This window comes from Amblyomma americanum, chromosome 1 (assembly GCF_052857255.1).
Source record: "Amblyomma americanum isolate KBUSLIRL-KWMA chromosome 1, ASM5285725v1, whole genome shotgun sequence".
Lineage (NCBI taxonomy): Eukaryota > Metazoa > Arthropoda > Arachnida > Ixodida > Ixodidae > Amblyomma > Amblyomma americanum.
In genome coordinates this window covers 459,150,816-459,222,179 of record NC_135497.1, presented here as the reverse complement: position 1 = coordinate 459,222,179, position 71,364 = coordinate 459,150,816, and the positions used below count along the sequence as shown (strand labels likewise).

Genomic DNA, 71,364 nt, shown 5'->3' with positions numbered 1-71,364 from the left:
GGTGAATGGCGTCTCATGGTCTCTTGCAGGCCAAGTCATAACAGTAAGGTTAACGTACTGCGAAAGCATGGCCGGGAACACGAACTTGAGGAGGTCAGTTTCATCACTTTCTGCTACAAAACGCGGCTGCCGGAACTGGCCTAGCGCCACTTGCGGGCGGAGTGAGAAGGAATGGGTTTTGGCTGGGCGTGTAATGCGAAAGAAAGCTAAGCGTAACGCTAAGCGTAAGCGTTAAGGGTAACGGACTGATACGAAGAGAAGGCAAGTGTAGCTGGGGCCGGCAGAAAGTTAGGTGGGTGGATGAGTTAAAGAAGTTTGCAATGATAAGATTGTCGCAGCTGGCAAAGCACAGCGTGAATTGAATATGCATGCGAGAGGCATTTGTCCTGCTGCTGCTGCTAATCTTGATCGTGAATGGCTCTTGGACAACAATCGCGGAACTCACAAGGAAAAAAATTACAGGATTGCATTGAAATCTGCTTAAGAGCGGAAATGCGAAATCCTTTTCGTTTCCAATCTAGCTCGGTTCCTTTTTTTTGTGTTATGGGGAGTAGGCTTAACTATGTCGACGTCCATGGCTACTGTGACATCAGTTTCCGGGAGTGGCAAACTATGCCGACGTCCTTGACTATCATGACGTGCGAATGACATTCGCGGGACTCCAACTGAAGGCCTTCACAAAGCTCCTACGCCCGGCCTTTTATTTTTTCATTAAAAATGAATGTACAATGATACTATACGCACAATGATATTGGAACCGTAGCCAAAGGCTAGTTACGGTTCCATCACACTACTGTACATTATAAATGCGACATGCGAAGACGACACATTGCGTTCATAAAAAAAAGTAAGATTCTCAAGAGTTTAGGGATAAACAAAATAAGCGTACACAATACACACATCCTCACACACGCACACACTCAAAAAATAACACACCGTAATTTCACATATTCATCAGGAACATTTTGATAGATTGCACGTTTTTTTTTTCACTTTAATATCATCAGGTAAACTATTCTAAACCAAAAATCCAATAAACTCAATTAATCTTTGCCAGTAACTATTGCGACACACTCGTAAGTTGAAATGGTTGGCACTAGCCGCTCTCGTTTCCCTTTTAGGCCATATAAATATGCTATGGGCAAGTGGGTCGTTGTTGATTTGTAAGATTTGGTGAAATGTCTGCGCTACCTTTAAAGTGTATATTGAGTGAAAATGCGGAATACGGGTTGATATAAAGAGTGGTTTTCTGGACTCAGATAATTTTGAATAAGTAATAATTTTTACCGCTCTCTTCGTCAACCGGATCACAGGTTCGGCATATATTGGATACGTGTTACCCAATGACCCTATGCAATAGATTAGTTGGCTCTGCATAAAAGCAGTGTACTGTATGCGAAGCATTGCAAAAATTGAAACATTCTCGTGCTTGCATCAAATATGGCATCCATAAGCTGACTTTGTGCAAACCTGTTTACTTGATTTTTCCAGTCATAATCAAAATGTATACAAAGATATTTGGAGTTATTTGCTTCTTGTAGTGGCACGCTATTTAAATACAATGCAACATCCTTGTAGTTTAACTTTTTTTTCCTTGAACTACATACAGCGTATTTAGTTTTCTGAATGCTGACGGAGAGATCATTGTTACTGGACTAATTAAGAATAATTTCTAATTCTTCGTTTATTTTATTGTTAAGCTAGTTTATTGTGTCCCCTATAAAAACTAAGCAGTGTCATTGGCGTGCATTATTGTTTGGGAATACTGTAACGAATAGTACACCAAAAACACTCGGGGACCAAGGAGCTACACAGCCGGTAGAGCGAGCACGAGCAGGAAGATTTTCTTCGTCCTCTGCTTCTATCGCCTGAGTTCCCTTCGTTCTCCTCTTCTATCACCTGTGTCATTGCTCCCTCCCCTGCAGCATCGCCCCGATGCGGCCATCGTGCACTAGAGTGACGAGCAGAAAGCGAGCGTGCTAGGGTGAGGCACGAGGATCACAACATAGAACAGGGCACAGCGGTCAGCCTCAAGTTCAATCGGGTGGCCGGTCGTGGTACGGCTTCATACGAACGACGTGCACAACGTCGGTAAGCTTGCGTCTGTGGGATGAGCTGGCTTGGGTGGCGGGTTGAACTTCGTAGGTGACGTCGCTAATGCGGCGGAGGACACGGTATGGGCCGAAGTATCGACGGAGTAATTTTTCAGACAGCCCGCGGTGACGAACGGGCGTCCAAATCCACACATAGTCGCCTGGCTCGTAGGCAACGAAGCGCCGTCCCTGGTTGCAGCGGCCAGCGTCTAGTTGCTGTTGACGGTGTATGCGCTGCCTTGCCAGTTGCCGCGCTTCTTCCGCACGCTGCACAAAAGTGGCGATGTCGAGGTCAGGGTCACTCTCGCAGTGGGGGTCAACAGGCAGCATAGCATCTAGCGTAGTAGTAACTCGACGGCCGAAGACAAGCTGGAAGGGAGTGAGCCGCGTTGTCTCCTGCAGTGCCGTATTGTAAGCGAATGTAGCGTATGGCAGAATTTGGTCCCAGGTTTTATGCTCTATATCCACGTACATGGAAAGCATGTCGGCCAGAGTTCTGTTGAGCCGTTCCACCAAGCCATTGGTCTGCGAGTGGTACGCCGTCGCACGTCTATGGCTGGTATGCGTCAGTTTCAGCACAGCCTGGGTTAGGCGGGCTGTGAAAGCTGCCCCACGGTCAGAAATAATGACCGCAGGGGCGCCATGACGCAGGACGATGCTGTGGACAAAAAACTCGGCTACTTCGGCAGCAGTTCCGCTCGCAAGCGACGTGGTCTCAGCATAACGTGTCAAGTCGTCCGTCGCAACAGCGATCCACCGTTTTCCAGTGGATGACTTCGGGAAGGGGCCAAGGAGATCCATTCCAATTTGTTGAAAAGGGATCTTCGGTGGCGCTATTGGCTGAAGAAATCCGGCTGGTTTCATGGGTGGAGACTTCCGGCGTTTGCAGTCGCGGCAGGTTCGCACGTGGGTCTGCACTGATGGAAGTAATTTGGGCCAATAGTACTTCTCCCGAATCCTTGACAGCGTGCGACTGACTCCCAAGTGGCCGGCGGACGGCTCGTCGTGAAAAGCGCTCAAGATGTCAGGTCGTAACCGGGTGGGCACCACGAGTAAAAATGTTTCGGTGGACTTTCCAAAGTTGCGCTTGTAGAGAACGCCATTTCGCATGGTGAAGGATTGCAGGCCACGACGAAAAACACGCGGAACCCGACCACTGTGACCTTCCAGGTGCTCGATGAGCGGCGCTAGCTCCGGGTCCGTTAGTTGAAGCTGAGCCACATGGGATGGGCTAAGGGCACAAATGAAAGGAAGATCTTCGGTGATTTCTTGCGGAGCGTGGTGCACGGGCGCGCGTGATAAGCAATCCGCATCTTGGTGGTGCCGGCCCGACTTGTAAACGACAGTCACGTCGTACTCTTGCAAACGGAGGCTCTACCTAGCCAACCGGCCGGACGGATCTTTAAGGTTTGCCAGCCAGCATAACGAGTGATGGTCGCTGACAACACGGAAGGGTCGTCCGTACAGGTATGGACGAAACTTGCTGATGGCCCAGATCACCGCAAGGCATTCTTTCTCTGTCGTCGAATAGTTCGCCTCCGATCGAAAAGTGTTCGGCTCGCGTAAGCGATAACGCGTTCCACGCCGTCCTGCCACTGGATAAGTACCGCCCCAAGGCCAACATTACTGGTATCGGTGTGTATGTCGGTGGCGGCGTCTTCATCGAAATGGGCGAGTATCGGGGGGCTGTGTAGGCGGTTGCGGAGCTCCTGAAAAGCTTCTTCTTGGTCGCTTCCCCACAGAAAGGGTATTTCGTCTCTAGTCAGTGCTGTCAACGGGTCAGCTATTCTGGAGAAATCGGGCACAAAGCGTCGGTAGTAAGAACAGAGGCCCAGAAAACGTCGAAGTGCCTTCTTGGCGGTTGGGCGCGGAAAACTGGAGACGGCAGCAGTCTTGTCGGGGTCCGGTAGAACGCCTAGTGCGCTGACAACATGGCCAAAAAAGCGAAGTTCCGTGAAACCAAAATGACATTTCTCGGGCTTGATCGTTAGTTGCGCGCATTTCAGGGCTCGAAGCACGATGCGCAGCCGGTCCAAGTGTTGATCGAAGGTAGGCGAGAAAATGACGACGTCGTCCAAGTACACCAAGCAAGACTGCCACTTCAGACCGGATAAAACGGTGTCCATCATACGCTGGAACGTGGCCGGCGCCGAGCAAAGACCAAACGGGAGCACCTTGAACTCGTATAAACCGTCTGGAGTCACGAAAGCCGTCTTCTCTCGGTCTCTCTGGTCCACCTCTATCTGCCAGTATCCGCTTTTGAGATCTAATGAGGAGAAGAACCTGGCGTCACGTAATCGGTCGAGGGCATCGTCCATCCTGGGAAGCGGATAAACGTCCTTTTTGGTCACGTTGTTTAGTTTCCGGTTATCAACACAGAATCTCAAGGTGCCGTCTTTCTTTTTGACGAGGACCACGGGCGACGCCCATGGGCTTGTTGACGGCTGAATAACATCGTCTGCAAGCATTTCATCGACTTGCGTTTTAATGGCTTCGCGTTCCTTAGGAGAAACGCGGTATGGGCGCTGGCATACAGGCGGCGTGGCCTCGTCTGTGATGATGCGATGCTTGGCGACAGGTGTACGACCGAACCTGGAGCTGGTGGCGAAGCAATCTGCAAAATCTGCTAGAAGAGCAGACAGAAGATTCTTCTGCTCAGGTGCCAAGTCCGGGTTGATTTTCACGGTCTGCAGGGCGTGGCATGGTGCGGCCTCGTCTTGAGGGCTGGCCCCGACGGCGCATAAATCAGGAAACACAATAACTTCGTGAAGTAAGGCAACAGCCGTGTCCCTGGCGAGGTGCTGAACCTCGTTGGCGAAGTTCGTGAGTAGGACACTAGTACAACCGTTATGCAACTGGACGAGGCCTCGAGCGACGGCTATTCCCTTCGCGAGCAACAGCGGGAGGTGGCTATCCGCGATACCCTCGTAATCCTGGAACAAGTCATATCTCACGAGAACCAGGACGCTAGACCGTGGTGGCACCATCACGTCATCGTCGACTATACGCAGAGCGTTGATTCCCGGATCTCTGTCGGTATGCGCCACGGCCTGTTTCGTCGAGAACGTGATCCGGGCTTCGTGCAGATCAATGACAGCGCCGTTCGTCTGCAGAAAGTCGAGGCCCAGGATCAAGTCCCTCGAACACTCGGACAGTACCACGAATTCACAGACGTACAGAAAACCACGGATGCCGACCCTTGCAGTACACTTGCCAGCAGGGGTATACAGGTGACTCCCAGCAGTACGAATGATCGGCCCAGACCATCGCGTCAAAACTTTCTTTAATTCTTGGGCGAGGGCACGGCTCATTACGGAGTAATCGGCACCGGTGTCGAGTAAGGCGGAGACGTCGACTCCATCAATTGTTACGTACAAATCGGAGGTAGCGTGTCGGATGCTGTCGCTACCTGCCCCCGGCGAAATGGCGTATCGGCGTGATGGTGGCGGAGGATCTTCACATTTCCCTACAGCAGCGGCCTTGCCTCCGGAGCCTGCCGGCATTAGTTTTCCCGGCGTGGGCTGGGCGAACGGCGTCCGGAATAGCTTTGCGCTCCGCGGGGACTTGGAGAACGGTAGCGCATTGGGGAAGGATGATCGAGACCCGCGGCGACCGGATGTGACGAGATTCTGCCGCTCCAATAGGTGAGAGGCTATCTCAAGTGGCCTTTCGCCATTGCGAGGGCAGGGGTCGTCCGGGGCGAAACCCCGCAGGCCCACGCGGCGGTACGAGCACGCCCTATAAAGGTGACCCGCCTCGCCACAATGATAACAGAGGGGCCGACGGTCTGGAGCCCGCCACACTTGACTCTTACGCGTCCGCTCGTAAGCTGGCAGAGTGGGGTCACGAGGGGGACCCGGTGGCCGCACTGATGGAGCAGCGGCATTGATGGTGTAGCCCGACGTCGGAGCTTGACGGAGTACAGACGCGTACGTGGGTCTTGCGTCAAGCTGGAGGGGTACCTCAGATGCTTGTTGTTGGGCTGCGAGGCGCACCTCGTCGCGGACGACGTCAGTCAGCGACGCGAAGGATGGCATGTTAGAAGGCGTCCGAAGGGCTTTGAGTTCCTCCCGGACGACGGAACGGATGAGTTCGCGTAAGTCGTCCGGGGCGCTTCCGAGATGCATAGAACAGGTGTCTGGCCCGAAGGCGTTGACGTCACGATTGTATTGGCGGGCTCGTTGCTGTAGAGTCTTCTCCATGGTGGCCGCCTCGCTGAGAAACTCGGCCACAGTGCGCGGTGGGCTGCGCACGAGTCCCGCGAATAGCTCCTGCTTGACACCACGCATTAAATGGCGAAGCTTCTTGTCTTCCGACATAGAGGGGTCCGCGCGCTTGAAAAGGCGGGTCATGTCCTCAAAGAACATGCGGACACTCTCGTTCGGGCGCTGGTTGCGCGAGTGTAGCGTAGCTTCAGCTTGCTCCCGACGGTCGGCGTTTGGAAAAGTGGCGAGCAGGTTGCGGCAGAAGGCCTCCCAGGATGGAAACGAAGCCTCATGGTTTTCGAACCATGTCCGCGCCGACTCTTCGAGAGCGAAATACACGTTGTGGAGCTTCCGCTCATCGCTCCACCCGTTGTAACGGGCGACACGCTCGAATGTCTCGAGCCAGTCCTCGGCGTCCTCGAACACGTCGCCATGAAAAGACGGGGGTGTTCGTGGCTGCTGGCACAGGATGTGAGCTGGAAGCCTACTCTCAGTTGACATGGCAGCTGGCTCCTCCGACGTCCGAGGCTGTGTCATCCTGGTGGCTGCCGGAAGGGGTCCGAACTCTGGGGACTCTCCTCGCAGGCGGCGGCCGCAGCGCTGGTGGACCGGGGTGAGATCCGTGATCACAGGTGGGCTGCGCGGGTCTGGAAGCGTACCCAGCACTGCCTCCACCAGATTTGTAACGAATAGTACACCAAAAACACTCGGGGACCAAGGAGCTACACAGCCGGAAGAGCGAGTACGAGCAGGAAGATTTTCTTCGTCCTCTGCTTCTATCGCCTGAGTTCCCTTCGTCCTCCTCTTCTATCACCTGTGTCAATACTTTAATATGGTTGGAAAATCATTCACGGATAACAAAAACAAAATTGATCCTTGAACTGATCCCTGCGGGCCCCCAGTTAACACGACTTGTGCCTCAGAGGTCACGTCTTTCATCACCACATGCTGAATGTGGTTTGAAAGGTAAGTATTGAAAAATTTTGATATTTTCCCTCTAAATTCATACTTAAAGCGTTCACCTACAAGAATTGAATGATTAACTGTATCAAATGCCGTTTTTACGTCTAAGTACACAACTATAGCAATCTTGTTGTCGTGGAAGGTTCTGTTTATAGTTCGGATTAGCACAAGAGCGGCGAATCCTGTTCATCCATTCTGTGTAAACCCTTGCAGAATAGGGCTTATAATCTTGTACTTGCCGATAAACTTCTTTATTTGTATACGCAATATTTTTCAAAAACGGGACGTGAACCCACGACCTTCGCGCACACGAACCCACCACTTTTTCTTAAGTCGAGTTTTTGGCTATCTTGCTGCAGCCCAACAAGATGGCATCATTCGGGTAACCTGCTTCTCTTAATCTTTTAGCCTGTTCGTTGAAGCTCTGATCAGTCAAATGGTCTCAAGATTTGGACAAAGCAGAAAACAACGACGAGACAGCAATTCCTGTTTTTACTATTTTAGAATGATGTGACATGTAGTTCAACAACGGCTTGCCGGCCCTTGGCAAGTATTCCCAGCAAATATGTCTTGTATGAACTTCCAGGCTCAAATCTAAAAACTGCAGCTTGTTATCGGCCGTAACCTCTGTGGTGAATTGCAGACCATGAGCATTTTCTTTAAACGCTTTCAGAACATCACTCAACTGTCTAGGAAAATTAGTTTTATCAACAAAGATAAGAAAATGTCAACGTAACGGAAAATCCGCGACGCCATCCTGGCCAAGTTTGCTTGAATACTCCGATCTACGAAAGATAAAAAGATATCACTTAACACCGGTGCCACCCTGGAACCAATGCAAACACCCGCTTTTTCGTGAAAAGCTTACCTTCCCATTCAATGAATATAGCCTTTACATAAAATGATAGTAATTCATGGAAGCTAGCTACTGATATGCCACAAGCCCTTATATATTCTTCATCGTTGTCTGCCGTGATGCATCTTTCCACCGCACTCATCATTTCATTGGGAGGGAGAGAGTAAAAGAAATCATCCACGTCTACACTAAATACATTACAGGGCCCTGGATTATCATGCTGAAGAAATTTTACGATGCTCTCAGAGCTGTGAGCCCTAAAAGTGTCAGTAATAACCAGCGAAGCCATATGCTTCGGTAGGTATCCGGAGACTTCACATTGCCAAGTACCCTTCTCCGTCACAATCGCGCGAGATGACAAGTCAGCCTTATGAGTATTGACTGAGAAAAAGACTTAAACAAATTCCTTTCGCTCTTTTCACTCCTGCTCTGAGTCGGTCAAGGTTCGGTTCTTCCATTAAACGCAGGGCCGAGTTTTTTTTTTTTGCTCCGATTTATCCTGGGTCGGAACAAAGTTCTTCTGGACAGCTAGCATCGCCTTAGCCGAGAACATTGTTTCAGGCACCGAGAAATCATGTAATATGTAGGGCTCGTTGGCATGAGAATGGCTGGAATGAGACGGAGCTGCCGCAGTAGGCGTTGTCCTGTTTCCGTGCGACTCAGGCGGTCTAATTGGTTGGTGCGTTGAGCCTCTACTAATTCGATCACGGCATTGTGGGTACAAGTGGCCAGGAGACGTTTCGTGCTAACCGTCCGTGGAAGACGTAGGGTGGAGGTGACAGTCGTGCGTATTGGGATGTCTGCCTGATGTGTTTTGCGCTGAGTGAGTATGTGGTGTGGGAGGTGGTGTCTAATGCGGATATTAATGCATTGTTCACATTGGGGCTCTCGCGTTCAGACAACCGATGATTGCGTGCGGCCACACGCCTTATTAGTGCAGCGACCTGTTTGGTCTGTCTTTGCAAGATGTGAAGGGTGGCGGTTGCATCGAGTGTATTGTTAATGAGAATGCCGAGAATCATCACCCGAGACACAATGGGCACTGGATTCCCGTACATGTCCAGCTCAAGGGGGGGGGGAGCTACTGGGGAGGTGTTTCAGCTGCAATAGTTCCGTTTTAGTTGGACAGCGATGGAAGCCTGTGTTTGCTAAATGGGCGGTGGTGATGTCTATGGCAGATTGCAAGATATCCTAGGCTGTTCCAAGGGATCCTCCCGTTGTCCAGAGGGTTATATCATCTGCGTATATGGCTGTGTGGAGCCCTGGGATAGCAGCAAGGGCTTTGGGCCGTGGCGCTAGGGCAATGTTAAAGTAAAGGTGATAGGACCGCCCCTTGCGGGATTCCCCGTTTAGGCAGGGAGAAAGGCTGGAAGGCGATATCCCCAAGTTCTGTAGTTTTGCGTACTTTAGGGATATTGCCTCCCAGCCTTTCCTTCTTCCTAACTGAGGAACCTCTTAAGCTAAATACTCTCCCTCTACCTGGCGCATCCTCTCCCGCATGGCCTAGATGACCGCAAGACCTGGGAGGACTGGGAGACCCTGCTGCGCTCGGAGTACCTGGCCGTGCAGACCATCGCCACTGGCCGGGCTGCCAGTGTTGTCGACCTTAGGGAGATAAACACTTCAGTGAAGTGGGGCGTGCGGGAACTCAAGGGTGTGCCCCAAATTCCTCTTCTACAATGAAGTGTTTCTTTCTCTCTCTATCCCCAAGGAGGAGTTCGGCAGTGTGTGCATGAAGGAAGGGCAGAACATATTGCCATATGCAGGTGCCGCAGCCCGTGGTGGTAGCCCCTACTACGGCACCTCTTGCTTTCTTCTCGCACTTCCTCCTCTATTCCGTTCCTCACGGCGTGGTTCAGGTGTCCACCGAGATGTGAAACAGATACTGCGCTATTTCTTTTCCTCAAAAAACCAATTTCAAATTTAACTGTAACTTTAAGCTTAAAGGCTTGACGTATTAATCACCGAAAGCTGATTGGATTTAGCGATTGAGAGGTATGGATTGGAAGGCCCGTTTTCACGCTTCACAGTCGAATGCCTGGTTGGACGTCTATACGCTCACGTGCATACCTGGCCTTCTTCCACTCGCGGCCCTCGCGTTCCTCGCGTTTAACGCGTTCCCGGCGCACTGCACAGGCGCCAGGGCCCGCTTGCACGAAGCAAACAGTCGAGTTCCCAGTGTTGTCTTATTTGCAATTTAGGCCTTTCGTTGGCACTGGGGAAAGGCGCATCACTGGCTCAGTGGAAAGACGCCTCAATCGCGATGTGACGTGGCGGTGGTGTCCGCCAGTTATGTGCCTTTCCTACTCTCAGAACCGACGAAGGATTTACACCGTTGTTTTGCAGGAATGGAAAGGCTCAGAACTGGCTCCATGGGTCGGAGAACATATCGGTATCACTTTGAGGAAGATGGCGTATAGTGTTCAACTAACGTGTTACGCGTAACCCATTGCCCGGCTGCTGTTGTGTGTACGCCCTAAATTAATTCCCCTAAATGGCTTGTACAACGCTATTACAGCCTGCGTTGTAAAACACTGTGTAGAAACGGGACACAAGTGGCGACACCTCTCGTCACCCCGGGCGGTCACTTGTTTCTTTACGAGCTGCATTTTCATGACGTTCTCGAATCATGAACCAACCCAGCTTCGCACGTGTTGACGGGTTCTATACATTTTCACAAGGGGTAATCTCCCGTCCGTGACGCAGCCTCTTTCAAGTCTAGAGGAGAAAACTGGGTCTTATCCTCTCCATCCGGAGCGTCACAGTTCTTTGCTGCACTATGAACTATGTACAGCGTGGCATCTTGGTTCCCCGTAACGATTGCGCAGATGTTAAAACAACTCTTACCGCTTTCAGCAAGTGTTGAGTTAACCGAAACCTTTGTACTTTACTTAAGAGGTCCCTGTACATTCTCGCTGTGACATACCTCATGACCGATATCGGATGCCGCTTGATAGAGTAGGCCTTTTTAACCCCGTGGCTCCGCCAGCTGTTTGGCCTTAGTTGCCCTTGGGCAAAAAAAATGAAATCGCCGTCGCTGCTACGCAAAGAGAAATCGTCGAAGAATTCACGCAGTGATTCTGACTATATAAGGAGTGGTTAGGATCCGACACCTCGTTACCTGCGTCGCCAAGCGTGTGTCTGCTTAAAGTGTGAGACGGGCCCCCTGAGGAAACGACTGCTGAACTCCTTCGAGTCTCTGTCCTTGTTACAGGCGAGAACCCCAATTACGCTCTCCTCTTGACAACCGGCACTCTTTTCAGCTGACGCTATCAAGTTGAAGCGCGCAAATCGGTGCAACAAAGGCCATTGGTATGATCTAATCAATAGAAAGGATCAAATGAACAGCTAACCGGTAAGAACTGCTTAGTGATATCGTACTCTTCATGTACGAGACCTAGACCTAAGGTTGAGACCAAGTGCAATGATCTAAATCATCGCTGTCTTCCTCGCCACCCCAAATGTGTCCACTGCAGAACAAATGACTCTTCGACTGATGCCGACTATCCTGAGCCAGCGGCGGCTACTGTGCCCGTCGAACTTAATAATATCCGCCCCTCCACCTCCGTCTGCACGTTTGTCTTACACTGGAATGCGACCATCAGTTATCTCCCCACTGTGTTGTTATATGCCCACGACAATTTATTCTTGATTTCTTGTAGGATGTCGCTACCACATCTACGTTCTCTGACGTCCTCTACTGTCTTCCTTTTTCTTAAGGTTACCTCTGTCACCTTCCTTTGCTTAGCTCGCTGCACTGCCCTGGATTTTATTTCAAACCTTTCCGATAACTTCCACGTTTCTGCCACATATATATGTTAGTGCTACAGGAGCCAGAGTATGCCTGTTACATGCATTACAATTGAGGGATACTGCACTGCAGTCCTAAAATACAGAGCGCCAATCTGATACCTTTTTCATACATCTGTATTACTACAACCTTTAATAATAGAAGTAATATTGAAGACCTGCGACCGACATAACAGCTCTCCGCTGATCACAGCGTCAGTGTTGTCAGCGGTTTGGCGGGCGTGCCGCTATACCTTTGTAGATTGGTCACCTTTTGCTGCGTAGAGGTAGGTAAGTAAAAAATTTATTGATGAACGAAGTAATGGAAGGCGTTAGGGGAGGTTTGGTTGGTGTGGTAGCCGGTTAGGCGAAAAGGTGGTTGTCGAACTCCGTTATCAAGTGTGCCAACGTCGCGCCATCGCCGGGGTCGTTCAAAACATAAAGAGGGGAGGAAAGGCGCCGCGACAGTCTCAATCTGAACGGCTGGCACAAGGATGGAGGATGGAGTGGAAAAAAAATTGGAGGCGACACAAACACCGCCTCGAGGGTATGACGCGATAGCGTAACGGGTTAGCTTCAATACACGCAGAAGGTCATTCCCTACTTAACTTTCACAGATACCTGGGAGTCCTCATACCAGTACTGAGTGATGCGTTACTGCCCGGCATTCGTAGGTGCTCTCAGCGGTGGGCCTTGAGCGGCCCCGGTTGCTCTTCCCGAGCGACGAGTCATTCACTTAAAGAGCTCTGAAAGGCGCTCTCAATAAAGTTGCGGTATGTCTGAGTCGATAAAGGACGCCGCTTCACAAATATCCTCCAGGAGAAATTTTTCAAATGCGTTTTGCGGAAGTGCACCGACTCCTGTCACGTACTCCTATCATGCGCGGCGCATCATCCCACTGAGTAAAGCTGAAATTTGGGCGAGTTGGTAAGCATTCATGGTGGGTGAACAGCGCGACAAAGGCGGGACAAAGTCAAGACAAGCGCTGACTAGCAATTGAGTGCTTTATGCGGACAAGTTTCACAGGCACAACCAACAAAGAAGGTCGATTGCAGGTACGACATGTGTCGCCCTCCGTTGACTGCAAAGAAAATGTTGTAAACCAGATACCCTTCAAGTGCGGTGCTGCCTATGTTGGGAAGATGCCTGAATAAGAGGTTAATGGAGCCTTAATGCGCAAGAAAAAATGACCCTCTCTGCCATGTTGCCGCTCATTGCGCTAGGTGCAAGTGCAAACAAGAAAAAGAACATGAAAGAAAACCAGAAAAAGATGACCCGGCTCCTGGGACAAAGTTTCTCGCCTCTGCGAGGTTTGCAGCTCTCGAATACAGACCAGTGGGAGGCCGCAATGCTAAGTTCCGACTCGGACACACAGGTCCGGGTTGGGACAAGAGCTCTGGAAGTCGCCGAACGCCACGGTCTCATGGCCACCTGATGGCGCTATAACCCCACTCCAACTGCTACCTTGGTCGACGGCAATAAATTTATCCTCCTTATTCTTCAGTGCAAAAAATGCAAATGCGAACCGCTGTGCAAGAATACAGCAGTGCTGTTCTATCATAAGAACAAGGTGACGCGCGAAATTGTGGAATCATATCACATCCATAATCTTGGAGAAAAGTGCATCAGCAATCCTTCTCTCACTTTAAGTGCCAACGAAATTCAATATCTTGACTTGCACGTGTCATAGGTTGTTTACCGTTTTGCAGTTGTTTTCTGTTTTTATATTTTATTGTTTGCGTTCACTATATATTAACATTTCTCGTTCTTAAATAAACTTAGTTGCTAGTCAGCGCTTGTCTTGCCTTTGTCCCGCCTGTGTTGTGCGCAGCATTCCTCATTTATTTCCATTTTCTGTATTTGCACAGATTGTATATTATTTCCTACCCTTAAATTTTCTTACTATCGCGCCCCCTCTCTTTCTCTCTCCCTTTCCTCTCCCTGTCCTTTTATTCTCGCTAGTCGCAGCTCAGGTTTCGATGGCCGATGCTGCGACTAGCAACATATTTTTCTTTCATTGTTATTTTATTAATCAATAACCACTAACATCAACTTTTGTGGACGCTGAGTTAGTTGTAGTTAAAATATGAAATGAAAACTAGTTTTGAAGCGAAAAGCTTCACTACGCCAGCTTTTCGAGCCGTCAGCGGTGCTGCAAGTTTGACCCACTGATCTCCACTGTGTATTTCAGTGCAAAATGTCGCATCTTTCTCCCTTCCGTCCTCTGTTATTCGCGTTTTTGTCGTGTAATTTACTGCAATATCTGAGGGATAAGCCAGCTCAACGCGAGGAATGTGAGCATTGTTTGGGGATCCCTGTGACTTCAGAGGAACCGATGAAAACAGGCATGCAGGTCTCACCCTGCCGCGGCAAAGGAGTTCGTGCATAAAACACCCTGTTCTTATCTGGTTCTTGTCTTCCGAGCGCAATTAGGAGAAGCGGTGGATTGACGATGAGCCTAGGTCATCGTAAAACTGAATTTTCGTGTAGCAAAGAAAAGGCGAAAGATGGCGCGGAAATCCTGACACTCGAAAATCCACTCGTTTTACTTTGTACTAAAACTCTGAAAGCCCGTTTCCTTCTAATGATCTCGAAATCACGCTATTATCAAGCTCCAATTCGAGTGCGGGCGACCCACCACTCTTAAGGTTGCATTCAGGAAATACATACTAGCCCTGAAAGCCGACGCTATAGTTGTGCGAGCGATAAAAATTGCTTCATATTGCAAACGCCTCTTCGTTCCGACTCAGCTTGCCGGCGGCAGCGCCCGGTTGGACCGGAACAGCGCATGCTGTCATTGCCGCCTGCACCAAAAATCCCCTCCATAGCGCGTCTCTGTGAGTGTCATGGAGGGGCCTAGCCCATGCCGAGCCCGCTCGCACGCAATCTTCCTCCTGTCCTGCACTCCGCAGCTTGCTGCTTGCTGTCGCTGCGCACCCGCCGCGGTGGCTCAGTGGTTAGAGCATTCGGCTACGGATCCGGAGTACCCGGGTTGGAACCCGACTGCGGCGGCTGCGTTTCGATGGAGGCGAAACGCTCAGGCGCCCGTGTGCTGTGCGATTTCACTGCACGTTAAAGATCCCCAGGTGGTCGGAATTATTCCGGAGCCCTCCACTACGGCACTTCTTCCTTCCTTTCTTCGCAAAGTCCCTCCTTTATCCCTTCCTTTACGAAGCGGTTCAGGTGTCTGCGAGAAGAGAGACAGATACTACGCCATTTCCTTTCCCCAACAACCAATTTTCTTTTCCAATTTCGCTGCGCACGGTGGCGATAGAGTCTACTGTATATGTCAACAATTTTAACCATATCAAGCAAAAATGAACTTTATGCAAATTGTAAGGGCTTATTTTGACATGAAAATACCAGTTGAAGTTTGTTTATTGTTTTTATATGTTGCTTTGTTTATTTCCAAGTATATAATTTAACACTTCATTGGGCCATTTGGCGTTGCAGTCGCCAGCGGCTGCTTGTCACGCGCGCGAAATGAACGCTGCGAACGATCCTCGGTGCTTGGGTGGGGTGAGGGTAGGTGAGTTGGGTAGGGCGTTCTTTGGGAAGGGTGGGCGGGATTGATGGGGGATTAGGTAGGTGGAGCGAAGCAAGGGCCTGCTCTAGTGTTTGGAGGCGGGTATCGTACCTTGCAAGGCTCGTCTCAAGGGTGTGCACCATGCGCTCAAATGCCGCTTCAAATTGTTGCTCGAAGCGTTGGGACAGGTGGTCGATGAGGTGATTGTATTTTTCCTCTAGACGCCCGTCTATTTCGGCCAGTTAAGCGTTCATGCGGGCCTCTAGCCTCCCCAAGCTACAGTATGGCGGGGCGACCACCTAATTCCTTATCAATTCTGCGATGGAACTGCCGCCGCTTCTGGGGCAAGCGCTCACCCATCCAACTCCTCCCCCCACACTTCTAACTCCTCCAACTCCATCCAACTCCTCCTCCCCAACACCTGCTGGCAGGAGGGCACCTTTCCACAATCCTGGCGTCACACCAAAATCTTATTCATACCCAAGCCTCATAAACCCCTTACACCTGTAAAGCTTCGTCCCATCTCACTAAAGTCATGCCTGGGCAAGCTTTTGGAGCAAGTCGCACTCGCGCAACTCACCGAACACATGGTGAAGCAAGACCTCTACCCGCAAAGCATGGTGGTCTTCCGTCCACACCTCTATGCACAGAACGCCATGCTTCAGCTCACATAGGATATTTTCGACCGCCTCATACCAGGCCACACAAAAGCTGTCCTCCCCTTAGATCGATACAAGGTCTTTGATCGCCTAGGCGTCAAGCGACCATGGCGGCGCTCTCCCCCCTTGAACATAGGTCAACGTATGTACACCGGTATTCAAGTATTCATTACTAACCGCAGGGCCGAAATTCACTTAGGTCCCCACGCATCCAACCCATACTCCTTTAGTTGGGTTGGCACGTACCCCCGGGGATCTGTCCTCTCCCCTTTTCTCTTCAATGTCACTCTCATCCCATTGCCCGCAAACTACAAACCATCCCTCACCTTCGGCATACACTCTATGCTGATATCACTCTATGGACCACCCATAGCAGTGATGGAGACATAGAGATTACTCTGCAGTCGGCAGCTACCCTCACCCAAACACATGCATAGAGTATCGGACTGTCTTGGTCTCCGGAGAAGACGGAGCTCCTCATACTCCGCCCCACAACCCGAAACTGCCCCATAGCCCCCCCCGCCCGACCGCCGAGGCTGCGTTTTTATGGAGGAAAAACGCTAAGGCGCCCGTGTGCTGTGCGATGTCAGTGCACGTTAAAGATCCCCAGGTGGCCGAAATTATTCCGGAGCCCTCCACTACGGCACATCGCTCTTCCTTTCTTCTTTCACTTCCTCTTTTACCCTACCCCTAAGGCGCGGTTCAGGTGTCCAACGATATATGAGACAGATACTGCGCCATTTCCTTTCCCCCCAAAACCAATTATTATTATAGCCACCATATCCGTGACAATGGAAAACCGGTACATCCGAAGGTACACACTCTTCGGGTACTGGGCCTCCATATCCAGAACAAAGGAGAAAAACACTCACCATCCACAATATCAAGCAGACGGAGGAGTCGATGTCCCCCCTAATCCGCCGAGTTTCTAGACACTACCAGGGCATGAGGGAGCATGTCTTCATGCCTTTGTCCTCAGCCGCTTTCTATTCACATTCCCCTACCTGAAACTCCAGGGCAGAGAAATCTCAACCCTGGATGCCATGATCCGAACAGCATTTAAGGCAGCACTACACCTACCCCTAAATACCTTAGCCAAAAAACTCCAGCTAGACCTACACAACACGATAGGTGAGCTTATCGAGGCTCACCGGAGCCGGCTGTGCACCTTTAGGTTTTTTTTTGAAGGGCATAGGTTTTTTGAAGGGCATAGGTCTTTTTTTTGAAGGGCTAAAACCGCCGTGCGTGATGGGTCCGAACGCTCGCGCTTGACAGGGAGTAATTATGCATAGCGTACGGTCAGATGAGGACGCGACTTGCCGGCGCCGAGGCGACTCCGACGCGCAAGGACGTTGTATGCTCTGGGGAAACGGGCCGGCTTAACGAAACGTAGCCGGATAAAAGTAATGCCGCCGCGAAGGCAGCAATGACAGGTTTGGCGCCACTTTGCAGATTTTGGGGACGCCTGTCAACAGTCGTCGCGAAGACGACTATAGTTTGTTACCCTCGGTGGCAGCGGCTCGGGTGAAATCGATAATTGCCCTAACGCTGGGAGCCACCAGGGTTACGGGTTCCCAGGGAGCCTACGACACGTGAATGTGTTTTTGAAGTATTTTCGTGTTTCTGGTGGTAGTGGTTTTATTAAAAATAATAGTAAAAAGGAAGGAAAAGATTTTTGCTAGCCCCGGCATCTGCCATCGATACTGAAGCACCTGAGCTGGGGCAGCGGAAATAAAGGACAGCAGGCAGAATGCAGAAATGAAATGAAAGAGGTGAGGGGAGAGGAATAGAGGACAGGGGGAGAAGTAATATGTACAAACTATTTACACAATAAGTAATGTGTCCAGGTTGTGCGCGTGATTAGTTCATTTAAGAGGAATTAAATCACACACGCGCACAGCACTGTGTAGGTTACAACTGGAGTGGGGCGTCCAGTTATTAATCGTTCAAGGTAGAACTCGCGGAGCGTTCGGTCACTGCGTGTAACTACCTGACGGAGAACAGACGGGACGTCAAGCCCGTGTGTTCGAGGAATGCACAGAGGCTCACCAAAGTTCGCTCACGAGTGCGCGCAGTGCCCTGCGGCCGCAATAGCGTCTTGATGGAGTCTGGTAGTATGCCCTGCGCCCTATAGGCCGCGAGCATATCGCGACGAGCATCGGCGAACGCGGAGCAGCGAAGGAGCAGATGTTCTAGTGTTTCCACTGCACCGCATCCGTCACACACATCACTCGTCGCGATTCCGTGACGCACCCGTCGTTCCCCGGGCCACACGCAGCCAATGCGCGCGCGGAGGATCATTGCACGTTGCGACCGTGTAAGTGCGCGACAGCCGGTGACACTGTCGATGCGCTCACCTCCCGCGATGCGTAGGTCGGGGTGCTGCTTTCGGAGATGGTCGTGAATGGCCGCACGCAGGTCCTCCAGCGCAAGGGGCAGATCGCTGGCAGGTAGTTGGTGTGCAGCGGTCGCGAGGTCGTCAGCTTCACTTTTTAAGGGAGAGAGTCTGAGAAATACTGTGGAAGTATGGGGCGTGGCATGAAAACCTAGTGGGCCAATCATTTTGAAGGCCCATTCCTGCAAAGCCATTTTTTAGAGCCATTTTGATGTTCTTTTGTGTTGTGTATTTCAGGGAAAGGGTTTTGAACGTTGTAGAAACTGGCAGGCGTGCCATGAAGTTTGTTAACCAATCATGTGTTAGTATGTTTTGATTGGGTGGTGCAAAATGTGGGCTGAGATCTGAGGTGTCTACAACCGGGCCCCGGAGCTTGGAAAATCGTTCTGGGCTACGGACAAATGTAATGCATCTTCGGCTATGCCGACTAGGGGTCTCCCCTAGTGTTAGCCAGTTCCACCTTTTTTTGTTTAATCCTTTTTGCCGCTTTAAGTTGTCTCCGGTACATCAACTTGTATAATGTAAATTTTTGTACATAAAACCTCAAGTCTTACTCCCTTAACACCTGCATCCTAATTCGTCGCAAGACCGTCTCTGGCCCGTTTCACATGCATGCGATTTTCGTCTGCGACACTGCGAACTCTGTCGGTCTGCGACTGGGGAGAGCCCTCGGTCTAGTCGCAGACGGCTTGTAATCGAGTTCCGTTAGGTTGGTATTCAGTCGGTGTGTTCGCTCTGCGACTGACCATTGGGGAGCGCCGAGACGGCATGCGACGTGCGTTCACGTTGGAGCTGTTACCGCGGTGGAAACTAAACTGTTTATTCTAATGAAAACATACGGAATAATGCCTTGCATCTAAATATACGCTGGTCATAAAATCACCAACACATTCATTGGGACATTTCGGTCGCGTTTAATAATGGGTTGGCTATGCAAACATCAAGCAACCTTGCCTGTTCCTCCGACCGAATTCGTTGTGTCGGTGTTGCATGTGAAAGCACTGATCGAAAATCCCACTGCGGCCTCACCAACTGCACCGGATATTTTCGGTCCAGTCGCAACATGTGAAACGGGCCTCTGACGGAGCACCCCTGTTGCGAAGAAGCCTTCAGTCAGCCAAATTAACGCCCCGTACCTGGCGGTGGGCACCCCTGGTGCGAAGATAAAGAACCAAGTACGTCAGCAAGAGACCAGTACATCTTTACTCCTCCCTTGATCATGGCCGTGTGCAAATGCTTTCACATTTTTCGAGATTGTTGCATTTTCTATTGGTTCTTTATCAAAAGTTCCTTGCTAGATTTAAATTCAGCGTGGCCAATAACTGCAGGCATTCAGTTCGATCACCGCCGAGCACGCTTGTGGCTATCGCCGCCGGCGAGTCATTCAGTTCTTAGTGGGCGCGAGCCAGCCCCTTAAACAGTTTCTTTTGGAAACCTTTTGGTTGTCTTCCTGACTGCTAGAGTGTCGTCACCACAACAAGGCAATTTGGATCAGCCTTTGAACATTGAAAAATAATAAAAATATAAAACGTATTATGTAAATGACTTAAAAATAATTATCAAATAAGCCCCAAGTCTTGTCCCCCACTAAAAAAATAGTTCCGGAGTCACTACCTGTCTAGCCGCTATGTTTGTCTACTTATTTACTCCAACCAAGTAAGCGCAATGGCGGGAATCAATTGGGCCGAAGTCGACGCTGCCACCGTCGCGTGCTTCAGCTCAGAGTTCATTCAGACAGAGCACATTCGCCTTGGAATGAACGCTACCGGGTCAAGAGACGAATTAATTCAGTGCTTCACAACGTGCCTAGAAGACGCCCGTGCATCCTCGCCCATGCAATCACCCAGACGGCGCCAGAAGCTTCGAACAGTTTGACTTCTGAACATTTGATGTGCGCTTCGACTGAAGTGCAGTTCTGTGCCTCGGCTCCTACTTCGAAGGTTCAAGCAGCCCCAGATGTGGCCTCCTGCGTCCAACCTGCGCCATTGCTGTTTCTCGCGCAGCCGCTCTTTCGCGACGCCGCAGCCATGCCAGCGCACGAACTTTTTTCGCCGCCACGGCAACCGCAGCCTTTTGTAACAACACTTGGCCTTGTAAAGGAGCCACAGTACTCCCCCACGCTGTTCGGAGTGCCATTGTCTCCAACGTCGACACCGCAGTTCAAAGTCCCTTACATGCCGCAGATACACGTGACAACCATGCTTGACGTATCGTCTAGCTTGTCATTGTTCGAGAACTGCCACAGGCAAAATGCGCGTACCACCGCCGCGGTGGCTCAGTGGTTAGGGCGCTCGACTACTGATCCGGAGTTCCCGGGTTCCAACCCGACCGCTGTGGCTGCGTTTTCATGGAGGAAATACGCTAAAGGCGCCCGTGTGCTGTGCGATGTCAGTGCACGTAAAAGATCCCTAGGTGGTCGAAATTATTCCGGAGCCCTCCACTACGGCACCTATTCTTCCTTTTTTCTTTCACTACCTCCTTTATCCCTTCCCTTACGGCGCGGTTCAGGTGTCCAAACATATATGAGACAGATACTGCGCCATTACCTTTCCCCAAAAAACCAAATATTATTATTATTAAAATGCCCGTATGTGGATTTAAGAAATTCAACGAACGCAGCAGCTAGCTTCACGGTCGCCAGAAACAACCCGCCTCATCGCCGCAAGTAAGTCGAGAGGCACTGCAAATAACTGGCGCCTGACTATTGGCACGCATTTCCCGACTCCGGATACGTGTCGTAATGCTTGACGCATTTGCCGACGAGCTGACGCTACACCAATGGCAGCAGCAAGTTATGTCCCTGGTGCAGACCTGCCCTCAGACTCTCCGCGACTATGCCTACGCAAAGCTTCGCGTGATCGAGAAATATCCAGTGCCGCTGACTGAGTCCCAAAAACTTGAACATCTCTTGCAAGGCATTTTGTGTCCAGGCACAGCGACAAGCATAGCAGCGCAACGTCTGTCGTCAGTATCAAACTTCATTGACATATGCACACAAGTAGACCGGGCAATGCAACATATGGGGACCACAAACAGCCCTGCTCATCGTGTCGAGCAGACCCTTCATGGTCACATTAACGGCAGTCCGCCTTCCAGACAAGCTATTCGGCGCCATTTATATCTGAAGTGGCACCTCCAACTGTGTCCTATTCCAAGCCCAGCAGTGCGCCTTCGTTGCGCGTTTCCGGCCCTCCACATCGTACTTGCATAGCGGATCTGTCGCCTTCTGAAAAGGAAGCTCGGTACTAAACTCTGTCGCAGCGTTACGGTGTTCCTGCCTTTCGTACACTACAGGCATTGAGTGAAGCTGTTTGCTTCAAGTGTCGTGAAAAAGGCCACCTAGCATCAAAGAGCCCAGTAAAAGAGAAGACTGTGACAGAACAGCCAGCCACAGCTGTCACATCACTTCATGCAGCAGGTCCTGAATTGCACGCTAGCTGTAACGAAGACATCTATGTCTCCCCTTTGGAATGTTCATTCTTCACAGCTAGCATCGCACTCTTGGGCTCCTACGATGCTCTTCTGGATACAGGGTATAAGATAACTATAGTTACCAAGTCTTCAATCAAAGATCTTCCACTGATGCCTTGGACACACACGAGCCCTTAGCAGTAGTGGTGGATCAAATCTGTGTGCCGAAGGCACAGTCTGCCTGAAGATTACAGTGGACCCCATCACAGCTCTTGTGCAAGCCGCTGTCATCAGCAATAATGTGTTACCTGAGATACTGGGTGAAGATGGGTTTCAAGCCAGCAGCACAGGAGTGGTTTCAAGCCCCAATACAGCTGAAGTTCGCCATCCTGCCTCTGGTACTATCATACAGGCGCAACAGTAGACCTATCCGCGTGCCTCAAGATCAGTTATTCTTTGTCAGTCCTTCCTGGCTCAATGCACTGAAGTGTCATCTTCACTGGCTCTCCAGGACGGGCCTCTTCCAGGGATGGAGCCCCTTCGGAAACCTTTGTGCAAAACCCGGCAAGAACTAGCCACTGCTGCTGCATAAAGTGCAAGTTCTTCGAATGGCTCCTCTTGAAAAAAAGAACCCATAGGAAACCAATAGCCTATCAGATTATTGACAGCTATGGGTGTGTCAGTGTACTGGTCATATAGGCTTGCTGGAATATTGGTCTTTGGTATATACCAACAGGCCTATAAGACCAGTACGTTGACCCACCCATAGCTGTCAATAATCTTATAGGCTATTGGTTCCCTAACTGTTTTGTAGTTTTAATGGTGCATGGGTCGCATTGTATCTACTGGTGCAGATTTCTGGAGGGTACAGACAGCAATCTTTCTTGTCCCTCCAGAGATCAGAAGTTCCAGGAATAGAGAGTTAGGCAGCAGTTTCATGTATACACAATTTAATACACAATGAGAGCAGCAACTCATAATGTAACATAAGCAAAACTTTGACTGCAAGTAGAGGTGGATTGCAAGATTGTTAGTTCCGACCCATTGGTGCAGTCTCTCCAAACCTAGGGCACCTGAAAAATAAAAAAAGCACATTGCAGTTTGCAAAATAAAAAAAAAATATTTAAAGGGCAAGACACCGCATCACTTGTTCAAAAAATTTGTACTTTCCACAGTACAGAAGGGACATGCCACTGACGCATGCATATAAATTCTTTGGTCCATTAAAAAGAAGAAACATCTCCAATACCAGGTCAACGCACAGCTGGTCTCCCTTGGTGATGGCACGGTATGTTTGGAGAACTGCTCGAAAGCTCTGGCATGCAAATGAGCCTGGAAAAATCGCCGTCCACTCTGCTCTCAGCTCCAATCATGCAGATAGGCATCCTCACGAGGGCGTCCTCATCAACCTCATGAGGATTTCACTCGGTGAGGTAATGGAGGATGGGCGCATGAAAATTCGTGAGGGCGAGGGAGAAAATTCGTGAGAGAGAAAAGACATAGTGAGGTGAGGGCGAGGGAGGGAAGATATGATGATTTAAGGGTGAGGGAGGGCAAGATACGCTCTCTGAGGGCGAGGGTGGCGGCCCGCACCGTCCCCCGGGCTCATCTTTTTTCTGTGCAGCCCGTTATGAATTCCCCGTTTTAAAACGCTGTTTCTTAGCGTGACGGTAACTGGGGAAGACTTAGTTTCTGCAGTCTGGAGGTACACGAGGCGAACACGCCGTCTCCCTCGCCGCGATGTACTGCACCGCTCTGAATGCTATCACGAAAAAAGCGCTCTTCTAACTCAAAAAGCTTTCTTTTTAGAAACTGAATAAATACTTAAGTGAAACACCATTCATAGTGCGCTAACAAGGGGGCACTGGCCGGGCCGTGCGGGTGGCTGCCGGTCCAATGGGAACCGTGGTACTTAAGTCAACATTTTCATTATCTACCCCGAGTCTGTCAGATGACCAGAGTATAGAGTAAAACGTAAAAATTATACCTAGTAAGGCTGTTTAATACCCAAGTTCTAGGCCTTGTTTCCCGGAACGAAGTCCGATTTCAGCTCAATGAGGTTTCAAGGAATTGGCTTCAGCGCAAAAAATGCTTCTACGAAATTACACTGTAAAATCAAAGCCAGTTGGCTGCGTTGGTGTGAAATTTGTTCATTCACATTGTGAGTAGTTCAGGAGAGTCGTATCTTCTTTCTATTTTCGGTGGAATTGCGGTATAGGACAGCAGTATCGCAATGTGATGGGCAAAGCCAACCACTGTAGCCTTACCATATAAGTATAGCAGTACATTAAAGGGGCCCAGAAACACATTTTCACTGCATTGTTTTGCCTATTGTTTGCATAGAATGTTATAGTGATGCTATTAGCATCGGCCGTACCATATATACTGTGGCTTTTATTATTTTAATTAGCTCGAAAAAACAAATTCGTGGCGCTAACGGTGTCACCATACAGTGGCGGTTTTTAGCAGCGGATATGACATCACTTTGTGCGAGCTTGATGATTGGACAAAGAGTAAATATACTGCAAATTGGGTTAATAGCTAGAGATACGTTTTGTCAAGTTTTTGTGTTTTATATTATATTAACAAATCCAGCTTGTTTTCCCTAGATAAAAGCGCTGTAAATCCAGTAAAACAAAAAACGCCGCCAGAGGCACTGGCTACTTTTTGCATCGAAGGACTTTGCGCCTCTCTGTAAACATCCTACGACCTAGCAATTAACACTTATGGCTACTCTTTATGTATCTGAGAGCGGCTTTGCGGAATCGATCCGATCGAGCCATTGCACACTATAAGCGTTCGTTTCGGTCCCAAGGAAGGATGCGTTCGTTTCACATTTAGCAGGCAGTGCGCATCGTCACTTTGTAGATAATCACCGAGTGGTGGCGCCAGACGGCGCCACGTTCCCATCAACAGCGCGCGCTCCTTGCTCGCCGTGGCCAACTAGCGCGCTAGGAGCGACGGGCGATGGTTGGCGGTAATAGTAGCGGTACGCGCTATGCTAAATGTGTCTAATATCTTGCGCAGGCTGTCACACCGTCCCAGTATCTCGCGCTCGAGTTCGGATCCATAAGTAAGGGAACGTCACTGATCAGTGTTTCCTTCTGCGCCGTCGACGTGATGGTGAAGCATCGCTGGGTAAGCTGGGCGTTCACATGCTTGTTGCAACCATGCAAACGGCGCTGCCAGCCTTGGCATGAACGAGTTACAGAGAACAGACAACCATGGAGTGCAAGCTTCCGCCACGTGCTAAGATAGGCTGTTTTGATTGGTCGCCCTGAGTGTCGTCATTGGGAGAGTGAAATGGGAATGGGAAGCTGGCCGAAAATTGATTTGACGGCAGCATTTTGTTTGCCTGTATTTTGAAATTTCTTCATTGAATAACTCCCGTTCCTATGCATCGATTCTCGTAATTCTTTTTGAGTCAGCATCTGTGTGACATAAAGAATCCATCTGAAGCGTAACCGGCATCCGTTCAAGCGGTCTTTCGCGGCCCCTTTAACCACCTTGATCTCAATAATCGCTCGCTTCGCCTTGAATTAACGAGATACCAAAAAAGAAAAAGTTGTACTGCTCTCCAAATACCTTGAACATCTCTTGGTTTTTTTCTGTCCCACGTGAGACGTGTGACAACGTAATCGCGCTCCTGATTTTATGAAGCAAATTTCCTGCAGGCATGGTAGGGAATTGACACTCACCGTTTGGGTAATGCGTAGACGTGCAAGCAAAAAAACCACGGGCAGTTTAGCCTGGGCTTAACCACGAATTATCGTGCGCTAGCACTATTAGCCCTGTTTGTTCATGGTTTATCGTTCACTTTCTATGTTTTTGCTTGACCTGAACTGGCTTACTTTTGTTGATATATGATATGATGTAAGTTTGCGTGTTATTGCATCATTTTAGACATGTACTGAGGTAGAATTGGGCATTCTCTACATTCACAGATCTCTGGGAGAGCTGATTCCGCTCCTGAGCTGGGGTGCTACGCGCCACTGCCGTGCGATGGCAGGTGCTGCCATTGGTGGGGCTTGTGAGACCCATGTTGACCCTGAGGAATCTCTCACGACTAATCATCAATTGAACAGCCACGGCGGGCATCTTGCTCACAATCCGGAGGGCAGCTTGTGATGATGTCACAACATCACGTGACCAAGGTAGCCCACGTAGTAGAAGCAGGCTTCTGACAGACAGACAACCGCTTTTCGACGGAGTGGAAGCGCTAGGGCACTACAATGGCAGAACCAGGAATCATTTACTCCAGACTCGAGGAGTTAGTGATTGCCGTTATTCAACCCAAATTCTGCATTTTAGCGACCCGTTTGATTTTCAAGTGGCCTGAAGTTTGACTGCATGGGAAAGCCGGCATCGCACTGGGGGAAGACACTAAAGAAATAAACTTCATAGCTGAGTGAGCGGCGCTAAAAATGAGTTCCGCTGACATCTGCTTCTGACCACTATGTCATCGCCAGTTGTTTTTAAAGCATGGTATTTATTACGCTGAAAATATATTCTGTTCACATTAACTAAATTATTTACAAAGATTTTAGGAAAGTACACGAAACACATCGCAAAAAATGATCCGATGCTGAGGCAGCGATAAAATATCGTGTCTTGACACACCGAACATAGGTCGCCGGTTCGAATCCCTGCCGACAGTTATACCCTGCCTTAACTGGTAAATTTATGCTGCGCGAAGCGCGTCATCGTATGCCACCACCCCAAACATTCTGCGACGAACGGTTGAGCCGCAATGGTCATATGAAGATTCGTAAAGACGTGGAATTAGGTGTACCCAGGTCGCCGGTTCGAATCCCTGCCGCTAGCTAAGCTCTAACTTAACTACTCAGTTTATTTTGTACAAACGCTGAATCGTATGACGCCACCCGGAACATTCTGCGGCAAATGGTTGGCTCGCAAATTTTACACGAATGTCGAGACCAAGTGGCCCGATCTGACGCATAGCATATTCATATTGCTCACAGCGCAACAAAGACGGCACGAAGGACGAAGAAAAAGACGAACGGGGTACATATACCGGATCGACATAGTTAAGTTTTGAGCTGGAGGGGTGTACGAATATTCGGAAATTTCGAATACCGACTCGAATATCCTCGTATTTGATTATTCGAACGAATCAAACAGTGTATGTTCAAAATTATTCGAAACTAACAGAATACGTCCTCAAATGTTTGAATACATTTCAAATAATTGCCGTGAAGTTCGAATAAGGCCAGCTCTATTTTTATTCCATGAGTTTTCCAAAAACAGGGACCATACATGCCGCCTTACCATGCTGCCGCGATCGGTATGCTCGGGATGGAGCGTTCAGCTCCACGGTGCGGTGAATTCGCGTGGCGGTGTTCGTAATCCTCATACATGACCTCTGAGATTAGACGACGCAGCAGGGCCCAGGAAGGTTCAGCAAATCCAGCCTTAATGCCTGACCACGGAGGCCATGCCTCATACGTAAGACCTCGCCCATCTCATGCACTACGATGTAGTGCTAGTTTATTATCTTCTGTTATCAAGAGCAAAAGCCACTTTTCCTATGCGCATAACATGTCAGTGACAAAGTTAATACACTTTGTGTTGCGAACCCCCAGATTGAGATCAGTGATGCTTCTTTTAAAAGACAAGCTATAACTGCGAAGGCGGCGCGTCGCTATTCCTCACTATTGCTCATTGAATATTCGCACGAGTAGCGAATATTCGACAAAATATTCGTATTCGATTTGGTTCCCCATTATTCGATTCGTATTCGATTTGGTTTTCAGCCAAACTATGCGTATTAAATTCGGTAGCAACGCTACACTACTCGTATTCTATTCGGTTTGTAAAAATCTTGGTTAATTGGTTTATGGGGGTTCTAAGTCCCAAAGCGACTCAGGCTACGAGAGACGCCGTAGTGAAGGGCTCCGGGAATTTCGACCACCTGGGGTTCTTTAACGTGCACTGACATCGCACATAACACGGGCCTGTAGAATTTCGCCTCCATCGAAACTCGACCGCCGCGGCCGGGATCGAACCCGCGACTTTCGGGCAGCAGCCGAGCGCCATAACCACTCAGCCACCGCGGCGGCGCTTTGGAAAAAGTGCTATTCGCACGCCCCTATTGAGTTGTGGTGATCAGGCATCACGCTGCCGCGTGTTATTATATTATTTTGTTATGTAACCGCCTCGGTTACTATGACAACCACTGGGTTACGGCTTGCGTTATAACGCATAAAGCTGAGACGCGAAACGCGAGTAGAGATATACGCTCTAAAAGACAGAACAAGGTATGGCTGCGCACATCAAGAGGGAGTGCCACTCCATTTTGAAGTCGGTCGGTTCATGCACTTCCTTCAGATGAACAATCAGTTGGGAGAAATCTTTACATCCTGCCTGAACGAACTGTCGAGCTTTCGAGCTGTGCTTGTAATGTCGTCGTCGGCATTACGTACCCGCGTTGACGCGTGTTATACCCCTGTCACACGACATTCCTCGAAGGCTTTTCCAGCAAAGGCACTTTTTTCACAAAAGGAGCGAAAGCTTAAATGTGCAGCGAATCTGCTACACGGTGCAGCCCAAAGGTGAAACAGTCGTCGAGGCTTAGCACTCGCTGCTGTGCACTATCCGGCTGAAGTGAGTGTTTCAAAATAAAGTAGAGAATTCTGTTCATTCGTGGAGATCAGACAATTTTTTTCATTCTAATTGCTTGCTTGAAAGGACTGGAACAGCTGCTGTCGTCAGCAGCAGCAGCTTTTGTGTATTGCCTTTGCCACAAGGGCACTCGGTGTTGCTGCAACACTTTACTGCCTTCCCAGCAAACAACGTACGTCCCCAGGTGCGCACAGAAAGGATGGAATGTCCCAGTCCCAGTAAAACATTTATCGAACATTTCCAGAATGTAGAAGCAGGACACAGAAACACAAGCAAAAGGGAAGTGCGCCCACTAATGTACTATAAACGTTTTTTCGAGGGTGTTAAGCAGACACAAAAACAAATCATAGCATTTTAGTCCCAGAAAGATAACTGGGAGCACGTTTTTGTGACCAATGCTTTTCAACAAAAATTGCAAATTGACTCCTCGCTCCTTTTTCTCTCTCCCTCGCACCAAATGCTACGGGGAGAGAAGGTTTTGCTCTTGCACTCGCCGTTTTAAGAGAACAAGCAGTTTTGTTCGAACAGTTGAAGGAAGCGCATTTCACCCCGCATCTCTTCTGTGGGCCGTCGGCTCCTTGCTGGAGGCAGGCAGGCGACGGCGGTCTGCCTTTTTATCGCACCGCCAGGAGCAGCGGTCACCAACGTCCCAGTCTTCTATAGTGTTTCCAACTTCAACACGGTGCGGCAGTTCCTGCAGGCATCTCCAACTACCTGTAGTCCTCGTTGCGCCGCTGTCGAGCAGAGGCGCAGTAATGGCCCCCCATCGCTCGTCCGGCTTGCTCGCTGCACTCGCCCGGCTTCCTCGCTGGACGGAAGCTATCTTGCGCACACGTATTCGCGCAGCCCCTAGCCGCTCGCGCGCAAGCGCCAGCGCGCGGCAGCTCTTGCTCTCATAACTGGCCTATCGTGAACTTCGTAGCTACGGATTCATGGCAGCTTTCCCACGCATCTCGGCGTGCCCACATAATTTCTTTTGGAACTGATGCAGCAGCGAGCGGCGCATCGCAAGTCTTTTGCGCAGTTTCACGGCCCTACACCGCAATGGCGCTCTTACAGGCGTCGTTCGCGGCAGCGGATTTCAAGGCAATGAGCGACTCCTAGCGCGCACTCTGCATCCCTCAGCGCATTCGACGACTGTGGCGTGTTGTTGGTTGGTGCGTGGCCGTCCACTGCGGTCTTTGGCGGGAGAGATCTTCGGAAGCCCTCCAGACTCTTGCTATGAGTGCCCATGGATTAACCTGCTCTACCTACATTGCCGTCCTATCGCAGCGGTATAGTTTGAGTTGTGTTCGCGTCGCTGACTTTCAACCCACCCCCACCGGAATACTTGTGCCTTGATCCCCTTGATCTCGCCTCCCACGCCGTATTGTGCCGCACGCGCGGTCTGCTATACCATGGGTGCGGCGTGCCAGGGCTCCTACCACAAGACGTCCCCCCTTTCAATCCGGCTCCAAGCAGTCTTATCTCCACACTTAGTCACAAGAAAATAAAACGGGCGTGTAACGAGGTTGTAAGGCGTATGTTTGAGCGTTCGCTTTGTCATGAGAAAGCGCAGGAGAGAAGGCTGCGTTGAATTCATGTATATAGTTGCAGCATTTTATTTCGTCCCCGGGTTTCCGTTGGCAACGTCGTCAAGGTATGTTGGTTTATGCTCGTTTTTTATTTTCACCTCGTAGAATTAACTTTTTTACTCTTTTGAGAACACGCTCAAGCTTACGCCGAGGCTCATGCGAGAGGAAAAGCAAGAGGGAGGTTTCGCCCTGCATAATATCCGTGACCTGAAACCGCGTATCTGTATCGTACGCCCATATCATCTTTTATTTTGGCACCCAGGTTGTTCTTTACATGCGTTTGCTTTTGCGTGTGCATTTATGATTTTGTACCCTTTAGAATGTTTACTTAAGGTGCATCAACTTTCAGCCTGTATTATGTTTTTATTGCTTTATTTTTCAGATTTCTCAGAGCTAGAGAAAAATTTGGCCATTATTATATGCTGGTGCCGTAGTGTTCCGTACATTGCGTATTAAATGGTGCATACATATGCGTGTCCTATTTGTATTCAATTAAATGCAAAGGTCACATCTAACAAACTCAAATTACATCTGTATTGCGTTACTATTTCCTGTTATATGGGCGGGATCGGGCGACTTTTTGAATTCACATTTCCTTTGTGTGTAAAATTTTGGCACATTTCATGTTCTTGTGGCGGGAGCAGTGCAGCCCGAAACAAAGAATAGAGAGGCAGGAATCGACGCTGACTAACAACCAGATTTTTGATCCACGTTCGATCGATTATATACATCTTGCTCGTGCAATAAGGAAAGAACAGAAGCATGACAAAAGCATAAGATGTACACGTGGTAAAAGATTAGGACAACGCACGCAGATAATCAATTTCACTGTCACGAAACGCTATCGAAAGTATGCTGACGCATATACGTCGATGTTTTGTCGATTGTTGAAGGCTTCTTCAATCTCCCTGGTCACTTGATCAAAATATGGCGTGATGGCCATTGTGTTGCTAAGATGCAGGTCACATTCACGCTCTCTGCAATGTTTTGCTAATTCACTGCTGGTGGCGCCGTTTAGGGATCTTGTGTGCTCTCGAAGCCGTTCATTCAAACAGTGCTCGCTGTTGACTTTGGCGCTCATGTCTTAACTGGTTGGGTGCGGACATGAGCACTTTTGCACCAGCTCTTGCACCTACCTTTTTGAGACTGAGGGAAATGTCATTAATGTAACGAATGACCGCGTACGGCTTCCTTTCTTCTGATGTGGTTGTGACATATTTTCTGCCTCTAAGTGCTTGCAGAACCCCTTCTGCGACACTGGATAGCAGTCTCGTCGGGTAACCTGCTGCTTTCAACCGACTGTTCTGGACGTCAAAACTGCCTTGAACTTCATGATGAGAGGATCTCGTCAATGCGGCTCTCATTGCTACTTTTGCTAAGAACTAGAAGAACTAAGACAAGAAATAACAAGTGAACTCCCAGAAAACAACGTTATGCGAATTCTTTGCTTGACGCTAGCCTTTCTAGGCGCTCACATATGCTGGCGGTACGGACCACGAAGCTAGAAGGGACTGCTCCCCTACACACCTGCGCACTCCAAGATCATCAAGCGGGGGTAGAAAAAAGCAGAAGTGAGAGCCGCATTGACGAGATCCTGTCATTATGAAGTTCAAGGCAGTTTTGACACCCAAAACCGTCGGCTTAAAGCAGCAGGTTACCCGACGACACTGCTATCTAGTGTTGCAGAAGGGATTCTGCAAGCACTTGCAGAAAATATGTCACAACCTCATCAGAATAAAGGAAGCCGTACGCGGTCATTCCTTGCATTAATGGCATTTAATACAGGCTCGAAAGGGTAGGAGCAAGAGCTGGTGTAAAAGTGCTTATGTCAGCACCCAACAAGTTTAGAAGCCTGTGCGCCAAAGTCAACAACGAGCAAAGGAAAAAATCAATGCAAGAAAAAACACCGGAAAAAACATGCGAAATGTGTGAAAAGCTGGGTTTATGTAATACCTCTGTGAATTAGCAAATTAGCAGTGAATTAGCAAAACATTGTAGAGAGCATGAATACGCTCCGCAGCTTATCAACACAATGGTCACCGTCATATTTTGATCAACGAATCAGGGAGATTGAAGAAGCCTTCAACATCCGACTAAGAGCGACGTATGGGTCTGCATACCTTCAATAGCGCTTCGTGACAGAGAAGTTGATTATCTGCGTGCGATGTCTTAATATTTCACCACGTGTACATCTTGTGCGTTTTTCATTCTTTTTCTTTTCCTTCTTATACGAGCGAGACGTATATATTCGACGAACATGCATTAAAATATGGTTGTTATTCAGCGTCGTGTCCCGCCTCTCTCATTTTTGTTTCGTGCTGCGCTGCCCCCGTCACAAGATCACGCACCAGCCAGCCCAGATTTTCACCTTGTTAAAGCTCATTTCACGTAAACACGTAAGTCTGAATGGCCTAGCCAGCAAGCATTCACGCGAGTGGACTGATGTATTACACCACCTGTAACGTAAGCATGTGCCTGAAATTTGGCACATATGTGCGCTTAGATGCCTGAAGTGTGCATGAAAAAGAAATAATTTTATTGAGCCAGAGCCGAGAAATCTAGAATTAATCTTTTGGGGCCGTCCCTGGGACGCCCAACTTTTTGGACACGGCTACTTGTGGGGACGTTTTTTGGATGCCTTCGGGAAAAATGAGGACCTCCTGGAGACATTCCGAATGTTCTGATGGGATATTTCTGGGAGATTTTGAGGAGGGTTTGTGTTTGTGGGGTAAAATCTGGGCATAAAATATAAACACCGTACAAAAAGCAAAGCTAGACCAACCTTTTGTATTTTTAAAAGATGTTTTCAAACATTCTTGGCTTGATCTAATTTTTTTTTCATTTCTTTTACTTTTTGATGTGGATGGCACTGCCGTCGCAGGTTCTCGAAGGCCGCGCCTTTGGGCTCCAAAGGTCTCGGACGGGAGCCTTCTCCTCCAAGGCCCTTTGTGGCAAAGGCGCAACATTTGTGCCGTGTAGCTGCAGTCCTTAAGCCTTTGCATATTAGGACCCGATTCTCAAGGGCCTTTGCGGTGCCCGTGTGACAGGGGTATTAAACTGTCAGTCTCTAATGCTGTAGTTTGAAGGCATGGTCTTCGTGGTCTTTCATCTGTGCTCGTGGAAGCGTCATCAAACGAGCATTCAGCAAATCGCGCGGAATGGCGGGAGATTAGAAGCAGTCAAATTCAGAATACCCAGTGCTGTAAAATGTCATCGAGCTGTGGTAATTCAGTGAGCTGTAAAATTTCCTTGTTCTTTGTCTATTTTGTGCTTAGCACTTATTGTAATTGTCGTGTTAAACGATACTGCATTGTCTATAAATCTTCTTGACACACACACACACACACACACACACACACACACACACACACACACACACACACACACACACACACACACACACACACACACACACACACACACGCGCGCGCGCGCGCGCACGCGCACACACACACACACACACGTACACGCACACGCACACGCACACGCACATCCACCTTTAATAATAATAATAATTGGTTTTGGGGAAAGGAAATGGCACGGTATCTGTCTCATATACCATTGGACACCTGAACCGCGCCGTAGGGGAAGGGATAAAAGAGGGAGTGAAAGAAGAAAAAAGAAAGAGTTGCCGTAGAGGAGGGCCCCGGATTTATTTCGACCATCTAGGGATCTTTTACGTGCACTGACATCGCATAGCGCACAGCACACGGGCGCCTTAGCGTTTTTCCTCCGTAAAAACGCATCCGCCGCGGTCGGGTTCGGACACAGGAACTCCGGATCGGTAGCCGAGCGCCCCAACCACTGAGCCACCGCGGCGGGGTCATTTGTTTTCCTCCAAAACCAATTATTATTATATTCAGCGCACACCGCGACAAACTTACGCTACTGACGTGCGCACAGGAAAAATAAAAAAAATACCAAAACAGCTACCCAATGTTGCCCTCCTTCGACTGCGTTTTCGCTACCGTTTCGCTAGACTGTGGATAAAACAGCCAATAACTGGAAAAAATTGTTATTAACATAAAACAAGACTCAGTGTGGTCTCTGCGTGGGTTTTTGCATATTTGCCTATAAAACGCAAAAAAGAAAAAAAGTTTTACTCACTGTTATCATACGGTCCTACCGTCCTACACTGGAGTGTCGGCATGCGGGAAACCACGATAGCTGATCAATTTTCTTTCTTGTTTGCTTTATTTCTTGTTTGGGAGAGACGGGAAAAATGTATTCCTCTCGTAACCTTACCCGATGTGAGCGCCGTGTGACCGTCTCTCCGCTGCGGGCACCGCGTTGTCCGCGGCTTTCTACAAACTAGAACATAGTTTGTTCAAAAGCGTTGCGCGCCGGATCCTCTGGGACGTGAGGCGGCATTTTTTCTGTTTGCCTCAGCGTACCTTATCCTTAAGGTGGAAAATAATTTACGTTACTGCAATGCCTAATGAGCGCCATGGGATCGGCATGTGTTGATTTTGAGATCAGAGCCTGAGCTGGAGAACGAAGCAATGAAAAACAACTAGAACCACAAACCGACTGGTCTCGTAGGACCCTTGAATGATGCATATCAGTCTGTCAGTCCCATGGACAAATGGGTATTTGTCTATGTGGCAAATATGTACGAGTCGATAAGGTGTACTCGATTCTCTATTGGTCTTATACTTTTCGTTACAGCCCATCATAGACCGATACAGTCAATACCATATTCTATAAGACATATATGTATCTATCAATAAGGTGTATCGGTTTCTGTATTGGTCTAGTACAAATACAGACACAATCCACAGAGAAATTATACCACCAATACTAATTTACATACGAGCAATAAATTTCGCTATGGTTTATTTTTTGTTTCCTACGGTCGGCTCGGATGGTCACAGAGAAACGCTGCCAAGAAGCGACATCTCTGCAGAAGAGGGTGGAACGTACAGTTCCGTGCGGAAAACCAGTGTTTCAAGGCAAAGGTAAATCACCTTGAGGAATACTACTCGCAAGTCAAGACAGCGTGACAAGTTCACTAAAGCAGCCAAGGACAAGGCAGTAGTCGTTGAAGAGCGTAAGAGAGGAGAGGGTGGCTTGAAGCAAAAGTGTGTCAGACTTGAAATGCAGCTGAAGGAAAAAGAAGACAAAACTAAGAAAATCAAGGCCGCCCAGAGGCAACCATCAGATATTGCCACATCAGTAAAGCTTCATCCTTCTAAGTCCCGACTGACCAGCAGTCAGCCCAATGGTTCCAGTGCGGAGTTTCCGAAACGTTGTAAGCAGCTCGAACGTCTCGTCCAGGAGAATCGCCGCCTGAGCTTTCAGCTGAAAAAGAAGGACCAAGAGATCCACCGACTCAAGTCTCAGCTGCAGCCGCCGACAGCCAAAGCAGCCGCAAATACAAAGACTCCCGTTAAGACTCCTCGTAGAACACTGCCGCTGCCAAACTGCAATGGTCAGCGACAAGCCGCTTCAAGACAAGCTGTGTTGGCAACCTCGGCTACGGAACAGCAGAAGAGCATTGCCACAGGCAAGCGGTTAATCACTTGCAGCGTCTCGTCAGGCAGTGCACACGGCCCACCTACCTCCAGAACTAGGAAATTGACCTGTGAAAGTGCTGTGTTTGTTCGTTTTTCGCTTTGTTTAGAGTTGTTCATGTCTGTCTTTGCCTTTAATTTATGTAGTGCTTTTGTGAATCTGCCAAGCCTGTTGCTAGTTGCCATTGCCATTTGCCACCTTGCCTATTGCCCATGCCTAGAGTTTCCTTGCCTTTTGCGCTCATCAAAAAGGGCTTTGATCAAAAAAGTGGGGCCGGATGTGCCCAGTTTCATTTCACCAGCCGCACGACAGATGGCGACACCTTTCCAGCATCGCCTCCCTCATGGTTCCCTCCGTTCCCGCTTTTAGCCAGTGGTTCGACGGAGCAGCTGTCAGCCTGTCCGACATGCCGTGAACTTGTGGAAACTTTTTCGAGCCGTGCTGTCGCGCTGTAGTCAAGTGGTTTCATGGGTCGACAGCAATAAAAGCTGTCAGTAAACTCCTCAAGCCTTCACTTCAGTCATCTCGCCCCAGCAACGCTCTCACAACATAGCTCTCGCTACGCATATCCTGGCCTAGCTGAACAACGCAGTGCCATTTTTTTCTCTCTCGCTATCATCATCATTACTTTCATCATCATCATTACATAACCCTATAATCATCATCGTAGCGCAGCGGTGGCCAAATGGTAAAACAACCGCCTCGCATGCGGGAGGTGCGGGGTTCGATCCCAGTGCCGCCGGGTACCCACCGGTGACGCAATGGGTACAAGCTTTCGCCTGGTCTGGTGCTCGGCTTATTAAAGGTGAAATGATTAAGAAATAGATCTTTGACTCCGCCTTGAGAAGTCGAAAATACCTTAATTGTGCCATGGCGCTAATTGGCCATAGGTGCCCTTGTGCCAAAAGAACACCTTCCGCTCGTTTTCAGAAAAGGAAAGGCGCATACGAGCGTCATAGTAGGTGTATGCCACCGCTTACTTAGAGCGCGATTGAGGCCTCCACTCACCCCGCGAGCCAGTTACACTGGAAACACGTGGGTGAGGGTGATGATGACGTTGAAAACATTATTACTGGCGGAGCCCTTATAGTTCAAACTTTAGGATATGAGCTGGCTCCTGGTCGTGGGAGGTGGCCTTCAGCCCGTGCCTGACGGTGACATTCTCCGTCCATTGCACCAGCCTCAGGAGCAACGCCGGATCGGAGCTATAGACCACGACCTCCCACCCCTCCAAGTCCGCGAGGGCCCCTTGGGTCGGTGGTTGCAGTTGTCGGCAGATAAACATAATGTGGCCCGAGAGCCACATTCGACCACCCGTGGGCGGAGCGCGGCCCTCAAATGACGAGGGTCATTTGAGGGCATCATGAAGCAATATCCGCCAGCGTCCCCTAAGCCACGTAATTGGTTGGTTTTTTGGGTGAAAGGAATGGCGCAGTACCTGTCTCATATATCGTTGGACACCTTATACACGCCGTAAGAGAAGGAATAAATGAGGTAGTGAAAGAAGAAAGGAAGAAAGAGGTGCCGTTGTGGACCACCTGGGGGTCTTTAACGTGCACTGACTTCGCATAGCACACAGGTGCCTTAGAGTTTTGCCTCCATAAAGACGTAGCCGCCGCGGTCTGGTTCGAACACGGGCACTCCGGATCAGTAGCCGAGCGCCCTAACCAATGAGCCACCGCGGCGGGCAAGCCCCGTACCTCAAAATCGCGATTTAGCACTCCACTGAAGGAAAAAAAACGCTAAGTCGCCCGTGTGCTGTGCGATGTCAGTGCACGTTAAAGATCCCCAGGCGGTCGAAATTATTCCGGAGCCCTCCAATACGGCACCTCTCTCTTCCTTTCATCTTTCACTCCCTCCTTTATTCCTTCCCTTCCGGCGCGGTTCAGGTGTCCAACGATATAGGGGACCCAAGGTCAAGTTTCCCCGCGCGACGACAGCGCTGCGCGGGCGGAGGCGGAACTACTGGGAATCGCTCGTGCAGGTGCTGCCTGCTTGAAAGCGTGGGCGCGCGCGTGCGCACGTGATTCAGTCCGGCCGGTGCGCAGCGGAGTCTCCGCACGGCTAGTGTGCTTTGCTACTTCGACGCGGGTGTTGAAGCGGAATTTTCGCAATGGCAGAAACGGCCCAACGAAAACAGAAGCGGGGTCCGAAGTACTGCTGTGTTGTGGGCTGCCACAACAGTGCAGACAACAGCAGGGAACGCGATCCGCCTGTGAAACTGTATCGATTCCCTGGAAGATGGTACGAGAAAGAAAGGCGACAATCCTGGATCACCGCTGTAAGGAGAGTCAAGTAAGTCGTTACAGCCTTATCTCGCTTTTTGCTTTGACCGTTTTAGCTACTAGTTTTTGTTCCTTAACACGACGCGCGACGACTGCAGAAAGTTATCTCGAGCTCGCTGCCTTCTCGCAGCCTGTGTGTGTGTGAAAGCCAAGCTACGGTGGCATGGGGAGAACATTAAGCGTTTTGATTCGGCTTGTTCTTTTAGACGTAGGCGTCGCCGTTTAAATTCACACTCGCAATTTGATTGTTGTGCTGTTGGTTAAACTCAGCTGAACTACGGACGTTGTCAAAGGTCTGCAAGTTACGCGTCGGGCAAGCAGCTTTCTCGTGTCGGAACGACTGCTTTTAATTTCAATATACTTTGACATTGCTTTGCTTGTTCGCTTTGTTGTGCCTCTTTATTACGGTAGAATATTAACTTGTGAATATCACTTGTCCAGTGCTTAGAAGCTCGGCGGTTCTCTCATTTGCCACCTTCGAAGTTCGTGCGATTTTCTTTTATTTGTTCATGTCTTTGTTGTGTGCATATGTGTTCGTTCGTGTCTGTGTTTTCGTGTGCGCTCCTGTTAGAGTGCGTGCACTCGTTCGTGTTACTGTGCGTGTTCGTGCATTTACCTTCGTTTTGTGTTCGTGTATGTGTGTGAGTGCATGCATGTGTGTTCCTGTCTTTGCAGTGGATAAGAGGGAATATTGTTCTTTCTTGTGCAGTCCGGATGGAACTTTGTGGCAGCCAAAAGAACATACGCGAATTTGCAGCCGACATTTTGTGGGCAACAGCAAGAGTGACATCAGTCAAGATCCATCCTACATCCCAACCATTTTTCCACCTGTCTACAGAAAAAAGGCGCCTGATCAGGAAAGGGCGCAAAGGTATGAAAGAAAAATTGTGAGGCTGCCAGTAGAAATTACAGACTCATGTTTTGAACAATGTTTTGTTGACTTAACCTGGTTTATGAAATCGCAGAGTCAGCATAATATGAATAATAGATGCATGGGCAAGTATTTAGTGATTACATTTCATGGCAGGTTTTCTTGCAGCCTACCCGATTGGTATTAACCTTAGCTTTTGATTGTGCAATGCAGGTGGCAGGCACGTTTCAAGAAGGAAATCTCTTCGAGACAGCTTGTAGGAGATGAGCATCCATCACAAAGTACAGCGGTTGGAGCAACAATGCAGGCCCCGGAAACCTCCCTTCTGGAAGATGTGCATCGCGACTTCAACACCATGGATTTCAGCAATGCATTTCTGGAAACAAGCACAGCTACCTCTTTGCTTAACATGAGTGACTCGCATTCTTTGGTGCTTGTGTGTAGTGCAAGACAAGAAAGTCATTCCACTGGAAGAAAGAGGGACGCTGTAAGGACATCTTTCAGTTTGGGGCTCCTGTGCAGTCAGTGTAAACAAAGCGCGCTACTAGGGCAGCATGCATTTGCTTTTAATAGTGTCCTTTCAACTGCCCTAGGCAGCACACTAAGTTTGTCTAAATACCACAAAATATCCTTGTTTCATGTTTTTCAGGCATGCCAAACAGAGGAATGTGCTACTTCAGGGAAGCTGGCTCTACTTCTCTCAGCAACAAATGGCACTGAAGCATCTGCTCAAATCGCACACACAGAAATGAGTCACAAGGTTAGACGATGATGCTGCTGTTCGTTACCTAATTTGTTGAATTGTGGTGTTGTCTTGCTGTTAGCACCGCACCTCTTGTTTCAATCCAATTTACTTGCATTATTGGGCAAGGTTCCTTTCTAATTGGTTGTTCCTGCATGACATTCCTGTTTATCATTTTTAATGCCTGTGTTAATTTGTTTTTTAGAATGAATTTGTTTAGACACCGTAGAGTACAAATGTCACTTTAATGTATTATTCCTTTTACCTAAGTGTATCTCCTTTTCATTTCATCATCCTGTATGTTTATTCTCTCCTGTAGGTTGCAAGTACAGATGAAAATTGGAAGCGAAACTGTGGATTTTTTGGCTTTGAATCCCTAAAGGAAAAGGAAGAAGCACTGCAGGATTTGTGCGGTGTGACACTGCAAGTTTTTTGCCTCCTTCTGAACTTGCTGCCAGCACCACAGTACAGGCGCAATGCCATGTCAAGGGAAGACAAGTTATGCTTATTCCTTGCCAAGCTACGGCTTGGGATCACATACAGTGCCTTAGGAGCTATGTTTGGTGTCACAGCCACAACAGCGTCAACTGTGTTTAGAAAGACACTTGACATTCTAAGCATTGCCCTGAAAAATTGGGTCTTCATGCCTTCCCGAGAAATAATTAAGCTTTCTTTGCCTGCCCCGTTCAAAGACAACTATCCGAATTGCACCCTAATAATAGATTGCACCGAGGTCCGCACAGAAACACCATCAAATCCAGATTGTCAACACATGTTGTATTCTCATTACAAAGGAGGATACACGTTGAAATTTTTGATAGGCATAATTCCTAATGGAATGATAAGTTTTATTTCTAGGGTTTATGGAGGAAGGCACACCGACTCTTTCATAACCCAGGACTCTGGCTTCCTGCAGCTTCTCAAACCAGGGGACTTAGTTTTAAGTGACAAAGGATTCCCAAGCATACGGACAACTGTAGAAGGGAAAGGTGCAGTGCTACTTATGCCTCCTTTTAATTCAGGGGTTGGACAGCTGTCTGAACAAGCCATGGAGCAGACATACAAGATTGCGTCTGTACGCATCCATGTAGAACGAGTAATCCAAAGGTTGAAGATATATCACGTTCTAAGCAACAGAATACCGCTAAGCCTGGTCCCACACATGAACAAAGTAGTGTCTGTGTGCGCTGCCCTTGTGAACATGCAAGCACCGATAATTAAGAAGTAGGCCTGCTTGGTTTGCTGTGGCATTCATAAATTGGTTTCCGTGCATGGATTACATTTGTAAAAGAGATGACATTTCAAAAGAAACAAAATAGCTCTGCAATTTCATTTGACAACCTGTGACTAGACAACCGCAATTATGTGCACTTTAACCAATAAATTTGTTCCGCAATCACAACAATGTTTTCCGTCTGGTTTTTATTTTGAAGTGATAAGTCCTGTGATGGTTCTGTAATGTGTCATTGTACTGCATGTGAATGTTTTTTTAATCAGTCGTAAAAAGCTAAAGAATGCAAAATTGATAGTAATGGACACAAGCCAATGCATTGACCTCATTTGAGAACACAGCATTTATTCTTGGTTTATTGAGTGTGAACTGTAACCTACTACAGCAATGGAGATCACTCAGACAACACAGACCAGTATCAAATAGACCAATGTGCAATGTAAAAGCATATGCTGCTCAATTATAATAATGAAACGTAATGAAGGATTCTGATTGTTGCCCTTATTTGTAACAATGCTGTCTGTAAAAAGCAAGCAAAGGCTTGATGATATATTTTATTGCTATAATAGACAAGCAGTTCTTTGCAAAAAAAAATTTACAGGATGGCATTTAAGTCTGGTGAAGAGCTGAAATGCGAAAGCCTTTCCTCTTTATCTGTCCACTGTTCTTTTTTACTTTTTATTTAAAATTTTATCTCGTATTTTTATTTGTTTTTGTTATTTTAAAAATTTTGTTTCTTTATATTTTATTCTTTGATTTTATTTTTATACTAAGTAAGCCTTCTCACGCATTTACATAATTTTTCATCGAATTCGTCACAAAAAACCTGCTTCAAACACAGCATTTATTTTCATTACTTCAATTAAATTAATTACCTAATTTAAATTCAAGAACCAAACTTTTCCCATTTTAAAATCTACTCGCGCATTACCTAACACAATCAAACTTGTGCACATTGATCTCAACAGAACTACATAATTGTGTGGACAAAATTTGCGGGCACTTTTTACTGACGCGACATAACCATGTAATGCTCTCGCATTATTAACCCTACCACACCAAATTAAAGCAGTATGACTACTGTTACGACCGGATAAGATATCATGAAGAATAGAAGCTGACATTTGGGACAACGAAAACACAAACAGGTTTACTGGCACTTTGAAGAAATTTATTTACCTATTTTACGGAAGAAAGAACAAACAGTCAAGAATTAAGAGTTCGTAGCATCGAACGACTGGATGAGCCTTATCGCCAAGGCCCAGAGCGTTCGTTCTGGCTCAGGATGCATGTTAAATAGGCTCCGCCCCTTTCAACACACGAGGCACAGATCGAAACAGTCACCACACATGGCACGCGGAGCCCCGTGAAAATGGGCGAGGAGGATTCGGAGGTCGGCTGCTACTTCGCTGGAAGTCAAACACAGGCACTTGTCAGTCACGGTTAATTTCGGGGATGCTGCAGTTTCCTTCTTCCCTTGTTGTCTGACCACTGTCGCTTCTTGGAAGAAACAGACAAAGGGAAGGCCATTTCCCCCTTTCCTGAAGAGCATGGAAAGATTCCGCAGGCAGATTCGCAGCACATTTTTTTTTTCGTGGGGGCCTCGTGGGTCAACGACCTGTCGAAATTGCCGCTACCACGTGGTCATCCTGGTCGATTGAATCTTCGCATTAATCTTCGGCAGGTGTGCATCCCGTTCATAACACTACACAGACGAACAACAACTATGCATTGCAATAAGCCCGACTAGATAAAACTACAATTACAACAAAAATTACTGCTTAAATAGGCTCGTCTACAGGGAAATTATAAAAGCAAAATATACAAAAGAGTTTAACTTGAACAAGGCCAAAATACAATGGCAGATATGCCAGCAAAAAGTTTGATTTCAGGAAATCATCGAAAATCAATGCAGAAAAATAGAGCATACAAGCCTAGAACAAACGCTGTATCAAAAATTTGAAATAAAAATGCTCCATCTTGGGGATAAGCTCCCACAGAAAAGCCTCGTCCCGAATTACTTTCACTATTACAGAATGTTTGGGGCTGTACACATAAAAAATGGCCCATTGCAGGTTGAGGATATACAGCTGGACTTGCATTTGTGTGTAATAACAATGTGTGGGTCTCAGCACAATCACATCCCCATCAAACATTAAGTAGGGGAGCAAGCTCCTCCTTTCTTCATAGTCTATAAAAGGTTCTTCCTTGTACTTGAATGTACACTTGATTTCAATTAGCACAGTTTCACTGCCAATTGTTGCCAGTCCATCTGGGCTACAGCACAGCCATGGCTGCTGCGGAAGCACAACGAGTCCTGCCTAGAACATGAATAATTGAGATTAGTGCTTAAGCTGAAACATACAACAGGAAAGAGAGCATGCCTGGAGTAACTTGTAACGTAAACTCGTGAGTAACCTCACCTGCACAATACGGATGCCGAGCTTTCTTTGCAGATCTTCTCGTGCTGTGGCTTCAGTTTTGATGCCTAGTGAAACATATTTACACGTTATACTTCAGAGCAAAGAAACCATGAACATCACACTTTGAAATCAGGCTTGCTGTAGCAGAAGTGAAAGCAGTGATGTGATACCATAACTAAACACCTCAAATGTTTGTTTAAAAAACATAAAAGAAAAATAGAACACTGACGCCATTGAAGTTATCGACTTTGTGTTTAAAATTTCTTGCAGTGTTTTCTGTATTTCTGTTGCATAGTATTGCCCCTCCTGTAAGGGCCCAGAGTGGCCTGCAGTATTCTGTAAATAAAAAATAAATAAATACCTTAATGCATTGCAGCACTCGTGTACGATGACGTCTTGCAGAGGCTATCAGCAGCTTTCTGTAATCCTACGTCACTTCGTTTTGTGCGTATGGCATGTGCTTTCGTGCTAGTGATTCGAAGGCGACGTTCTTCATGCCATCTGCAAATTGGAAAATTTGAAAAAAGAATCAACACAGTGTATATGAGATGCGTTGGCTATCCTTTACTAAAGTTTAGTTCCATACCGTGAGCAATTTGCTTGGCCTACGGTGTAGAAGCACATGTCGCATGGTGCTTCTTTCAGCACTACTTTTGTTTTGTACATATTCGCCATTTCCTCATCCATTTCAGCAAGAAAGTCTTTTGCCTGTGTTGTTTTGTCATCAAGGACATTAAGATACCGGTAAACAGGCCGGTGTGACATTGGTTGCAGTAAATCGTGAAATATTTCTTTTTCCACAGTTTCTGTGACTTTTTCAACAATGTCATTTAGGACGTTTGCACAAATAACATCATCAGCGCTTCGATCTTGCAGCTCCAATATTTCTCTCAGTGGACACATTATGTCCGGATAGCCGAAAATAATATTAGGATCAGCAGGTTTGATGTCAGGAATGCTGCTGCCCTCTCCTGTTATGGAGAATAAGACAAGGGGTAAGGACAGTAATTATTCACTCAAACTGAAAACTGCCAGTTAGAATTGTGTGACACGTCGGATGTCCAAAAATACTTACGAGGGAAGAGGAAGAGCTCTAAGCTCCTCTTGGGATTTCCTTTCGGTTTGCCCCATTTCTGGGGCTCGCTGGTGCACGACTTCACTTCGTGTTGATCCACGTACAGGCACACCGCTGCTGCGTGCTTGCACTTAGCTGCAATTCCAGCCTTGCAGGTGCAGCGCCCCTCTCGAACAAGCAGCTCCTGCTTTTCGTGGCACGACCATGCCAGCTATGAAATGTGGAAATAAAATTGAGACAGCGTGGACGCCTGCCGACTTTTTAAGCGTGATTTCCTTCCCAAATTTCCCTGCTACAAATTTTCAGCAGCATGTCATTTGGCACAGTGTACATTTTTGCAGCTTCGTTTGCCTCTCTGTCACACTATTACGGGTGCGCGTACAAAACTGAAAATAAGGCAAAAGATTTGGTTAAAGCTTTGACTATTTCAAAAACCCAGCACAATGTTAAGCGAGCGCATCGCGCGAGCGATACCATAGCTACGACAGCGCGCCTCTAGCTCGGCACCCCTCACGCTGAACATCGCGTTCGTGAAGCATATTTTACATATTTACGTCTTTAAATCCGACAGTCGCAAAAAATAAAGTGCGTGCATGCCATCAAAATCGGAATAAAAACGTGAAACTAAAAAAAAAGGCGAACAGTACGTGTAGCTTTTCAGCTCTTAAGTTCGGCTGCCTCCCGGCCAAGCCAGCGGGTGATGTTCTAACGGATGGTGCACAAGTGTCTCGTACCTTTCCAAGCTTTACAGTGTATAGTATGATATGGTCATAAAAATTTTTTCCCCACGACGGAAACGTCGTTCACGAAAGCACACGATTAATTCTGTTAATTCTGCAAAAATGTCATATCGAAACCCATGCATTACAACAACGGAGAACTTCAATCGAATGCACCGCTTCGTTCAGTACCTAGTGCTTATAAAACGTTCGATGATTTGAGCATATAACAAATGGACAGGCTTACCTCAAGGCACACGTCGTAGACGACACTGTCGCTGACTTGTGACACGCACTTGCCTTTCAATCTGGCTTCGTTGTTTTCAATTATTTGCTCCACGGAGTAAACATGATTGAGGAGCTTTTCACCTTTGATTAGGTTCGCCTTTCTGAAAAAGCTGTCGAGTTGGCATATCTTTTTGAACCCGCACTGCAGCCGGATCATTGTGACACGCGACAGAAGCAGCGCGAAACGTCTGCACGTGCGAGGAAGCGTGAGCGAAAGAAGGAAGCTTGCACGAGAGCCCCCCCGTCTATCCCCACTGTTTATTTTCCTGCCAGAGGTGGCGCTCCCTGTCCGGAGCAGCAGCGCCGCTCGGCGGTGCTTTGGTTTCCTATATGAGACAGGTACTGCGCTATCTCCTTTCCCCAAAAACAATTTAAAAAAAACTCCACTGACAGTGTGCGCATTTTCTTAACTCACGAGACGGAGGAGGAAAACATTTATTGAGAGCATAAATACTGGGTGGGTTCAGTAGGGGAACCCATTGGTCGCCATCATGATCCGGCTCCTCCAAACCGGCGATTTCTGGTCGAGGGGACTGTGGCTATAAAGGGTTGCCTCCCAGCGCTCATATGTCGGATCGTGATTGCTGTCCAAGACTGAGTTTTCTTGACATTCCCAAACTCTGTCAAAGAGTGTGCCAACTGCTCCACCGAAGGGCAGGACGAATCGTAGGTATCTGGATACCATTTACTCATCAATTAGGGATTGGGCAGAGTATTAGTTTATAGTCGACTGATTATGTGCTCTTCAAATTTGCTAACAGTTTTGTGAGGAAGAGGATATTTCCTTCTTATGATCTTATAATACTCCGTAATTTATGCGTAGCTTAGTAACGGTGAGGGGTTGTTAACTGTGTCAGAGAGAGGCTGCGTGCCGGATGCTCGGAGGAGTAGAGCTCGAGCAGCTGTGTTGGCCGCCTCATCGCCCGTCGTTGAGAGGTGCCCTGGCGTCCAGAAAATCTGGACTTCGAAAGGATTGGAAGGATAAGACGTTTCCAAAATTTCCCAACACGGAGCGCGAACGCGACCTCTGAGGTAATTGCGCGCCGCTGCTTGTGAGTCGGACATAACCGTTGCCTCGCTGTTCTTTGATATCGCTAGTGCGATAGCTGCTTCTTCAGATTATGTGGTATCCCCCGCTTGGATAAGGCTGCTTGCAATTATATCCCCTCGGGGTGAAACTCCCGCAATTATCGCGACTCCGATAACGGGTTCAGCCTCATGGACGTAGGTCGTGTCCTTGCTTCTATCCCAACGCTTAGAGAGGGGTCTAGCTCTGGCTAGTCTGCGTACTCTATTGTATTCCTCATCCATGCGCTTTGATACTGGGTAAGTCGTGATATGTGATCTCATGTGCATGGGCATGTCGATCTGATCAAAATCAAAATGATCAAAATGTGGGAATATTAACCTTCCGCTGGTTGTCAGAATAGGAAAGGCGCATGACTGTCTCTAGTTCTATAGGCGAACGCCACTGCATACTTATAGCGCGATTCAAGTGTCCACTGACACCGTGACCAAGTTATACTTGCTCTCGCATTTAGACGTCATAATTGCATAGGTATCTCCATAGTTTAACGGTTTGAGCTGCTAACAAGTTCATTTTAATTAACAGTTTGGTGGAACGCTTTGGAGGAGCCTAAATAAAGAAATAAAAAAAAAATTCTGATTGGTTGTTGTGAATAATGCTGTAAGGTGTGCTAAATAAGCCGCTATATCTTACCGCGCTGGATAAGAAAACATGCGGTAATTAAATGTCCACTAGATGGTTCCGTGATACCATAAGTCAACCGTCCCACTATAGTTGTCTTATTAAGATTAAGGGCAAAAGAATTGAATTGATGCCCCCAAACCGAGCCACAGTTGAAGAAATAGATAGTGGAAGTTCTCACCCGAGGTGCCTAACTAGATCTAAAGACGGGGGCGCATGTTGGGCGCCGGAGCTGACGTGCCCGTCAGCCACACCCTTAAGGAAAAATATTAGGCAGAGGTGTGGTATTACATAAAGCTCCGCAGGTATGCATAGCCCGGAGAGTGCTACAGAAGGCGAGGAGTGTCAGGGAACCCATCGGAAGGGCAGCAATGCAGGCGACCCAAACGACGCACAATATTGTTTATGGTTTATGGGGGTTTAACGTCCTAAAGCGACTCAGGCTATGAGAGACGCCGTAGTGAAAGGCTCGGGGAATTTCGACCACCTGGGGTTCTTTAACGTGCACTGACATCGTACAGTACAAGGGCCTCTAGAATTTCGCCTCTATCGAAATTCGACCGCCGCGGCCTAGATCGAGCCCGCATTTTTCGGGCCAGCAGCCGAGTGCCATAACCAGTCAGCCACAGCGGCGGCTGCGCACAATATTGTGGGTAAGGCGGGCTGTAAGGAGGCAATATGTTGGAGCAGCGATTCAGGTTGTACCCTCGGCGCGCCTCATCGACGTACACGGCAGGGCGCAAAGGCGTCTGAGAGCGCTCACCACAGCGAGCCGAGAGCGTCGGTGGAGACGAAGATGAAGGCTATCAGACTGAGAAAGGGGGCATCGACCAGTGCATTTCAGGACGCGGGAAAAGCGCCCTGGAGCTTCCATGCTTATGCTTATGGAAATTGCTTATGGCCTAGCTTCCCGGGTTCGAACCCGACCGCGGCGGCTGCGCTTTTATGGAGGAAAAACGCTAAGGCGCCCGTGTGCTGTGCGATGTCAGTGCACGTTAAAGATCCCCAGGTGGTCGAAATTATTCCGAAGCCCTCCACTACGGCACCTCCTTCTCTTCTTCTTTCACTCCCTCCCTTGTCCCTTCCCTTAAGGCGCGGTTCAGGTGTCCAACGATATATGAGACAGATACTGCGCCATTTCCTTTCCTAAAAAACCAATTATTAATTATTATTATTATGGCCTAGCACTGTTAGACCAGGATATATGTAGCGAAAGCGCGGCGAGATCTGCATCGAAAGAGTGCATTCACTAGATGCGCCTTTATTCACAGATAAACTTGAGCTGCCGTGGCGGAGTGGCAGCGTCATCGCCTCAAACGCCATAGGCCCTATATTCGATTCCCAGCCACGGACAGGTTCTTTTTTATTCAGTGAGTGTGCGGGGGGTTTCAGTGGCTCCCATAGATGCCGCCACCTAATACGATGGTTAGCGGTTAAGCGCAGGCTCTGCTAAGGCGCGTTTATACTCCGGCGACCTAAAGTCGGCAAAGCGAGACATTGCGCTTGACCGCCGACGCGTTCGGCGGCATCGGCGCACTCTGACCGCATTGGCGGTGACTTGGAGCTTGCCTCTATTTCGCGCCGAGTGCGCCAGCCGCCACCGGCCCGGCAAGACCGGTTCGGCTCCCCGGCGAGGTACGCGTTGTGACGTCATGCGCCTCCTCGAAGCTCCGCCAAGGCGAAATTGCAAGTTCGCGACCAGTAAAACTTTCGCTTTAAAAAAAAATTGGCAGTGGCTTAGCTCCGCTATGCAAGGATATACGTAGCGGAAGGCACGTTTCCCTTGCTGAGCTTGTTGTTGGCACTGTATGTTTAGCAATCAGATACATGTCCGCTTGAAATGTCCAGGTCGAAGATGAACCTTCGGAAACTCGAATAGCGTGATCAGTCACACGAAGGGCCTTCACATCCTCTTCGGTTGGTTGCCGTTGACTGACGCCTTCCATACAGGCTCCATCTCAGCGGCTATGCAGTGTCTATTACGCTCGGCAGTCGGGCGTCTCCGCTTTGCAAGGCGTTCCTCTGCCTGTTCGGGCGTCTCCGCTGCTCTCTTTGCCTTCTGACGCTCATTCTCTTTTTGATAAGTAGCCAACTGCCAGGCGACAACCTCGGGATCGGAAGAGTTAATTTTCACTTGTTTATACCGCCGTTTAGCAGCGGCTGGACTCTCCTTTTGTGCATCCATATGAAGCGTTGCGATACAGCCGCCGATTACATCTCCGCTTTTTATACGGAATGCTGCGCATGCGACGACGCGCGGTTCGGGTGATGAAAATGGTGTGACTTCATACCAAACGGCGGCGAGCCGCGCGGTGTGACGTCATGCCAGATAGCACCGCGAGCGCGCAAAGCACGGTAACCTTCTCGCATATCTCAGTGGACACCCGAACCGTGCCATAAAGGAAAGAATAAAGGAGGGAGGGAAACGACAAATCGCGCGGCGCACCCCCTCCTCCTCGTCGGTTGCCATGGTAACGGCGCATGCGCACAACTGCCCTCCCGCATGTACCATGGTAGCGCATGCGCACAACTGGCGTCTCGCCTGTACCGTGAAATGCTCGACTGGTAGCCTAGTGCAGCTCCCGCTACAAAAGACGCGAAGGTGAATGTACTGATGTGGGTCTCAGTGATCGTCGAAGCCAACACCCGGCCTCTGCCTTGAAAGAACACATACTCCGAGGTCTTCTATGAATGACGCAAAAAATGAGACGCTTATATTCTTTATTTACAAGAGGATCAAAGAGAGCTCAGAGATGCGTCTTCAAAGGGATTATACACCACGAGACACCACGAGTCCACACACACTTCCTCTGGTGCAGGCCTTTTGAACAGTAAGGCTCCCGAGTGTCCCTAGGCCGCAGCAGGGCACGTGGCCAATAGGCGTGTAGGAATGAATTCCATCACATACACGGTCACGCTCTTGTCCTCATTGGTGGCCACATGGTTGCGAGGCAGCCACCTTGAGGATGACGAAGGTGCCCTCTCCGTGGCGAGCGTTCAGCAGTGCCCGGCACGCGCCCCGCATCGCCGGCAGGTTCCAACTGAAGCGTGTACCATGTGAGACCTTTGGGCGTCCTACATTGCGACGCCAGATTACTTCCGTTCCTTATGTAGCCAGTGGCTCCGCCGGTGAATGGCGTCTCATGGTCTCTTGCAGGCCAAGTCATAACAGTAAGGTTAACGTACTGCGAAAGCATGGCCGGGAACACGAACTTGAGGAGGTCAGTTTCATCACTTTCTGCTATAAAACGCGGCTGCCGGAACTGGCCTAGCGCCACTTGTGGGCGGAGTGAGAAGGAATGGGTTTTGGCTGGGCGTGTAATGCGAAAGAAAGCTAAGCGTAACGCTAAGCGTAAGCGTTAAGGGTAACGGACTGATACGAAGAGAAGGCAAGTGTAGCTGGGGCCGGCAGAAAGTTTTTTGAGTGGATGAGTTAAAGAAGTTTGCAATGATAAGATTGTCGCAGCTGGCAAAGCACAGCGTGAATTGAATATGCATGCGAGAGGCATTTGTCCTGCTGCTGCTGCTAATCATGATCGTGAATGGCTCTTGGACAACAATCGCGAAACTCACAAGGAAAAAAATTACAGTATTGCATTGAAATCTGCTTAAGAGCGGAAATGCGAAATCCTTTTCGTTTCCAATCTAGCTTGGTTCCTTTTTATTTTTGTGTTATGGGGAGTAGGCTTAACTATGTCGACGTCCATGGCTACTGTGACATCAGTTTCCGGGACTGGCAAACTATGCCGACGTCTTTGACTATCATGACGTGCGAATGACATTCGCGGGACTCGAACTGAAGGCCTTCACAAAGCTCCAACGCCCGGCCTTTTATTTTTTCATTAAAAAATGAATTTACAAGGATACTATACGCACAATGATATTGAACCCGTAGCCAAAGGCTAGTTACGGTTCCATCACACTGCTGTACATTATAAATGCGACATGCGAAGACGACACATTGCGTTCATAAAAAAAAGTAAGATTCTCAAGAGTTTAGGGATAAACAAAATAAGCGTACACAATACACACATATTCACACACGCACACAATCAAAAAATAACACACCGTAATTTCACATATTCATCAGGAACATTTTGATAGATTGCACGTTTTTTTTTCACTTTAATATCATCTGGTAAACTATTCTAAACCAAAAATCCAATAAACTCAATTAATCTTTGCCAGTAACTATTGCGACACACTCGTAAGTTGAAATGTTTGGCACTAGCCGCTCTCGTTTCCATTTTAGGCCATATAAATATGCTATGGGCAAGTGGGTCGTCGTTGATTTGTAAGATTTGGTGAATTGTCTGCGCTACCTTTAAAGTGTATATTGAGTGAAAATGCGGAATACGGGTTGATTTAAAGAGTGGTTTTCTAGACTCAGATAATTTTGAATAAGTAATAATTTTTACCGCTCTCTTCGTCAACCGGGTCTCAGGTTCGGCATATATTGGATACGTGTTACCCAATGACTCTATGCAATAGATTAGTTGGCTCTGCATAAAAGCAGTGTACTGTATGCGAAGCATTGCAAAAATTCAAACATTCTCGTGCTTGCATCAAATATGGCATCCATAAGCTGACTTTGTGCAAACCTGTTTACTTGCTTTTTCCAGTCATAACCAAAATGTATACAAAGATATTTGGAGTTATTTGCTTCTTGTAGTGGCACGCTATTTAAATACAATGCAACATCCTTGTAGTTTAACTTTTTTTTCCTTGAACTACATACAGCGTATTTAGTTTTCTGAATGCTGACGGAGAGATCATTGTTACTGGACTAATTAAGAATAATTTCTAATTCTTCGTTTATTTTATTGTTAAGCTAGTTTATTGTGTCTCCTATAAAAACTAAGCAGTGTCATTGGCGTGCATTATTGTTTGGGAATACTGTAACGAATAGTACACGAAAAACACTCGGGGACCAAGGAGCTACAGGAAGGAAGGAAGGAAGGCCTCAGACGTTGCTGGCACATACCCACTACGGGGGAGTGGCCAAGACACAGGCGGTTAATTACTGGTTGCAGGAAATTTTTGACGGGAAAAGCAGTGGAAATAGTATGTAGTCTGAGAGATTGGAAGAGGGAAGGAAAGGGGTCCAGTTAACTTGGAGATCGAAGACGGGACAATTGCTTAATGTGCATAATAGTACACAATGCCTGTAATGTTGCAATGTCTTACTGACTGAGATCGGGAAAAAGAAATTAGAATGGGAGTCGCTGCGTTTCTTGAAGAAAATTTTGCACAGCAGAGCGCACAAAATTTTGCACAGCAGAGCGCACAAAATTTTCTTCAAGAAACGCAGCGACTCCCCAGCCGGTAGAGCGAGAACGAGCAGGAAGATTTTCTTCGTCCTCTGCTTCTATCGCCTGAGTTCCCTTCGTCCTCCTCTTCTATCACCTGTGTCATTGCTCCCTCCCATGCAGCATCGCCCCGATGCGGCCATCGTGCGCTAGAGTGACGAGCAGAAAGCGAGCGTGCTAGGGCGAGGCACGAGGATCACAACATAGAACAGGGCACAGCGGTCAGCCTCAAGTTCAATCGGGTGGTCGGTCGTGGTACGGCTTCATACGAACGACGTGCACAACGTCGGTAAGCTTGCGTCTGTGGGATGAGCTGGCTTGGGTGGCGGGTTGAACTTCGTAGGTGACGTCGCTAATGCGGCGGAGGACACGGTATGGGCCGAAGTATCGACGGAGTAATTTTTCAGACAGCCCGCGGTGACGAACGGGCGTCCAAATCCACACATAGTCGCCTGGCTCGTAGGCAACGAAGCGCCGTCCCTGGTTGCAGCGGCCAGCGTCTAGTTGCTGTTGACGGTGTATGCGCTGCCTTGCCAGTAGTATCCTTGTACATTCATTTTTTAATGAAAAAATAAAAGGCCGGGCGTTGGAGCTTTGTGAAGGCCTTCAGTTCGAGTCCCGCGAATGTCATTCGCACGTCATGACAGTCAAGGACGTCGGCATAGTTTGCCAGTCCCGGAAACTGATGTCACAGTAGCCATGGACGTCGACATAGTTAAGCCTACTCCCCATAACACAAAAATAAAAAAGGAACCGAGCAAGATTGGAAACGAAAAGGATTTCGCATTTCCGCTCTTAAGCAGATTTCAATGCAATCCTGTAATTTTTTTTCCTTGTGAGTTCCGCGATTGTTGTCCAAGAGCCATTCACGATCATGATTAGCAGCAGCAGCAGGACAAATGCCTCTCGCATGCATATTCAATTCACGCTGTGCTTTGCCAGCTGCGACAATCTTATCATTGCAAACTTCTTTAACTCATCCACCCACCTAACTTTCTGCCGGCCCCAGCTACACTTGCCTTCTATTCGTATCAGTCCGTTACCCTTAACGCTTACGCTTAGCGTTACGCTTAGCTTTCTTTCGCATTACACGCCCAGCCAAAACCCATTCCTTCTCACTCCGCCCGCAAGTGGCGCTAGGCCAGTTCCGGCAGCCGCGTTTTATAGCAGAAAGTGATGAAACTGACCTCCTCAAGTTCGTGTTCCCGGCCATGCTTTCGCAGTACGTTAACCTTACTGTTATGACTTGGCCTGCAAGAGACCATGAGACGCCATTCACCGGCGGAGCCACTGGCTACATAAGGAACGGAAGTAATCTGGCGTCGCAATGTAGGACGCCCAAAGGTCTCACATGGTACACGCTTCAGTTGGAACCTGCCGGCGATGCGGGGCGCGTGCCGGGCATTGCTGAACGCTCGCCACGGAGAGGGCACCTTCGTCATCCTCAAGGTGGCTGCCTCGCAACCATGTGGCCACCAATGAGGACAAGAGCGTGACCGTGTATGTGATGGAATTCATTCCTACACGCCTATTGGGCACGTGCCCTGCTGCGGCCTAGGGACACTGGGGAGCCTTACTGGTTCAAAAGGCCTGCACCAGAGGCAGTGTGTGTGGACTCGTGGTGACTCGTGGTGTATAATCCCTTTGAAGACGCATCTCTGAGCTCTCTTTGATCCTCTTGTAAATAAAGAATATAACCGTCTCATTTTTTGCGTCATTCATAGAAGACCTCGGAGTATGTGTTCTTTCTAGGCAGAGGCAAGGTGTTGGCTTCGACGATCACTGAGACCCACATCAGTACATTCACCTTCGCGTCTTTTGTAGCGGGAGCTGCACTAGGCTACCAGTCGAGCATTTCACGGTACAGGCGAGACGCCAGTTGTGCGCATGCGCTACCATGGTACATGCGGGAGGGCAGTTGTGCGCATGCGCCGTTACCATGGCAACCGACGAGGAGGAGGGGGTGCGCCGCGCGATTTGTCGTTTCCCTCTCTCCTTTATCCTTTCGTTTATGGCACGGTTTCGGGTGTCCACTGAGATATGCGAGAAGGTTACCGTGCTTTGCGCGCTCGCGGTGCTATCTGGCATGACGTCACACCGCGCGGCTCACCGCCGTTTGGTATGAAGTCACACCGTTTTCATCATCCGAACCGCGCGTCGTCGCATGCGCAGCATTGCGTATAAAAAGCGGAGATGTAATCGGCGGCTGTATCGCAACGCTTCATATGGATGCACAAAAGGAGAGTCCAGCCGCTGCTAAACGGCGGTATAAACAAGAGAAAATTAACTCTTCCGATCCCGAGGTCGTCGCCTGGCAGTTGGCTACTTATCAAAAAGAGAATGAGCGTCAGAAGGCAAAGAGAGCAGCGGAGACGCCCGAACAGGCAGAAAAACGCCTTGCAAAGCGGAGACGCCCGACTGCCGAGCGTAATAGACACTGCATAGCCGCTGAGATGGAGCCTGTATGGAACGCGTCAGTCAACGGCAACCAACCGAAGAGGATGTGAAGGCCCGTCGTGTGACTGATCACGTTATTCGAGTTTCCGAAGGTTCATCTTCGACCTGGACATTTTAAGCGGACATGTATCTGATTGCTAAACATACAGTGCCAACAACAAGCTCAGCAAGGGAAACGTGCCTTCCGCTACGTATATCCTTGCATAGCGGAGCTAAACCACTGCCAATTTTTTTTTAAAGCGAAAGTTTTACTGGTCGCGAATTTGCAATTTCGCCTTGGCGGAGCTTCGAGGAGGCGCATGACGTCACAACGCGTACCTCGCCGGGGAGCCGAACCGGTCTTGCCGGGCCGGTGGCGGCTGGCGCACTCGGCGCGAAATAGAGACAAGCTCCAAGTCACCGCCAGTGCGGTCAGAGTGCGCCGATGCCGCCGAACGCGTCGGCGGTCAAGCGCAATGTCTCGCTTTGCCGACTTTAGGTCGCCATGCAGCACGCGCGCGCGCCTTACGCCGGAGTATAAACGCGCCTTAGCAGAGCCTGCGCTTAACCGCTAACCATCGTATTAGGTGGCGGCATCTATGGGAGCCACTGAAACCCCCCGCACACTCACTGAATAAAAAAGAACCTGTCCGTGGCTGGGAATCGAATATAGGGCCTATGGCGTTTGAGGCGATGACGCTGCCACTCCGCCACGGCAGCTCAAGTTTATCTGTGAATAAAGGCGCATCTAGTGAATGCACTCTTTCGATGCAGATCTCGCCGCGCTTTCGCTACATATATCCTGGCCTAACAGTGCTAGGCCATAATAATAATAATTAATAATTGGTTTTTTTAGGAAAGGAAATGGCGCAGTATCTGTCTCATATATCGTTGGACACCTGAACCGCGCCTTAAGGGAAGGGACAAGGGAGGGAGTGAAAGAAGAAGAGAAGGAGGTGCCGTAGTGGAGGGCTTCGGAATAATTTCGACCACCTGGGGATCTTTAACGTGCACTGACATCGCACAGCACACGGGCGCCTTAGCGTTTTTCCTCCATAAAAGCGCAGCCGCCGCGGTCGGGTTCGAACCCGGGAAGCCAGGCCATAAGCAATTTCCATAAGCATAAGCATGGAAGCTCCAGGGCGCTTTTCCCGCGTCCTGAAATGCACTGGTCGATGCCCCTTTCTCAGTCTGATAGCCTTCATCTTCGTCTCCACCGACGCTCTCAGCTCGCTGTGGTGAGCGCTCTCAGACGCCTTTGCGCCCTGCCGTGTACGTCGATGAGGCGCGCCTAGGGTACAACCTGAATCGCTGCTCCAACATATTGCCTCCTTACAGCCCGCCTTACCCACAATATTGTGCGCAGCCGCCGCTGTGGCTGACTGGTTATGGCACTCGGCTGCTGGCCCGAAAGATGCGGGCTCGATCTAGGCCGCGGCGGTCGAATTTCGATAGAGGCGAAATTCTAGAGGCCCTTGTGCTGTACGATGTCAGTGCACGTTAAAGAACCCCAGGTGGTCGAAATTCCCCGAGCCTTTCACTACGGCGTCTCTCATAGCCTGAGTCGCTTTAGGACGTTAAACCCCCATAAACCATAAACAATATTGTGCGTCGTTTGGGTCGCCTGCATTGCTGCCATTCCGATGGGTTCCCTGACACTCCTCACCTTCTGTAGCACTCTCCGGGCTATGCATACCTGCGGAGCTTTATGTTATACCACACCTCTGCCTCCTATTTTTCCTTAAGGGTGTGGCTGACGGGCACGTCAGCTCCGGCGCCCAACATGCGCTCCCGTCTTTAGATCTAGTTAGGCACCTCGGGTGAGAACTTCCACTATCTATTTCTTCAACTGTGGCTCGGTTTGGGGGCATCAATTCAATTCTTTTGCCCTTAATCTTAATAAAACAACTATAGTCTGACGGTTGACTTATGGAATCACGGAACCATCTAGTGGACATTTAATTACCGCATGTTTTCTTATCCAGCGCGGTAAGATATAGCGGCTTATTTAGCACACCTTACAGCATTATTCACAGCATCCAATCAGAATTTTTTTTTATTTCTTTATTTAGGCTCTTCCAAAGCGTTCCACCAAACTGTTAATTAAAATGAACTTGTTAGCAGCTCTAACCGTTAAACTATGGAGATACCTATGCAATTATGACGTCTAAATGCGAGAGCAAGTATAACTTGGTCACGGTGTCAGTGGACACCTGAATCGCGCTATAAGTATGCAGTGGCGTTCGCCTATAGAACTAGAGACAGTCATGCGCCTTTCCTATTCTGACAACCAGCGGAACGTTAATACTCCCACATTTTGATCATTTTGATTTTGATCAGATCGACAAGCCCATGCACATGAGATCACACATCACGACTTACCCAGTATCAAAGCGCATGGATGAGGAATACAATAGAGTACGCAGCCTAGCCAGAGCTAGACCCCTCTCTAAGCGTTGGGATAGAAGCAAGGACACGACCTACGTCCATGAGGCTGCACCCGTTATCGGGGTCGCGATAATTGCGGGAGTTTCACCCCGAGGGGATATAATTGCAAGCAGTCTTATCCAAGCGGGGGATACCACATAATCTGAAGAAGCAGCTATCGCACTAGCGATATCAAAGAACAGCGAGGCAACTGTTATGTCTGACTCACAAGCAGCGGCGCGAAATTACCTCAGAGGTCGCGTTCGCGCTCCGTGTTGGGAAATTTTGGAAACGTCTTATCCTTCCAATCCTTTCGAAGTCCAGATTTTCTGGACGCCAGGGCACCTCTCAACGACGGGCGATGAGGCGGCCAACACAGCTGCTCGAGCTCTACTCCTCCGAGCATCCGGCACGCAGCCTCTTTCTGACACAGTTAACAACCCCTCACCGTTACTAAGCTACGCATAAATTACGGAGTATTATAAGATCATAAGAAGGAAATATTCTCTTCCTCACATCATCATCATCATCATCAGCCTTACTACACCCACTGCAGGGCAAAGGCCTCTCCCATGTTTCTCCAATTAACCCTATCCTTTGTCAGCTGCATCCACCCTTTGCCTGCAAACTTCTTAATCTCATCCGCCCACCTAACCTTCTGCCGCCCCATGCTACGCTTACTTTCTCTTGGAACCCACTCTGTTACCCTTAAAGACCAGCGGTTATCCTGCCTTCGCATTACATGCCCTGCCCAAGCCCATTTCTTTCTCTTGATTTCGACTAGGATGTCATTAACCCGTGTTTGTTCCCTCACCCACTCTGCCCGCTTCCGATCTCTTAACGTTACACCTATCATTTTTCTTTCCATGGCTCGCTGCGTTGTCCTTAACTTAAGCTGAACTCTTTTCGTTAGCCTCCACGTTTCTGCCCCGTAGGTGAGTACCGGTAAGATTATGCTGTTGTACACTTTCCTCTTGAGGGAAATTGGTAAACTGCCACTCATGATCTGCGAGAATTTGCCATATGCGCTCCACCCCATTATTATCCTTCTTGTTATCTCCCTCTCATGATCCGGATCAGCTGTCACTACCTGCCCTAAGTAGACTTATTCCGGCACAATTTCTAGGCTCTCGCTGCCAACTGTGAACTGTTGTTCCCTTGCTAGGCTGTTGAACATTACCTTGGTTTTCTGCATGTTAATTTTTAGACCCATCGATCTGCTCTGCCTGTCTAACTCGTTGATCATGATTTGCAGTTCACCTCCTGAGTGACTCAGCAAGGCAATGTCATCAGCAAATCGCAGATTATTTAGGTATTCTCCATTTATTCTTATTCCCAACTGTTCCCAATTCAGGCCTCAAAAAACCACCTGCAAACATGCGGTGAACAGCATTAGCGAGATCGTGTCTCCTTGCCTGACACCCTTCCTTATTGGAATTTTATTGCTGACTTTATGGAGGACTATAGTAGCTGTGCAGTTGCTATATATATCTTCCAGTATTTTGACATAAGGCTCTTCTACCCCCTGATTACGCAATGCCTGTATGACTGCTGAGGTTTCCACTGAGTCGAATGCTTTCTCGTAATCAATGAAAGCTATATAGAGAGGTTGGTTATATTCTGCGCATTTCTCTATCACATGATTGATAGTGTGAATATGATCTATTGTGGAATATCCTTTACGAAAGCCTGCCTGATCATTTGGTTGATTAAAGTCTAACGTTGCCCTGTCTCTATTAGCGATTACCTTAGTAAATACTTTGTAGGCAACGGATAGTAAGCTGATCGGCCTGTAATTTTTCAAGTCCTTGGCGTCTCCCTTCTTATGAATTAAGATAATGTTTGCATTCTTCCAAGCTTCTGGTACAGTCGAGGTCATAAGGCATTGCGTATACAGGGTGGCTAGATTTTCTAGCACGATGTCCCCTCCATCCTTCAACAGATCTGCTGTTACCTGATCCTCCCCAGCTGTTTTTCCCCTTTTCATTGCTTCTAAGGCTTTCTTTACTTCATCTTTCGTTACTGGCGGGATGACGCATTGCTGTGCACTGCTGTTCTCATTAGCGCTCCGATTACATTGGCTACTGTACAGGTCTGTGTAGAACTCTTCGGCTACGTTAACTATCTTATCCATATTGCTAATGACATTGCCCTGCTCTTCTCTTAATGCATACATCTGGTTTTTACCTATGCCTAGTTTCCTCTTCACTGTTTTTAGGCTACCTCCGTTCTTTATAGCATGCTCGATTCTCTCCATATTAAACTTCCTTATGTCGGCTACCTTGCGCTTATTTATTAACTTTGATAGCTCCGTTAGCTCTATTCTATCGGTAGTGTTGGATGCCTTCATGTTTTGGCGCTTCCTAATCAGATCTTGAAGAGCAAATTTGAAGAGCACATAATCAGTCGACTATAAACTAATACTCTGCCCAATCCCTAATTGATGAGTAAATGGTATCCAGACACCTACGATTCGTCTGCCCTTCGGTGGAGCAGTTGGCACACTCTTTGACAGAGTTTGGGAATGTCAAAAAAACTCAGTCTTGGACAGCAATCCCGATCCGACATATGAGCGCTGGTAGGCAACACTTTATAGCCACAGTCCCCTCGACCAGAAATCGCCGGTTGAGAGGAGCCGGATCATGATGGCGACCAATGGGTTCCCCTACTGAACCCACCCAGTATTTATGCTCTCAATAAATGTTTTCCTCCTCCGTCTCGTGAGTTAAGGAAATGCGCACACTGTCAGTGGAGTTTTTTTTAAATTGGTTTTGGGGAAAGGAGATAGCGCAGTACCTGTCTCATATATCGTTGGACACCTGAACCGCGCCGGAAGGGAAGGGATAAAGGAGGGAGTGAAAGATGAAAGGAAGAGAGAGGTGCCGTATTGGAGGGCTCCGGAATAATTTCGACCGCCTGGGGATCTTTAACGTGCACTGACATCGCACGACACACGGGCGACTTAGCGTTTTTTTTTCCTTCAGTGGAGTGCTAAATCGCGATTTTGAGGTACGGGGCTTGCCCGCCGCGGTGGCTCATTGGTTAGGGCGCTCGGCTACTGATCCGGAGTGCCCGTGTTCGAACCAGACCGCGGCGGCTACGTCTTTATGGAGGCAAAACTCTAAGGCACCTGTGTGCTATGCGAAGTCAGTGCACGTTAAAGATCCCCAGGTGGTCGAAATTATTCCAGAGCCCCCCACAACGGCACCTCTTTCTTCCTTTCTTCTTTCACTACCTCATTTATTCCTTCTCTTACGGCGTGTATAAGGTGTCCAACGATATATGAGACAGGTACTGCGTTATTCCTTTCCCCAAAAAACCAACCAATTACTTGGCTTAGGGGACGCTGGCGGATATAGCTTCATGATGCCCTCAAATTACCCTCGTCATTTGAGGGCCGCGCTTCGCCCACGGGTGGTCGAATGTGGCTCTCGGGCCACATTATGTTTATCTGCCGACAACTGCAACCACCGACCCAAGGGGCCCTCGCGGACTTGGAGGGGTGGGAGGTCGTGGTCTATAGCTCCGATCCGGCGTTGCTCCTGAGGCTGGTGCAATGGACGGAGAATGTCACCGTCAGGCGCGGGCTGAAGGCCACCTCCCACGACCAGGAGCCAGCTCATATCTTAAAGTTTGAACTATAAGGGCTCCGCCAGTAATAATGTTTTCAACATCATCATCTTCTCACCCACGTGTTTCCAGTGTAACTGGCTCGCGGGGTGAGTGGAGGCCTCAATCGCGCTCTAAGTAAGCGGTGGCATACACCTACTATGACGCTCTTATGCGCCTTTCCTTTTCTGAAAACGAGCGGAAGGTGTTCTTTTGGCACAAGGGCACCTATGGGCAATGAGCGCCATGGCACAATTAAGGTATTTTCGACTTCTCAAGGTGGAGTCAAAGATCGATTTCCTAATCATTTCACCTTTAATAAGCCGAGCACCAGACCAGGCGAAAGCTTGTACCCATTGCGTCACCGGTGGGTACCCGGCGGCACTGGGATCGAACCCCGCACCTCCCGCATGCGAGGCGGATGTTTTACCATTTGGCCACCGCTGCGCTACGATGATGATTATAGGGTTATGTAATGATGATGATGAAAGTAATGATGATGATAGCGAGAGAGAAAAAAATGGCACTGCGTTGTTCAGCTAGGCCAGGATATGCGTAGCGAGAGCTATGTTGTGAGAGCGTTGCTGGGGCGAGATGACTGAAGTGAAGGCTTGAGGAGTTTACTGACAGCTTTTATTGCTGTCGACCCATGAAACCACTTGGCTACAGCGCGACAGCACGGCTGGAAAAAGTTTCCACAAGTTCACGGCATGTCGGACAGGCTGACAGCTGCTCCGTCGAACCACCGGCTAAAAGCGGGAACGGAGGGAACCATGAGGGAGGCGATGCTGGAAAGGTGTCGCCATCTGTCGTGCGGCTGGTGAAATGAAACTGGGCACATCCGGCCCCACTTTTTTGATCAAAGCCCTTTTTGATGAGCGCAAAAGGCAAGGAAACTCTAGGCATGGGCAATAGGCAAGGTGGAAAATGGCAATGGCAACTAGCAACAGGCTTGGCAGATTCACAAAAGCACTACATAAATTAAAGGCAAAGACAGACATGAACAACTCTAAACAAAGCGAAAAAGGAACAAACACAGCACTTTCACAGGTCAATTTCCTAGTTCTGGAGATAGGTGGGCCGTGTGCACTGCCTGACGAGACGCTGGAAGTGATTAACCGCTTCCTTTGGCAATGCTCTTCTGCTGTTCCGTAGCCGAGGTTGCCAACACAGCTTGTCTTGAAGCGGCTTGTCACTGACCATTGCAGTTTGGCAGCGGCAGTGTTCTACGAGGAGTCTTAACGGGAGTCTTTGTATTTGCGGCTGCTTTGGCTGTCGGCGGCTGCAGCTGAGACTTGAGTCGGTGGATCTCTTGGTCCTTCTTTTTCAGCTGAAAGCTCAGGCGGCGATTCTCCTGGACGAGACGTTCGAGCTGCTTACAACGTTTCGAAACTCCGCACTGAAACCACTGGGCTGACTGCTGGTCAGTCGGGACTTAGAAGGATGAAGCTTTACTGATGTGGCAATATCTGATGGTTGCCTCTGGGCGGCCTTGATTTTCTTAATTTTGTCTTCTTTTTCCTTCAGCTGCATTTCAAGTCTGACACACTTTTGCTTCAAGCCACCCTCTCCTCTCTTACGCTTTTCAACGACTACTGCCTTGTCCTTGGCTGCTTTAGTGAACTTGTCACGCTGTCTTGACTTGCGAGTAGTATTCCTCAAGGTGATTTACCTTTGCCTTGAAACACTGGTTTTCCGCACGGAACTGGACGTTCCACCCTCTTCTGCAGAGGTGTCCCTTCTTGGCAGCGTTTCTCTGTGACCATCCGAGCCGACCGTAGGAAACAAAAAATAAACCATAGCGAAATTTATTGGTCGTATGTAAATTAGTATTGGTGGTATAATTTCTCTGTGGATTGTGTCTGCATTTGTACTAGACCAATACAGAAACCGATACACCTTATTGATCGATACATATATGTCTTATAGGATATGGTATTGACTGTATCGGTCTATGATGGGCTGTAACGAAAAGTACTAGACCAATAGAGAATCGAGTACACCTTATCGACTCATACATATTTGCCACATAGACCAATACCCATTTGTCCATGGGACTGACAGACTGATATGCATCATTCAAGGGTCCTACGAGACCAGTCGGTTTGTGGTTCTAGTTGTTTTTTATTGCTTCGTTCTCCAGCTCAGGCTCTGATCTCAAAATCAACACATGCCGATCCCATGGCGCTCATTAAGCATTGCAGTAAGGTAAATTATTTGCCACCTTAAGGATAAGGTACGCTGAGGCAAACAGAAAAAATGCCGCCTCACGTCCCAGAGGATCCGGCGCGCAACGCTTTTGAACAAACTATGTTCTAGTTTGTAGAAAGCCGCGGACAACGCGGTGCCCGCAGCGGAGAGACGGTCGCACGGCGCTCACATCGGGTAAGGTTACGAGAGGAATACATTTTTCCCGTCTCTCCCAAACAAGAAATAAAGCAAACAAGAAAGAAAAATGATCAGCTATCGTGGTTTCCCGCATGCCGACACTCCAGTGTAGGACGGTAGGACCGTATGATAACAGTGAGTAAAACTTTTTCTATTTTGCGTTTTATAGGCAAATATGCAAAAACCCACGCTGAGACCACACTGAGTCTTGTTTTATGTTAATAACAATTTTTTACAGTTATTGGCTGAGTTTTATCCACAGTCTAGCGAAACGGTAGCGAAAACGCAGTCGAAGGAGGGCAACATTGGGTAGCTGTTTTGGTATTTTTTAGTTTTCCTGTGCGCACGTCAGTAGCGTAAGTTTGTCGCGGTGTGCGTTGAATATAATAATAATTGGTTTTGGCGGAAAAAAAATGACCCCGCCGCGGTGGCTCAGTGGTTGGGGCGCTCGGCTACCGATCCGGAGTTCCTGTGTTCGAACCCGACCGCGGCGGATGCGTTTTTACGGAGGAAAAACGCTAAGGCGCCCGTGTGCTGTGCGCTATGCGATGTCAGTGCACGTAAAAGATCCCTAGGTGGTCGAAATTAATCCGGGGCCCTCCTCTACGGCAACTCTTTCTTTTTTCTTCTTTCACTCCCTCCTTTATCCCTTCCCGTACGGCGCGGTTCAGGTGTCCAATGGTATATGAGACAGATACCGTGCCATTTCCTTTCCCCCAAAACCAATTATTATTATTATTAAAGGTGGATGTGCGTGTGCGTGTGCGTGCGTGCGTGTTTGTGTGTGTGTGTGTGTGTGTGTGTGTGTGTGTGTGTGTGTGTGTGTGTGTGTGTGTGTGTGTGTGTGTGTGTGTGTGTGTGTGTGTGTGTGTGTGTGTGTGTGTGTGTGTGTGTGTGTGTGTGTGTGTGTGTGTGTGTGTGTGTGTGTGTGTGTGTGTGTGTGTGTGTGTGTGTGTGTGTGTGTCAAGATTTATAAACAATGCAGTATCGTTTAACACGACAATTACAATAAGTGCTAAGCACAAAATAGACAAAGAAAGAGAAATTTTACAGCTCACTGAATTACCACAGCTCGATGACATTTTACAGCACTGGGTATTCTGAATTTAACTGCTTCTAATCTCCCTCCATTCCGCGCGGTTTGCTGAATGCTCGTTTGATGACGCTTCCACGAGCACAAATGAAAGACCACGAAGACCATGCCTTCAAACTACAGCATTAGAGACTGACAGTTTAATACCCCTGTTACACGGGCACCGCAAAGGCCCTTGAGAATCGGGTCCTAATATCCAAAGGCTTAAGGACTGCAGCTACACGGCACAAATGTTGCGCCTTTGCCGCAAAGGGCCTTGGAGGCGAAGGCTCCCGTCCGAGACCTTTGGAGCCCAAAGGCGCGGCCTTCGAGAACCTGCGACGGCAGTGCCATCCACATCAAAAAGTAAAAGAAATGAAAAAAAATTAGATGAAGCCAAGAATGTTTGAAAACATCTTTTAAAAATACAAAAGGTTGGTCTAGCTTTGCTTTTTGTACGGTGTTTATATTTTATGCCCAGATTTTACCCCACAAGCACAAAACCTCCTCAAAATCTCCCAGAAATATCCCATCAGGACATTTGGAATGTCTCCAGGAGGTCCTCATTTTTCCCGAAGGCATCCAAAAAACGTCCCCACAAGTAGCCGTGTCCAAAAAGTTGGGCGTCCCAGGGACGGCCCCAAAAGATTAATTCTAGATTTCTCGGCTCTGGCTCAATAAAATTATTTCTTTTTCATGCACACTTCAGGCATCTAAGCGCACATATGTGCCAAATTTCAGGCACATGCTTACATTACAGGTGGTGTAATACATCAGTCCACTCGGGTGAATGCTTGCTGGCTAGGCCATTCACACTTACGTGTTTACGTGAAATGAGTTTTAACAAGGTGAAATTCTGGGCTGGCTGGTGCGTGATCTTGTGACGGGGGCAGCGCAGCACGAAACAAAAATGGGAGAGGCGGGACACGACGCTGAATAACAACCATATTTTTAATGCACGTTCGTCGAATATATACGTCTCGCTCGTATAAGAAGGAAAAGAAAAAGAATGAAAAACGCACAACATGTACACGTGGTGAAATATTAAGACATCGCACGCAGATAATCAATTTCTCTGTCACGAAGCGCTGTTTAAGGTATGCAGACACATACGTCACTCTTAGTCGGATGTTGAAGGCTTCTTCAATCTCCCTGATTTGTTGATCAAAATATGACGGTGACCATTGTGTTGATAAGCTGCGGAGCGCATTCATGCTCTCTACAATGTTTTGCTAATTCACTGCTGATGGCGCCCTTTAAGGATCTTTTGTGCTCTCGAAGCCGTTTATTCAAACAGCGCCCTGTTTGACCAATGTAGGTGCGTCCGCATCACAGAGGTATTTCATAAACCCCGCTTTTCACACATTTCGCATGTTTTTTCCGGTGTTTTTTCTTGCATTGATTTTTTCCTTTGCTCGTTGTTGACTTTGGCGCACAGGCTTCTAAACTTGTTGGGTGCTGACATAAGCACTTTTACACCAGCTCTTGCTCCTACCCTTTTGAGCCTGTATTAAATGCCATTAATGCAAGAAATGACCGCGTACGGCTTCCTTTATTCTGATGTGGTTGTGACATATTTTCTGCCTCTAAGTGCTTGCAGAATCCCTTCTGCAACACTAGATAGCAGTGTCGTCGGGTAACCTGCTGCTTTAAGCCGACGGTTTTGGGTGTCAAAACTGCCTTGAACTTCATAATGACAGGATCTCGTCAATGCGGCTCTCACTTCTGCTTTTTTCTACCCCCGCTTGATGATCTTGGAGTGCGCAGGTGTGTAGGGGAGCAGTCCCTTCTAGCTTCGTGGTCCGTACCGCCAGCATATGTGAGCGCCTAGGAAGGCTAGCGTCAAGCAAAGAAGTCGCATAACGTTGTTTTCTGGGAGTTCACTTGTTATTTCTAGTCTTAGTTCTTCTAGTTCTTAGCAAAAGTAGCAATGAGAGCCGCATTGACGAGATCCTCTCATCATGAAGTTCAAGGCAGTTTTGACGTCCAGAACAGTCGGTTGAAAGCAGCAGGTTACCCGACGAGACTGCTATCCAGTGTCGCAGAAGGGGTTCTGCAAGCACTTAGAGGCAGAAAATATGTCACAACCACATCAGAAAAAAAGGAAGCCGTACGCGGTCATTCGTTACATTAGTAACATTTCCCTCAGTCTCAAAAAGGTAGGTGCAAGAGCTGGTGTAAAAGTGCTCATGTCCACACCCAACCAGTTAAGACATGAGCGCCAAAGTCAACAGCGAGCACTGTTTGAATGAACGGCTTCGAGAGCACACAAGATCCCTAAACGGCGCCACCAGCAGTGAATTAGCAAAACATTGCAGAGAGCGTGAATGTGACCTGCATCTTAGCAACAGAATGGCCATCACGCCATATTTTGATCATGTGACCAGGGAGATTGAAGAAGCCTTCAACAATCGACAAAACATCGACGTATATGCGTCAGCATACTTTCGATAGCGTTTCGTGACAGTGAAATTGAATATCTGCGTGCGTTGTCCTAATATTTTACCATGTGTACATCTTATGCTTTTGTCATGCTTCTGTTCTTTCCTTATTGCACGAGCAAGATGTATATAATCGATCGAACGTGGATCAAAAATCTGGTTGTTAGTCAGCGTTGATTCCTGCCTCTCTATTCTTTGTTTCGGGCTGCACTGCTCCCGCCACAAGAACATGAAATGTGCCAAAATTTTACACACAAAGGAAATGTGAATTCAAAAAGTCGCCCGATGCCGCCCATATAACAGGAAATAGTAACGCAATACAGATGTAATTTGAGTTTGTTAGATGTGGCCTTTGCATTTAATTGAATACAAATAGGACACGCATATGTATGCACCATTTAACACGCAACGTACGGAACACTACGGCACCAGCATATAATAATGGCCAAATTTTTCTCTAGGTCTGAGAAATCTGAAAAATAAAGCAATAAAAACATAATACAGGCTGAAAGTTGATGCACCTTAAGTAAACATTCTAAAGGGTACAAAAGCATATATGCACACGCAAAAGCAAACGCATGTAAAGAACAACCTGGGTGCCAAAATAAAAGATGATATGGGCGTACGATACAGATACGCGGTTTCAGGTCACGGATATTATGCAGGGTGAAACCCCCCTCTGGCTTTTCCTCTCGCATGAGCCTCGGAGTAAGCTTGAGCGTGTTCTCAAAAGAGTAAAAAAATTAATTCTACGAGGTGAAAACAAGAACGAGCATAAACCAACATACCTTGACGACGTTGCCAACGGAAACCCGGGGACGAAATAAAATGCTGCAACTATATACATGAATTCAACGCAGCCTTCTCTCCTGCGCTTTCTCATGACACAGCGAACGCTCAAACATACGCCTTACAACCTCGTTACACGCCCGTTTTATTTTCTTGTGACTAAGTGTGGAGATAAGACTGCTTGGAGCCGGATGGAAAGGGGGGACGTCTTGTGGTAGGAGCCCTGGCACGCCGCACCCATGGTATAGCAGACCGCGCGTGCGGCACAATACGGCGTGGGAGGCGAGATCAAGAGGATTAAGGCACAAGTATTCCGGTGGGGGTGGGTTGAAAGTCAGCGACGCGAACACAACTCAAACTATACCGCTGCGATAGGACGGCAATGTAGGTAGAGCAGGTTAATCCATGGGCACTCATAGCAAGAGTCTGGAGGGCTTCCGAAGATCTCTCCCGCCAATGACCGCAGTAGACGGCCACGCACCCACCAACAACACGCCACAGTCGTCGAATGCGCTGAGGGATGCAGAGTGCGCGCTAGGAGTCGCTCATTGCCTTGAAATCCGCTGCCGCGAACGACGCCTGTAAGAGCGCCATTGTGGTGTAGGGCCGCGAAACTGCGCAAAAGACTTGCGATGCGCCGCTCGCTGCTGCATCAGTTCCAAAAGAAATTATGTGGGCACGCCGAGGTGCGTGGGAAAGCTGCCATGAATCCGTAGCTACGAAGTTCACGATAGGCCAGTGATGAGAGCAAGAGCTGCCGCGCGCTGGCGCTTGCGCGCGAGCGGCTAGGGGCTGCGCGAATACGTGTGCGCAAGATAGCTTCCGTCTAGCGAGGAAGCCGGGCGAGCGCAGCGAGCAAGCCGGACGAGCGATGGGGGGCCATTACTGCGCCTCTGCTCGACAGCGGCGCAAAGAGGACTACAGGTAGTTGGAGATGCCTGCAGGAACTGCCGCACCGTGTTGAAGTTGGAAACACTATAGAAGACTGGGACGTTGGTGACCGCTGCTCCTGGCGGTGCGATAAAAAGGCAGACCGCCGTCGCCTGCCTGCCTGCAGCATGGAGCCGACGGCCCACAGAAGAGATGCGGGGTGAAATGCGCTTCCTTCAACTGTTCGAACAAAACTGCTTGTTCTCTTAAAACGGCGAGTGCAAGAGCAAAACCTTCCCTCCCCGTAGCTTTTGGTGCGAGGGAGAGAGAAAAAGGAGCGAGGAGTCAATTTGCAATTTTTGTTGAAAAGCATTGGTCCCAAAAACGTGCTCCCAGTTATCTTTCTGGGACTAAAATGCTATGATTTGTTTTTGTGTCTGCTTAACACCCTCGAAAAAACGTTTCTAGTACATTAGTGGGCGCACTTCCCTTTTGCTTGTGTTTCTGTGTCCTGCCTCTACATTCTGGAAATGTTCGATAAATGTTTTACTGGGACTGGGACATTCCATCCTTTCTGGGCGCACCTGGGGACGTACGTTGTTTGCTGGGAAGGCAGTAAAGTGTTGCAGCAACACCGAGTGCCCTTGTGGCAAAGGCAATACACAAAAGCTGCTGCTGCTGACGACAGCAGCTGTTCCAGTCCTTCCAAGCAAGCAATTAGAATGAAAAAAATTGTCTGATCTCCACGAATGAACAGAATTCCCTACTTTATTTTGAAACACTCACTTCAGCCGGCTAGTGCACAGCAGCGAGTGCTAAGCCTCGACGACTGTTTCACCTTTGGGCTGCACCGTGTAGCAGATTCGCTGCACATTTAAGCTTTCGCTCCTTTTGTGAAAAAAGTGCCTTTGCTGGAAAAGCCTTCGAGGAATGTCGTGTGACAGGGGTATAACACGCGTCAACGCGGGTACGTGATGCCGACGACGACATTACAAGCACAGCTCGAGAGCTCGACAGTTCGTTCAGGCTGGATGTAAAGATTTCTCCCAACTGATTGTTCATCTGAAGGAAGTGCATGAACCGACCGACTTCAAAATGGAGTGGCACTCCCTCTTGATGTGCGCAGCCATACTTTGTTCTGTCTTTTAGAGCGTATATCTCTACTCGCGTTTCGCGTCTCAGCGTTATGCGTTATAACGCAAGCCGTAACCCAGTGGTTGTCATAGTAACCGAGGCGGTTACATAACAGAATAATATAATAACACGCGGCAGCGTGATGCCTGATCACCACAACTCAATAGGGGTGTGCGAATAGTACTTTTTCCAAAGCGCCGCCGTGGTGGCTGAGTGGTTATGGCGCTCGGCTGCTGCCCGAAAGTCGCGGTTTCGATCCCGGCCGCGGCGGTCGAGTTTCGATGGAGGCGAAATTCTACAGGCCCGTGTTATGTGCGATGTCAGTGCACGTTAAAGAACCCCAGGTGGTCGAAATTCCCGGAGCCCTTCACTACGGCGTCTCTCGTAGCCTGAGTCGCTTTGGGACTTAGAACCCCCATAAACCAATTAACCAAGATTTTTCCAAACCGAATAGAATACGAGTAGTGTAGCGTTGCTACCGAATTTAATACGCATAGTTTGGCTGAAAACCAAATCGAATACAAATCGAATAATGGGGAACCAAATCGAATACGAATATTTTGTCGAATATTCGCTACTCGTGCGAATATTCAATGAGCAATAGTGAGGAATAGCGACGCGCTGCCTTCGCAGTTACAGCTTGTCTTTTAAAAGAAGCATCACTGATCTCAATCTGGGGGTTCGCAACACAAAGTGTATTAACTTTGTCACTGACATGTTATGCGCATAGGAAAAGTGGCTTTTGCTCTTCATAACGGAAGATAATAAACTAGCACTACATCGTAGTGCATGAGATGGGCGAGGTCTTACGTATGAGGCATGGCCTCCGTGGTCAGGCATTAAGGCTGGATTTGCTGAACCTTCCTGGGCCCTGCTGCGTCGTCTAATCTCAGAGGTCATGTATGAGGATTACGAACACCGCCACGCGAATTCACCGCACCGTGGAGCTGAACGCTCCATCCCGAGCATACCGATCGCGGCAGCATGGTAATGCGGCATGTATGGTCCCTGTTTTTGGAAAACTCATGGAATAAAAATACAGCTGGCCTTATTCAAACTTCACGGCAATTATTTGAAATGTATTCGAAAATTTGAGGACGTATTCTGTTAGTTTCGAATACTTTTGAACATACACTGTTTGATTCGTTCGAATAATCAAATACGAAAATATTCGAGTCGGTATTCGAAATTTCCGAATATTCGTACACCCCTCCAAATCAAAACTTAACTATGTCGATCCGGTATATGTACCCCGTTCGTCTTTTTCTTCGTCCTTCGTGCCGTCTTTGTTGCGCTGTGAGCAATATGAATATGCTATGCGTCAGATCGGGCCACTTGGTCTCGACATTCGTGTAAAATTTGCGAGCCATCCATTTGCCGCAGAATGTTCCGGGTGGCGTCATACGATTCAGCGTTTGTACAAAATAAACTGACTAGTTAAGTTAGAGTTTAGCTAGCAGCAGGGATTCGAACCGGCGACCTGGGTACACCTAATTCCACGTCTTTACGAATCTTCATATGACCATTGCGGCTCAACCGTTCGTCGCAGAATGTTTGGGGTGGTGGCATGCGATGTCGCGCTTCGCGCAGCATAAATTTACCAGTTAAGGCAGGGTATAACTGTCGGCAGGGATTCGAACCGGCGACCTATGTTCGGTGTGTCAAGACACGATATTTTATCGCTGCCTCAGCATCGGATCATTTTTTGCGATGTGTTTCGTGTACTTTCCTAAAATCTTTGTAAATAATTTAGTTAATGTGAACAGAATATATTTTCAGCGTAATAAATACCATGCTTTAAAAACAACTGGCGATGACATAGTGGTCAGAAGCAGAGGTCAGCGGAACTCATGTTTAGCGCCGCTTACTCAGCTATGAAGTTTATTTCTTTAGTGTCTTCCATCAGTTCGATGCCGGCTT

General features: G+C 48.4%; 2 protein-coding genes and 1 pseudogene across 3 annotated transcripts; 2 read left to right on the top strand and 1 right to left on the bottom strand.

Annotated features, from left to right (window-relative positions):
- The first annotated feature begins 34,962 nt into the window (after positions 1-34,962).
- LOC144126029 (uncharacterized) lies at positions 34,963-36,042 on the top strand (annotated as a pseudogene).
- Positions 36,043-37,627: 1,585 nt separating this feature from the next.
- On the top strand, positions 37,628-40,930 carry LOC144116026 (uncharacterized). 2 transcript variants are annotated; one of them, XM_077650687.1, is made up of 5 exons: positions 37,629-37,922; positions 38,622-38,783; positions 38,997-39,270; positions 39,433-39,543; positions 39,845-40,930. In XM_077650687.1, the coding sequence occupies exons 1-5, from the start codon at positions 37,741-37,743 to the stop codon at positions 40,751-40,753; spliced, it is 1,638 nt and encodes a 545-aa protein (XP_077506813.1). In that variant the 5' UTR covers positions 37,629-37,740; the 3' UTR covers positions 40,754-40,930. The 2 variants fall into 2 exon arrangements, with proteins under 2 accessions (XP_077506814.1, XP_077506813.1); XM_077650688.1 differs by lacking the exon at positions 38,622-38,783 and having other exon boundaries at positions 37,628-37,922.
- Positions 40,931-43,606: 2,676 nt separating this feature from the next.
- LOC144126022 (uncharacterized) lies at positions 43,607-45,566 on the bottom strand. The gene is made up of 3 exons (XM_077659902.1): positions 45,221-45,566; positions 44,255-44,465; positions 43,607-43,680 (listed from the first exon to the last, which is right to left on the bottom strand). The coding sequence occupies exons 1-3, from the start codon at positions 45,416-45,418 to the stop codon at positions 43,607-43,609; spliced, it is 483 nt and encodes a 160-aa protein (XP_077516028.1). The 5' UTR covers positions 45,419-45,566.
- Positions 45,567-71,364: the final 25,798 nt, after the last annotated feature.

Excerpts from the sequence above, each read along its gene's own strand:
- LOC144116026 (XM_077650687.1), top strand. The coding sequence starts at position 37,741 with ATGGCAGAAACGGCCCAACGAAAACAGAAGCGGGGTCCGAAGTACTGC. Across the intron at positions 37,923-38,621 it reads ACCGCTGTAAGGAGAGTCAA|TCCGGATGGAACTTTGTGGC; the intron begins GTAAGTCGTTAC and ends TTTCTTGTGCAG. Across the intron at positions 39,544-39,844 it reads ACACAGAAATGAGTCACAAG|GTTGCAAGTACAGATGAAAA; the intron begins GTTAGACGATGA and ends TCTCTCCTGTAG.
- LOC144126022 (XM_077659902.1), bottom strand. The coding sequence starts at position 45,418 with ATGATCCGGCTGCAGTGCGGGTTCAAAAAGATATGCCAACTCGACAGC. Across the intron at positions 44,466-45,220 it reads TCTACGACGTGTGCCTTGAG|CTGGCATGGTCGTGCCACGA; the intron begins GTAAGCCTGTCC and ends CACATTTCATAG. Across the intron at positions 43,681-44,254 it reads AGAGCTCTTCCTCTTCCCTC|ATGGCATGAAGAACGTCGCC; the intron begins GTAAGTATTTTT and ends TCCAATTTGCAG.